General features: G+C 34.3%; 10 protein-coding genes across 19 annotated transcripts; 4 read left to right on the forward strand and 6 right to left on the reverse strand.

Moving 5' to 3' along the window:
* Nucleotides 1–8854: 8854 nt before the first annotated feature.
* On the reverse strand, nucleotides 8855–12236 carry LOC130710000 (uncharacterized). 6 transcript variants are annotated; one of them, XR_009010252.1, is made up of 6 exons: nucleotides 11593–12236; nucleotides 11443–11524; nucleotides 10887–11358; nucleotides 10230–10321; nucleotides 10066–10115; nucleotides 8855–9098 (listed from the first exon to the last, which is right to left on the reverse strand). XR_009010252.1 is itself a non-coding variant. In XM_057559152.1 (5 exons), the coding sequence occupies exons 2-5, from the start codon at nucleotides 10957–10959 to the stop codon at nucleotides 8935–8937; spliced, it is 375 nt and encodes a 124-aa protein (XP_057415135.1). In that variant the 5' UTR covers nucleotides 10960–11358; nucleotides 11443–12236; the 3' UTR covers nucleotides 8855–8934. The 6 variants fall into 6 exon arrangements, 3 of the variants coding, with proteins under 3 accessions (XP_057415135.1, XP_057415136.1, XP_057415137.1); XR_009010251.1 differs by having other exon boundaries at nucleotides 10887–11031; nucleotides 11301–11358; nucleotides 11443–12236; XR_009010250.1 differs by having other exon boundaries at nucleotides 10887–11031; nucleotides 11443–12236.
* Nucleotides 12237–14841: 2605 nt separating this feature from the next.
* On the forward strand, nucleotides 14842–18829 carry LOC130711577 (probable protein S-acyltransferase 7). The gene is made up of 5 exons (XM_057561255.1): nucleotides 14842–15063; nucleotides 15539–15721; nucleotides 16884–17180; nucleotides 17616–17849; nucleotides 17952–18829. The coding sequence occupies exons 1-5, from the start codon at nucleotides 14968–14970 to the stop codon at nucleotides 18396–18398; spliced, it is 1257 nt and encodes a 418-aa protein (XP_057417238.1). The 5' UTR covers nucleotides 14842–14967; the 3' UTR covers nucleotides 18399–18829.
* Nucleotides 18830–19440: 611 nt separating this feature from the next.
* LOC130711578 (mitochondrial import inner membrane translocase subunit TIM8-like) lies at nucleotides 19441–20946 on the reverse strand. Its single transcript, XM_057561256.1, has 2 exons — nucleotides 20760–20946; nucleotides 19441–19771 (listed from the first exon to the last, which is right to left on the reverse strand). The coding sequence occupies exons 1-2, from the start codon at nucleotides 20805–20807 to the stop codon at nucleotides 19583–19585; spliced, it is 237 nt and encodes a 78-aa protein (XP_057417239.1). The 5' UTR covers nucleotides 20808–20946; the 3' UTR covers nucleotides 19441–19582.
* A 4811-nt stretch (nucleotides 20947–25757) lies between these two features.
* On the forward strand, nucleotides 25758–27777 carry LOC130715739 (NAC domain-containing protein 83-like). The gene is made up of 3 exons (XM_057565856.1): nucleotides 25758–26037; nucleotides 26160–26437; nucleotides 27306–27777. Exons 1-3 carry the CDS (start codon nucleotides 25857–25859, stop codon nucleotides 27552–27554), a joined length of 708 nt encoding a protein of 235 aa, XP_057421839.1. The 5' UTR covers nucleotides 25758–25856; the 3' UTR covers nucleotides 27555–27777.
* A 1306-nt stretch (nucleotides 27778–29083) lies between these two features.
* LOC130712768 (uncharacterized) lies at nucleotides 29084–31388 on the forward strand. The gene is made up of 3 exons (XM_057562586.1): nucleotides 29084–30219; nucleotides 30624–30721; nucleotides 30949–31388. Exons 1-3 carry the CDS (start codon nucleotides 29421–29423, stop codon nucleotides 31120–31122), a joined length of 1071 nt encoding a protein of 356 aa, XP_057418569.1. The 5' UTR covers nucleotides 29084–29420; the 3' UTR covers nucleotides 31123–31388.
* Nucleotides 31389–33405: 2017 nt separating this feature from the next.
* On the forward strand, nucleotides 33406–38016 carry LOC130710391 (probable serine/threonine-protein kinase At1g54610). The gene is made up of 7 exons (XM_057559638.1): nucleotides 33406–34077; nucleotides 34177–34461; nucleotides 35146–35463; nucleotides 36191–36418; nucleotides 36487–36587; nucleotides 36676–36796; nucleotides 37392–38016. The coding sequence occupies exons 1-7, from the start codon at nucleotides 33805–33807 to the stop codon at nucleotides 37710–37712; spliced, it is 1647 nt and encodes a 548-aa protein (XP_057415621.1). The 5' UTR covers nucleotides 33406–33804; the 3' UTR covers nucleotides 37713–38016.
* A 517-nt stretch (nucleotides 38017–38533) lies between these two features.
* Nucleotides 38534–42846, reverse strand: LOC130710393 (protein BASIC PENTACYSTEINE4-like). Its single transcript, XM_057559641.1, has 3 exons — nucleotides 42656–42846; nucleotides 39814–39962; nucleotides 38534–39725 (listed from the first exon to the last, which is right to left on the reverse strand). Exons 2-3 carry the CDS (start codon nucleotides 39880–39882, stop codon nucleotides 38841–38843), a joined length of 954 nt encoding a protein of 317 aa, XP_057415624.1. The 5' UTR covers nucleotides 39883–39962; nucleotides 42656–42846; the 3' UTR covers nucleotides 38534–38840.
* Nucleotides 42847–47874: 5028 nt separating this feature from the next.
* On the reverse strand, nucleotides 47875–49314 carry LOC130715323 (uncharacterized). The gene has a single exon (XM_057565409.1). The coding sequence runs from the start codon at nucleotides 49162–49164 to the stop codon at nucleotides 48238–48240; it is 927 nt and encodes a 308-aa protein (XP_057421392.1). The 5' UTR covers nucleotides 49165–49314; the 3' UTR covers nucleotides 47875–48237.
* A 1123-nt stretch (nucleotides 49315–50437) lies between these two features.
* Nucleotides 50438–58360, reverse strand: LOC130715322 (sialyltransferase-like protein 2). 5 transcript variants are annotated; one of them, XM_057565404.1, is made up of 12 exons: nucleotides 58105–58360; nucleotides 57940–58013; nucleotides 57483–57572; nucleotides 57205–57282; nucleotides 53745–53845; nucleotides 52765–52957; nucleotides 52590–52680; nucleotides 52436–52500; nucleotides 52176–52330; nucleotides 52007–52088; nucleotides 51606–51715; nucleotides 50438–50997 (listed from the first exon to the last, which is right to left on the reverse strand). In XM_057565404.1, exons 1-12 carry the CDS (start codon nucleotides 58208–58210, stop codon nucleotides 50802–50804), a joined length of 1341 nt encoding a protein of 446 aa, XP_057421387.1. In that variant the 5' UTR covers nucleotides 58211–58360; the 3' UTR covers nucleotides 50438–50801. The 5 variants fall into 5 exon arrangements, with proteins under 5 accessions (XP_057421387.1, XP_057421388.1, XP_057421389.1 ...); XM_057565405.1 differs by having other exon boundaries at nucleotides 58117–58359; XM_057565406.1 differs by having other exon boundaries at nucleotides 58109–58343.
* A 5715-nt stretch (nucleotides 58361–64075) lies between these two features.
* LOC130716133 (basic helix-loop-helix protein 80-like) lies at nucleotides 64076–67388 on the reverse strand. Its single transcript, XM_057566331.1, has 8 exons — nucleotides 66932–67388; nucleotides 66600–66776; nucleotides 66154–66219; nucleotides 65962–66030; nucleotides 65639–65725; nucleotides 65345–65542; nucleotides 64753–64878; nucleotides 64076–64651 (listed from the first exon to the last, which is right to left on the reverse strand). Exons 1-7 carry the CDS (start codon nucleotides 67223–67225, stop codon nucleotides 64786–64788), a joined length of 984 nt encoding a protein of 327 aa, XP_057422314.1. The 5' UTR covers nucleotides 67226–67388; the 3' UTR covers nucleotides 64076–64651; nucleotides 64753–64785.
* Nucleotides 67389–69148: the final 1760 nt, after the last annotated feature.

The raw sequence follows: 69148 nt of genomic DNA on the forward strand, positions 1-69148 counted from the left end.
TCAAATAAATTATTAATTCACGAGTCATTTGTTTGTCAGTTGAAAATTGGTTCTTCTTTCATTCATTTATGAATGCTAGATGAGTTCTCAGGTAATCATTTTGGATGCCAGATAGTTCCTTCCCTCCCCCGGTAGTTTCCCAACTCATGTCACGTGACCATCTCCATTATTTGATCCCCTTCCCAAAATTTCTCAAGTTTCATTTCACCTATATTTATTGCTTGTGTCGCTACATCCGCCGCCAAATACCCATTATTTGCCTCAACAGGTCACCAAATTTTCATGAGTTTTAGACCAAAACGAGACACGTGGCAAAATCATACGAGACCCATCACTGTTGCATTATTACAGGTGCACCTCTTCGTTTTAACTCCTTTTCATGATTTTGCATTATGATTGATCAGAATTTCTTTATATACTTTTGAAAGTTTTTAAAAGATATCCTAATTATCTTGTTTTTGTTAATTTTTTAAAAAGTTTATAATAAAATATTTAAATGATAACAAAATTGAACATACTCAATACTTTTTTTATTACAAATTTTAGAGTGAATTATTTTTAAATGATGTAGTAGTAGTGTAGTACTCCATTTATGCATATTTTATTATTCAACGACTGTAAAGTCGTATAGCTTTAATTTTGACTTTAATCCGTGAACAGTTGAATATTTCAAAGTCCTCCTCGTGAATAACCCCCAAGTGTCACCCTATGGACCAATTAGAAGGTACCTAGCTACCGCTTCAGTTTCTTGGTTAGAGCAAATGGGGAATTGAGACCTCTGGTCAACTTTTATTTATTCTCTCTTCATGTAAAATCTGAAATTATTAAAATGACAATTAATTTTACTAAAATATTTTTATTTAATTTTACTAATATCAAATGCAATTATTAAATTTTACATTAAATAAAAAGAATGTAGTTCATTAAGAAGAGTTATAATTAATTTTTCGATGTATAAAAAAAGAGAGTTATAATTAGTTAGTATAAAAATAATAAATGAGAGGAAATTTTTTAAATGAAAATACATACATAAAAAATTATAAATAAATATCTTGATTTAGTAAAACAACATATATTTATGAAAAAAAATCAAAAAACAATAATTTTTGTGCAAGACTTAAATATCTGCAAGTGTGTGTTTGCAAACACAATGTGAACATTGATTCACCAAACAAGAAAAAATGTGTAGTTTTGTTTTATGTTGGAACGTGTGTAAAAGTGATTGAAACGGAAAAGTTAACGCACCCTATGTAATTAGATCAACCTAGAAAACATTACTACCTGAACACGTACTAATTCAAGAATGAAATAGATTTTGTTTAGAGCATTTTTAATGCTACTTCTTAGTAGTTCTTAGAGCATCTCCAATGGTAGTATCTAATGTTAAATACATTCTTATATGAGTATCTATTACTATTGGAGTACATATTCAATTCCAACATGACAAATATTAGTATGTGAGAATAGATACTCTACACTAGACTTGAAAATTGAGCTTGTATTTATTACAAGCACTTACAATTAATATAATTAGATTATAAATATATATATATAGTCAGAAACTTTTAAGAGTTATTGGGTTGGAGTAAAAAGTTAGTAAAATAATGTAGATCAGTGTAGATATTTTAGTCAGTATGATGGATGTAGATGCTCTTAGCATTATTCATGTGGGCTCGTACAGCCACATGTGTTTAAGTAATTTTTTTTTGCAGATTTTGCTCCAACCATGAGTTCTTAATTCTTAGTTCTTAACACTATTCATTCAGTGCTACAATATCATTATATTAATATTTTTTATTTTCATATAATTTTGATTTAAATTTGAATGTTAATTACAAACTTAAATTAAATGAATAAGAGAGAAAAAATTAATTTTTTATGCTAAAAACACAAAAAATAAAACTTCTTATATAAGAACCTAGTTTTTATTTTTAATAACTAAAAACTCCACGTCAGTGGTTAAGAACTCACTTCTTAGTTCTTAATTCAAAGATAAGAACTAAGAACCTTGCATTGAAGATGCTCTTATAGCATGTAAATGAATTTATAATGAGTCGAACCAATAGCTGAAAAATTATTAATGCTCTAAACAATAGAAAAAAATTTAGAAAAAAATTATTATGGCCATATATTATAGTAGGTAAATACTACCAACCACAATTGTATCATACCTGAGTAACGTGGACGAATAGGATTTGCTTTGACTGTAAACTTTGACTTCTTTATTTTTCTTTTTAAAAATTAACGAAAAACAAAAAAAAAAGATTTGTATTAATTATGTTATGGTCCTAACATTTTTGTAATTTCATTAAGTGGTAACCCAATTTCATGAAACTTATTTTTTGTGTGTTTTAGGGTTTTCACATTTAGGAAAAGAGATTAAGCTTCATCTTAACCCATAAATTCATCCTTCATCCTCATTTTTCTCATCAACATCTACCTTACCAAAGTTAAAACCTCATTTAACCTTCCATAATCCAGATTTGAAAAAAAGAAAGACAAAAAATATGAACACCAAAACCCAACCACAACACAGATCTGAAAAAGAGAAATCAGAATCCGAAAATTTTTACCATGGAAAAAGGAAGCAACGCTCTCTCTCAAGCACGCTCCATGTTAGGGTGTCAGAGGTTGAATCCCCACCGCTCAACGACCACCTCCCCACCAATCCTCTTCCACCTTCTCCAGATTGCACTCAGAGGTTGAATCCCCACCACCGCCTAGCGACCTCGACCCTAAAAGCTTGACCCATATCCTTTGCAGATAGAGATCTTGACCCACGTCGAAAACCCAGCTCTCCGGCCTTCTCACCCTCGTGATCACCGGTGCAATTATGCTCCTCTTCACCAGCATCACCTTCGCTGAAAGCGTTCTCGCCCTGATCTTCTTCTCACCGTTGATCGTCGTTTTCAGCTCGATTTGGGTCTTGGCCGCCACGTTCCTCTTCCTCCTCATGGCGGGCGAGGCTTTTTCAGATCTATGTCGATCTGCGGCGTTGACGAGGGTTGGGAGGAGTTGGTTCAGGGTGAGAGAGTGTTCGACGTCAATCCATTTGGAATTGAAGAGAGAGTGTTATTTTGGATCCGGGTTGAAGGTGCTCTTTTGGACAATGAAGATCAATTTTTGGGGTTTTTCCAGATATGTTAACTATCGATTTCTGTTTTTGGTGAAATTGAAGTTGAAGGTGTGGGGGTTGAAGGTGTTATTTCTGGTGAAATTCTATGTTTGTTTCTGGTGGTGGTGGTGGTGGTGGTGGTGGTGGTCATTTTCAATTGATACATTAACTAAGGATTACTATGTAAATAATGAAATTTATAATAGCCTTTATTTGATAGAAAAAACAATAAGAGAAAATGCTCAATTTATTATACTCTGGATTTATTTAATTGGTACACATTAACTCATATATCATACCCAAACTAAGTGTTGTGGTATGGTAGCTAGCACCATTAACCTCTTATACGTGTAATTGAACTTTTCGGTGGTAGCTTCCGAATATATATGCATACTATTAAATTTTTGATGTATACATGTATGTTTTTCAAATTGATCAAAATTTCAACATATATTTACATGATACAATATTTTGAATTATGAAAGAAATGCATATGATTTAAAAATCATAAAAGTTATTTGTACGAACCAAATTTTATCGTTAATTATATGTCTAAATATAAATAATAGTATGTGGACTATATTTAAATAACAGTACTATATAAAAGGGAAAGTACATTGAAATAAATAAAAAAATTATATACCCTGTACAAAATTTATGTCATGATATACATATTGGTCTCATATTTGGGAAGCCAACGGCAACGAGTAGTGCTCATGTACATGCACGTGTGATCAATATCTTTTGTCACGCTTTTCATTTATATAACGTATGGTAACAATAACACGTGTGCGTGGCGACCTAGCGACTAAAAGCCACTATTAATTATTAAAAAAGGGTTAAATAACGTTTTGATATTCTATAATAAATAATAGTACCTTAAGTTTGGAAACATTCATTCGTGAATTAAAATTTGAACTTCGAGCAGTCCTTACTGTTTGAGAAATTCTCTAATTTTAGTTTAATAAGAAGTGGTGGTCCGGTAAACCACATGACTTTACCGGTCCAACTTGTAATTGCCACTTAGTTTCACCAAGCTTGTCGATGTTATGTTAATAGTGAGTTAGTGATAAATGTCACCGGATCGCCACTACCTACAAGGATCAAAACCAATAGTTTCTCAAACGATAAGGACAAAGTTCAAACTTAATTTATTCTGGAGAGAAACAATTTTCAAACTTAATTACCATATTATACAACGATCAAAACCTTATTTAATCCTAAAAAAATCAACCCGGATAATTAAAAGTGCTCTTTACTTTAGAAAAATTAAATTAGTGTATTCAATTAAATATAAAGATGAGAAATTTGTTTTCTGAAAAATTAATTAATCTTTCTACTAGTTGAACACATAAATCAATTAATTATTTCTGAATCTTAATTTTTGTTTAAAATATAATATTAAATTATTAATTAATAATAGTTTTAGAGACTTTTTTTTAGTCAATAGTTTTAGAGACTTTTTTTTAGTCAATAGTTTTAGAGACTTTTTTTTTTGGTCAATCTAGTTTTAGAGACTTCGAAATTGTATTGATTTTACTTTTTTCTTGGGCCGCCCCGGAGTGGGCCTATATAATCCATATCGATGGGGTTTAATTTGGCTGCTTGTAGAGAGGCACACAAAAAGGAACAATAAACGAGACGTCAAAAAATATATTTTGGTGAAATCATGATTTGGTGGTGATTGCTTTTATCATTTAGTGCTTAGATTGCATATTTTCTAATTCACACACGAATTTTGATTCTTGACAACTTGTGATAAAGCACTAAAGAACCCCAAGAGAAAAGGGTTCTAATTTTGATTCTATGTGGCCCCATGATCAACTGACTAAATTATTTACCCTAATATAAATTTATACATGTATAGTATAACATGTGGATGATAACTAATACTAATAATTACGAATAGAGTCTGATATCTATCTAGTGTTTATTTGATTTTCAGTTAAAAAGTTCGTTTAAAACAATGAAATTTGATATCACAATTTCCAATGCATATTTAGCCAACGAAATACACTTATTGGGTTGAGTGCATGTGCTTTCACATTCACTCAACTGAAAACCAAACAGGCTCCTAATCTCTTGAGTATGTTAGGCTTATTTATGTTTGTGAAAAATACTTTGTCGTCTTGTCATTTTGAGTATAATTTCAACGCTCTTTCATCGTCGATTAATTAAATTCATGTGGACTCTAAAAATATTGATCTTTCATTCTAATTTAGCCATACCCACTTTATTTAATTAATCAACGAGAAAGAGTTTTTAAAAAGAGCACTAATTCTTCTATTTCATTATTTTGTGTGGCTAAAAATTGCAAAAGACAGTAGGCAACCTACTGTCCTTTAAAAATTAAGAGAATCTGTTTTTTCCCCCTTTAATATGTCATATTATCTGATAAAATAAAATTTTTCATTTTACTACCAGTTAGTCCTCATTATTTTAAAAAATAAACTGAAAGATACTGTAAACTATATTTTTTTATAAGAGTATCAGAGGAGCGCTCCAATAAATTTGCTCATTTTTATAATAATCAACTTAAATTTATTTGAGAAATTTCCAAAGCCACATATATATTTAGGTATTTCTATAATTCATGTGAGTTTACAAGGTAGTGCTAGGCTAGCTTCAACCTGAAGCCTATCTGTGTTTCCACAATGATGGGGGATGAATGGACCTACCCGCCCTCCAGACACGGCATGATCACATGAAGCTCCTCATCATAATATTCATGATCTGAAATGTCAAGTGTGGAAATGAAATGAAATGGCTTTCACTGAATTAAATGCTTCCTTAATTAATTCACTTCATTCATTGATATATGAACATGACTCAACGAGCTACACTTTACATCCTTGATTCCTTGTCCGTCTGAATAATTGGAAGCCATGCATGCATGTATATATCCTGGCCACACAACTGGTGCCACTAGCACATTTCCTCGTGTCACCATTCATCATCAACATTCTCTTCTATCCCTCCATCGTACGTGGACTTATACAAAATATTATTTGTGTGGTCATTTAGCTCTTGCTTTCTTTTTTTTACTCTAAGAGTGTGTGTTTGAATAACGTTTTTTTTAGAATTAATCATAAAATCAGTTAATCGTTTTTTTATAAGCAAAAAAAAAATCAGTTGATCGTGAATGAGAAATAATGCATGATATTCCTACACTTCATTGATGTATTGTGTATCTTATTAATTTGACGTAACTACCTAATAATGTGAAAACAAACTAACTACCCTTTACACAACTAACTGATAATAACAAATCTCATCATTAAAAGTGAATTTATTAGAAGAACGACATATCATTTTATATAATTTTAGGACAACCCTACTCTTTATATACTTTAGATGACTTTTCTGTTTAAGAGTATTTTTATGATTGAAACGGGCATGACCCTACACCATGACACTTTTAGTCATGAGCGAATGAGCACACATTGACATTGATTAATATGTGTAAATGTGTAATAATGTGAATGATTTGTATACACTAAATGAAAAACCGACACCGATTAGTATTTACTGCAAAAGCTGTATCGTTTTTTACATTTCCATTAATAACTAAATAATCAAATTAAATCCCTTTAGTTCAAGGACATCTAAGTGGTATCATTTGGTATTTTAATTTGGTCCTAGTTGTGAAGGTTGAAAACTAAGAGGAGGCTTCATGTGAACCTCCTCATACAAATCTCCATGAAGAAGGGGCAAAATTAATGCCTCTTTAATATAATAGATTGGGCTGGATATATAAAGGGTAGAACTCCAATATTGAGGTATGCTCACTTTCTATCCTTGAGAATTGGTTTGAATCCCTCTGATTTTATACTTGCTCTTCATGGTTTTATTTATAAACAAAATCCAAAAGAAAAAATTGGTACCAATATAATTGATGAAAGTATAAAATTTGATACAAATCCACGAAGAACATTTATTTTTTCATTTAACAGTATATGCATGTTCTTGGTTTTCAATTGATTCATTCTTTTTTTAATTGACTTTGTTATTTTATGGAATTGGATGAAAACACATTCACAATATCACCTACCTTCAGTATGTATATGTTTTTGCTCAATAACTAGTAAGTTACCCGTGCAGTTGCACGGGTCACGGTCGTCTACCGCGATCGATTTTACTTAACAATTTTTATTTAAAATAAAAAATATAAATTAAAATTTTTGAGATAAAGCAATTGTAATATATGTGAGTCTGAAAAGTTACTTAATATTTAAATTTAAAGGTTTGATTAAGTTTATGGGAAATTTATGGTGCGCCAATATTTTTTGAGTTTTATTATTACTAATTTCTATGTAATATAAAAAATTATTAAGTAAGATTTTTAAAAGTTATTAATTTTGTTAGCATAGACATTTTCCCCGTTGATTGATGAAATTATGTATTTAAAAAATAATGTAAATTATGGTAAAATTATTTATGTATTCATTGAAAAAAATAAAGAAATAACTAATCTCTATATAATATTAAAATTCATTATTTAAGAATTTTTTAAAATATATAAATTTAGTAGCATATATATTTTTCCCGTTGATTCATGAAATTATTTATTTAAACATTATAAGATAAATTATTTAAATATATCTTAAATAATTTATCATTTATTAGTTAACCAAAATAGTTCAATATAAATCAAAATATTTAGTAAAAAACGAAAAAAATATTTTTATTTTAAAAGTTAATGTAAATTAACTCTGTAAAAGAAGATATAAATAATCTCTATATAATATAAAAATTCATTATGTAAGAATTTATAAAAAAATATAATTCTTGTTAGCATGAACATTTTCCCCGTTGATTTATGAGATTATTTATTTAAACCTTCAAAAATAATTTCGTTAAATAATTTATTCGTTAACAAATACTTTAAAAAATAATAAAATTATTTAGTAAAGTTAAAAATAATTTATCGTAAAAGGTATTTTAAATTAAGTATGTATAAATGTATATTTTTTTTGAGAATAAAAATTTATATATATATATATATTGCTAGAAAAGCTGGGAAATCCTTTACAAAGGATAAGATAGGAGGTCAACCCAATCAAAAAAGTGGAAACAACACCTCCGAGGTGTATGTAATATAAATATTCATTGTGTAAGAATTATTTTTAAAAATTATTAGCAAGGACATGTTCCCCGTTGATCAATAAAATTATTTATTTAAACATTGAAGGATAATTTATTTAAATAATTTATTAGTTAGCCAAAATAATTTAAATTGTAATGAAATTGTTATTTAAACTTTGAAAAAATAATTTTATAATAAAACTTAGTGTAAATTAACTATGTATAAAGGAAGATATGTCAATCCATATATAATATAAAAATCCATTATGTAAGAATTTTTAAAAATTTATTATTTTAGTTAGCATTGATATTTTTCCCGTTAACTAATGAATTTTTTTTAAAACTGAAATTATATACTTAAACATTGAAGAATAATTTATTTAAATGATTTATTAGTTAACCAAAATAATTTATTAGTATAGTAGTTTTTTTTAAGAAATCCTATTTGTATCGCACACTTAAGTTGATCAAATAAAATTTTGAAGTAATTCTATGTTTATTTGAGATTCTGGTTGGAAAATTTTATATTTAAAAATTTAATAATAAACCATATAAGAATCGTTATTTGACAATATAACCATGTAAGTATTTTTGTTAAACTCCAGTCAGATTTTAAATATGTTATTTCTAAAAAAAGTAAGGGAGAAGAATAGCTAAAAAATGAAATTGTAAGATTAATATAAATTATAGCGACAACTAAGAACAAACATGAGAAATCCAATTATAAGTATATACTAATAATGACCAAATAGAAAGCATTCTTTGGAGTGAGCCAATATTTTCCATAAATCAATGTTGTACTTGAAGAACCATCTACTCCTATTAATGGCTCTACCATAACAGACCATTATCTTCATCATCATGCCTAACAATCTTGTTCCACATGCTCTCCTTCTTTCTGCAATAACACAATCAAACATTATAGTGAAAACTAAAATCATCTCCACAAATAGATCAACAATATGATAGTTAAACTATGAAATCCTGATTATGGAGTAGTATAACACTGATCAAAATAACTAAGAATAAGAAAGTAGCATCACAAAGTTGACATTAAAGCACAATAAGTTAGCAACTATAAAATAGAACCAATAATTAGGACGGGAAACACAACACTGGCTATAAAACAATAAAGCAAGAGCATGAACCTATTATACTCAAGGATGGTGTTTGCAATGCTATTAGGAAAAGACAAAAGAACACGAGATGCAATTAAAGGAGAAAGTTGAAAAATATAATCCAACTTTCCCTATCAAGAAAGGAAATGTGGGGCCATAATGCCAAAGAGATAGAGCACCCGGACCATTCTCATAATGTAGGAGCATTGTTACTTCATGTTTCCTCAAACAAACTTCAAGAGGTTGCATCCCAGCCCAGGTATTTACAACATTGTAATATGAACATAGTCACACTATATTCATCATTTACTATATAGAAACTCAAAGAACAATAGAAACAAAAGAATTGTCATCTCTATAACACTAAAAAAAGACTTTTGAAGCTGTCACTTGACAAAATAGAAGATAGCAGCAATGGTTTATTGCGAAAAGTGACAAATCCAAAGATATAACTAATGAAAAAGTGTTGTGAAAAAACTAATGAACAAAGAAATAAAAACAAAAAGAACAAAGAGAACTAATTCTGGATAACAGTAAATGGATATAAATGTAGATTACAAGTAGCATCTAGTACACAATATTGTTATATAGCTTGGGGGAAATCCAGCAAGAAGCATATTAGGAGGTTGTTAACCAATGAATCAGCTAGATGAAGGTAAATTAGGTTTTCCATCACATCTTTTATAAAATTAAGATCGATGATACTAAATATTGACACAAAAAAGACAAAAGAGAAAAATGACTTACCCATGTAGTCTATGGAGAAGATAAAAAAAATGAAGCAGTGAAGCCGGCCCCTGTAAAATTCGTAGAGCATAAGACAATAAGTTTTCACTAAGAGGCCTGAATTTGTTTTTAATAAGCAAACTAAGAGGCCTGAATAATTGAGGAATTAGAAAGATTAGTACAACCAACATGGCATTCCAGATTTCAGAAGCAAGCCAGATGGTACTTCCCATGACTCTTTCAAAAAGCAAGCATTCAGATGGTACTTCCCATGGCTCTTTCAAAACAGTGAGAGCAAGAGTAAAGCATTATCCATTAATATAACACAAATAAGCTCAAAGATGAAGGCTTCAAAATCTCAAAAATGCAGCATCCAATTAAGTTGCATATATCACTAAGCAATTATCAGTCAATAAGGTACTTATCCAGTTAGAGAGAACATTAGATACTACATGAGGTTAGTCATGACAACACAAAAAATCAAGTCCTAATTACCAAAATAGCAGTTCGTAACAATTGTTCCTTTTGGACCAAAGTAGCACATTGATATAAAACTGGTCCAGCAATAATCATAAACAAAAGCTAAAAAATACTAATTTATAGGCTTAGGAAAAAGAATCAAACCTTAAATCGTAGTGAAAATAGAGTGAACAAACTGAACTAATAAAGAGAGAAATTAGAAAGAAATGGAACCTCATTTTTCATCATGCTTTAGCAAGTGAAACAAATTCAGGTTAAGGAACAAAAAGAAATAAAAACAAACAAAGATAACTGATTGCGGAAAAAAGAGATATAATTGTAGATTCCAAGTAGATTCCAAGTAGCGTCTTGAACTTGCTTACCTACTATAGTGCGTGAGGATGATCTAGCAAGAAGCAGGTAGCCAGAGGTTTTCAAGCAATGAATTAGATACATGAAGGAACATTAGGTTTTTCATCACTTCTTTTTTTGGAATAAATCTGTGCTGCCAAATTTTGACACTAAAAACTGAAATGAAAAGAAAATACAACATTCAGTTAAAGACACCCAAGTCATAGTCACTTGTGGTAGACTGACTTTTGACTTCAAGATGAGTTTGTCCTAAGAACACATCTAAATCAAGGGGTTCACCATTTGCACACTAAAAGGATGCAAATATTCGTAGAGGGAGCAAATAACAATGCACCAACAAAATCAAACCAATTTAAGTATTAATATAAATAGCAATGAAAGCTTCTGAAAGGTGTCAGAAAAACTTTGACCATTAAAATTAAGACCTGCTAAAAAAAAACACAGCTATTAGAACCAAAGCAATCTGACCAGCAAGATCAATACCTGCCATTGAAAAACATATATAGCTTTAGAACAAAACCAAAATTTTAAAAATAAAAATAAATCTTCAAAATACAGCGACCTAACCTGCAAGGACTTGCCATATATCACAGTCTTCCATATTTTTTGAACAGTTCTCTGCCTGCAATGAGTCATACCAATCCAACATCTGACAAAAAGAGTTCAATTGATACTGTGCATTACCTAAGACAAGTTGAAATTTAGAAATAAAAATACCTCTAAGAAATTGTCCCTCCTGCAAGTAAAGGAAAACGACATTAAGCAAAATAAGCAGAGTAAACATCAGTAACAATATAGTAACCGGAAAGGGGAAGAAAAAAGAGATCGTGCGACAGAGAAGATTCAGCATGACAGAGTTTAGGGAGAAGGAAGAGAGAAGCATATTTTCAAACTAATTTGATGTGTGAAAGCATTTGATGATGGTTTTGGGGGAAGATGAAACACTCGGTTAAGTTTAACCAATAGAGCTCAGGAAGAGAAGGGAAAAAAATAAAATAAAATAAAAACTGAGCAAATGGTTTGAGGAGAAGAAGAAACACTGCTTTAGGAAGAGAAGAGACTAAAAAATTAAAGGTGGAGAGAAGAAGATGATTTTGAGTTGAATCTGAAATTTTAAAAACAGAGGAGAGAAGGTGCGTTTTTGTTCTGCAAATGAGTGTTGGAAAAGGAAACAAATATTATTTTTTAACATTTCTCTTTCCAATTGATATGACTTTTGCAGAGTTCTTTTTAATGTCAAGTTTTTGAAATGGTTTTAAAACAACAAAAGGAATTGGACTGAAAATAGAGCGGGAACTTCAGAGGAAAAAGAAAAAAGTTTTAGTAAAAGAGAAAAAAGGAAAACGTGACACGTGGCCCAGGAGGGGTTTCTTTTCTTAGAGTATATTGATATCACATATTCACACGCTATATACCTGACAATAAGTTTTCTCATTGAGGCCTTTAGCTGTTTTTTTTTTGTCAAGGGAATGAAGTTCAATGTGGCCTCTTTTTGTTTTTGGTCCTTTGTGGCCTCTAAGTTAGAAAAGAATACCTTGATCACTAGGCTATTTTCATGGGCTTAAAGAGGATTGCATATTTGGAAATTACTTTTTCACACCCCAAAATTAATATACAGAAGTATAATTTTTTTTTTACTTCTGAAAACATAAACTAAACAAAAGTTTAAGTTCAAACCGAATGACATAAGTGAACAAATTCACATGAAATGCAATGTTGTCTAAATTATGACCTGTATAAAAAAATGCACCAAGAATGTAATTTTTTTACCCTATTAATTAATTAAATTAAAAAACGTATTGTCCCTGTCAACGCATCATTCCGACCATTTAATCATGGATTATAATTGTATTAATTAGATCACACAAGTACTAAAAAAATATATAAAATCTTGTCGATCAAATAGTTTTTGATCCAAATTTAAACAACTAGTCATAAAATTTAATTGGTATATGTTGGTTGGGGATTGGTGGCAACGTCAGTGATTAGAGGACTTTTCAGAAGTGGAAAAGGAATTCCAGTGACAGCATTAGATGATGTTACAAAATGTAAGAGTAATGACACGTGGACACCTCATTTTCTAAATACTTCATTTACACCTATTTTTATTTTTATCTTTCTTTTCTTATTATCTATCATATCTCATACTTTTTCTCTCTTACTTTTTCTTTTCTTCCTATCTCTTTCCTCATTCCATCTCTTTCCACCTCTCTTAGAGGTGTGAGGTGTGAAAGAATCATTATTGAAAATGTAATCAAGAAAGGTCGTTAGATCATATATAGATGATGGTAATATAATATATAGTGCCAACGTTAGCTAGATAACGGTGGTTGTGATGGTGATGAAAGGTTCCCAATAGAGAATAACATTCTCATTGCAAGTAAAGATGGTTGTGTATGAAATTGATAATGAATTTTGGTTGTGTATGTAACATATGTATATTTTAATTTGTTAATGTATTTTGAACGGTGGATTTTTAAAATCTAAGATAAAAAATTATTGTAACATTAACAATAAAATTTCTTCTATATTTTTTGGTTTTGATCATCAAACTATTGTTGGTGATTTTAGTATTATCAATGAATTTTAGTAGTAATGTGATTTATTGTAGGCCGATGCGATTATGCGTTAAGCTCGGAAACGAGTTAGGGTAGTGCGGAGTGCACGCTTGTTGAGTCAACGCATAATTGACCGCGATTAGGAGTCATTGGCCTCAGTTTCAAATACACAGAAAAACAAAAACCGATTGCTCTTTACATTCCTAGTCTGTTCTCATTTGCCTGAAGCAGATTGTTCTTGAAGAATTATCTCAACAAGGATTTCGTGAACCCAGACAAGAATATGGTCGAAATACTTTGTTCGAAAAGTATACGAACACGATTCTTTCAAGTTTTCCAGGATTATCATACCCAGTTTCTAACAACTATTTCCATAGCGAATGATCATAAGATGAAATTTTGTCTCACAGTTAACGCACCACTAGTAGGAATTGGCTCTACAGAGTTTTAATTTCCATCCCTAGGCATTTTTTTCCATGGTAATTACTAATAATTTTTTTAGTATTTCCACAAAATACAAAAAATATAATTACAAATATTTTTATCTCTATAAAATATATTTATCCCTAGGCTGAGAGTTCGGTTCTTACATAATTTTCATTTGAGGTTAAAAGTACATAATTTCATAATATTAGAATTTTTAAATATTTTTATTGATTCTTATATAGTATTACTCAAATTTGATCCATGCATTATGAGCTTTTTAGTTGTAATTAGTATAAAAAGTTCTTATAGTTACATAAATTTTAATGTGATAGCTTTTATCATTTTAAATGTTTTAGCCCATCAATATTTTGTTAGCTTACATATTTGAATTTTAAAATATAGTACTAACATTTGAATTTTAAAATATAGTAACATGAATACTTATTAATTTTGAAAATATATTTATGTGTTTTCAAGTGACTTGATTAGTCATATGCGTTGTGCTAAGTGCGCTAACTTCTTGCGGCCTGCGTGTTAATCATTCTTCATATTTAAATCCCAAACCAAAAGCATTTAAATAGTCAATGATCAAAATTCAACTAGCAAAGTCAAAGAGATTTATTACATGTAAAATGTATAGAAATTAATAAAACTATATTTTAATTAGTTTTCCACAAAATACCTTTTACTAAAAACAATCAACTATTAATCAAATTGCCTATAAAATAAACCATTAATCAAATTTCCACTACTACTAAATTAAGTTTCAAAAAAACACTACTACTAAATTAGGATTAATGGAAATTTACCATAAACATTTGCTAAGACTTAAGACTACATTGAATAGTCAAACAAAACAAACCATGGAATGAGAGTAATAACTTCTCTTACCAATTTTATATTTTTAAATTAATGAAAACAAAAAAAGCATTTATTTGTCATTAAACAATTATAAAAGAGGAGAGAGAAACGCCGCCTTGTGAGTTTTGACCAGCGAAGCAATGAAATGCAAATGGGGGGTGGTTGTGGTTGTTGTTGTTGTTGTTGATTCAGTCTTAATTAATTTCCCCATTACTACTTTCATTCTCTTCTTCCTCCGGTGAATGCAATGCCGCCGCAACCGCAACCACAACCACCGCCGTCTAATTCAGATTCCGACGCTTCTTCCTTGATCAGAACTTACCGCGCCTGGAAAGGCCATAACGTAAGTTCAAATTCTCATCGTTTTCATCACTTTTCACTTCGTTGAATTTTACGGCGTTTTGATTTTTCGAGTTCAATTTCGAGTTCTGTCAATAGCAAAATTGCTTAAATTCTTAGCTGGAACATGAGTAATATTGTTGATGCTGATGCAGAGAGAGCTTCTCTGCCAGTTATGCTTCCTCCTTTTCCGTTATCTGAGGATGCCGCAATTAGCTTGTGCTGTTTTGTTCTGATCAATAAATTTCGTAACATTCCTTCCAAAAATAGTCAAATACCATCAAAGCTACCATGTATGCTACCAATTTTATCAAATCAAATTTTCAATTGAATTATATTAGGGAATTATAGCTAGGTTTTCTTTAATCTGCACTATTAGTTGTAAATTAGCAAGTTCTTGAAACTAATCAAGTGCATCATTCTATTTGTTGATTAATGTGTTGGTTTGTTGTGTTGGTATTGTGATTTAAATTTTTCAGGTATTTTTGCTTCGAGGGAGGCTTATATTTGGACCCGATGTGAAATCGATATTTATTTCGCTATTTCTTATTATTACCCCTGTTGCTGTGTTCTGCGCTTTTGTGGCAAGGAAACTGGTAGATGACTTTCCTCATCACTCCGGATGGTCGATACTGGTCATAGTTATTGCTCACACGCTGTTTGTAAGTTCAATTTTGTTTTAGAATCTGTCCTCATTTGTTGATTGATGAAAACATGGCTCCTATTGAATTGATGCGTCGTGTTCTCTTGTTGTATGTGAAGGGCTGTCACTATCTTTCTTCAAGTTACAGCTGTTAGAACTTAGAAGCTTAGAGGTTCCTTCATGGACCTAACACAGTGCCAGAATTTTGTGTTATTTTTATATTATAATGTAGATATTTACTCTAATTAAAGGCATGTTGACCTAGGTCTCTTGATCGCTTAGTTTCACCATACTTTCGTTGAACTGAAATGCTGAATTAAGACTGCAATTTCCTTAAGGATGTCCAAACAGCATATTCTATCAAGCCCTTACATTCTAAATCCAAGAGTTCTCTTTATCACTGCGATAGGTTTTGGGCTTGAGCATGTTTGGATTTGATTATTTTTGGTGAACTATTTGTCTTTCCCCCAAAAATTATTGTACAAAACTTTTGATCATAAGTATTTTGTACACAACATAAGCTTATCCCTATATAGTACATGTTAACTTTCAGTGCCTTATAATTCTTTCACTTTCTTATCACTGAATAATCCTGCTAAGGAATTAAGAATGTGACTTGTCTTCTAAGCCACCCAAGGAGATATAATCTTTAGCCACCCAAAGAGACAATATTTCACTGTATGAATTAATTTTATAAAGATTATATCTGGATTCTGCAAAAATTCCAACCTGTTTTCATATACTTAATTTGAAAACATGCTGCTAGCTCGTATATTGCACAAATTTAAATTTAGGACTGTTTTTTTATTTATTTGAGAAGGAATGGGAGGTGCTAGTATAGTGGAGAAAAATATCATAGGTACTGATTAATATTAGTCAGCTATAAAGATCTTGTGTACTGCTATTTTAATAGTCCACTGAATAAGCTTTACAAACTGTAGCATTTAGTTTTCATTCTTAAACTTCTCATAGTTGAATAAAGCCATCATCATTTGTGTGCAACTCTGATACATTAATGAAAACCATCACCAATCCCTACTCAAAATAAGATGACAATGATAGTTAATATAGGAATTTTCAAATTTCCGCATAGATTACTTTTTCATTGGTTAGCTAGATGCGTTACAGCATTATGTTTCTCATTCACCACTGTGCTTCTAAGTCTTGAAATGTATTCACAGGTTCTGATCGCTCTTCTCCTGACTTCAGGAAGAGATCCAGGCATAGTACCTCGTAATGCACATCCTCCGCAGCCAGATGACCATGATGCTGCTGCCAATATCAACAATGGACTAAGTCCACGGGGACGTTTACCACGGACGAAGGATGTCATTGTCAATGGCATCACTGTGAAAATCAAATATTGTGATACTTGCATGCTCTATAGACCCCTCCGTTGTTCTCATTGTTCTGTATGTGATAACTGCGTGGAGCGATTTGATCACCACTGCCCATGGGTGGGGCAGTGTATTGGATTGGTAATGGCTTTTCTTTCATATCCTTACATTGATTACATTGATGGGACCAATGAACACCGTCTCGGTCATTTGAATATTAAGTTTTTGGTTTCCATATAATTTGTTAACTTTCCTTTGTCTCACAATCCTGCTATTTGATGAAAATATCTTCTTGGTCCCCAAACAGTCAAAATCAATTTTACTGGGACTTTTGAACTCTTAGTTTAGAACACTGATCATAGTCTTAAATACATATTTTTTAATCTCTGCCAGAAAAAAATAATTAATGACTTTTTTTCATGCCTATTGGTATTTTTTCTGCTTTCATGTCAAGTATCACTTACAATGGGACATGCAGGAGGACAAACTTTTTCAAAAAATGTACTTGTATTAGATATGAATATGATAATGAAGTTGATATCTTTTTGCCCCTCCTCTTGTATGTACTGGCTGCAGCGAAATTACCGGTTCTACTACATATTTGTCTTCTCTGCAACTCTTCTTTGCTTATATATACATGGCTTTTGCTGGGTCTACATCACGAGGATCAAGAACTCGGAGGAAATATCAATTTGGAAAGCAATGACCAAAACTCCTGCATCTATTGTTCTAATAATCTACAGTTTCGTTTGTGTCTGGTTTGTTGGAGGCCTCACTGCTTTCCACACGTATCTCATCAGCACTAACCAGGTTTGAATTTTCGTTCACCTCATAATCATGTTGTGGCGCATTGCATTCTTAGTTTGGTTTTCTTACACTTGTTAATGAAAAATCATTTTGTTTTATGAGCAGTCTACTTATGAAAACTTTAGATACCGGTACGATCGACAAGTCAACCCATACAACAGAGGGATAGTTAACAACTTCAAAGAAGTGTTCTGCACTAGAATTCCTCCATCTAAGAACAAATTCAGGTCCAAGATTCCAAAGGAGCTACCAGATGCATCTCAAGGAGTTGGTGCTCGGACCCTGAGTCCTCTGATGAGAAAATCCACAGGGAACATGGAATTAGTAGGGAGGAGAGTTTATATTGATGAGCCTAACGATGATGATACCAGAGATGTGTTTAGCAATGAGGAACATAGCAGCAAGGATAGTGGGGAGAGACAAGATATTTGGTATCTTCACCAAAAATCAGACATAATTCCTGAAGTCCATGACAGAGTACATGAAGTTGGGGAATCAAATTGTGCTGCTAGTGAAAGTAGTAGTGGGCCTAATGGGAACACAACTACATAGTGCATACTGCATAGTCTCAGCATGTCAGAATATATTAAAAGTTCAGACGAGTAACAATGGGCAAAAGAAAGTTTTTTTTTTTTTTTTTTTTTTTAATTTTTTGGGTTAAAGTTCGATTTGATAGGGAAGTAATGCTTGTGTTTTTTACCTTTGTTAATTCTGGAGCGTGGTTGGATTTTGCTTCACCGATTCTAAGATCGTCTTATGGGGAATGTGGTGATGAATTTGTGTACAGCAGAAGAAAAAAAGAATTTATAGAAAATTATTGAATCTGTACATCGCACCTTCTATATTTTCATTTGCTTTTCCTTTGTTCCCGAAGGATAGCTCAAGTAGTAAGAACTGATGGACACATGAGTTGGGGAGGGGTAAGTTCATGGGTTTGTAATTTATCTTTTACGATGTACTAAAACAAAATTGTTTTTCATTTATCTTGTTCTTTAGAAAATTCCATAGCTGGCGGCTGCTATTGATGCGTTTTTGTGATAAAATGTGGGTTAAGTGTGAATATAACTCACCATACTTTTTGCGCACATTTAAAATTTCTTCTATAATTGATTCTAGAATAAAATCAATTTTGTAACCTTAACTAATTATGAAGAGAAACCGAACTAATTTCGGAAATAGAAAAATAGATTCAAAGGTATTTTAATAAGCTAACACTTGACCAAAAAATTACTTAACCATTCATGCGATTCAAAGGGGCTGTCACAACTCACAAGTTAAATTGGTTAGTGGTTGTGCATTATACTATTTAAAATTTATCTTTGAAGAGCTTTACTTTTTTAAAATAGCATAATCTATAGGAATTAGGTGTTCGGCAAGTGAAAAAAAAAACAATCAGGCCTCACAAATTTTCTTGATGATTATGTACATGTGAATTTTTAGATTTCATAATTATAAAGACCTTGAATAATATAACGACAGTGTATTTTTAAGTGCTAAGATGGCAGCATAGCAGCCGAAAACCCATTAAATAACTTGAAATTAAGACCCGTCCATCTCCCACACTTCACAGTCACACAGATAAACATTGCAGAGATGCCAAAAAGCAGATAAATATTTGAGAAGATAAAAATTAATTCTCAAGATTCTTAAACAAGATACTAAGGTTAATGATTAGGCAAAGTGTAATTTACATCAGGCCATGTCTAAATGGAAATCACATTGATAACCTTCTATCTTCACTGCATACTCTTAAACCTTTCCATGATAAGCATGCTCATCTCAATGTAACGCTTTGCACAGTTTGAAAGACAAGTAGCTTCACCAGAACTGAGCTTACTCCCAGGTGTGCCAGTGATGCATTTGTCCCAGCATGTGCTTGTCAGTTTTGCCAACATTTCATTAACCATTGCCATTTGCTGTCCTTGCTGCATTTGGAGAACAAGGTAAAAACATTACCATTTTAGTCAGGCATCAATGGAACTTCTACTTTTTAAAAAACAGTAAATGTGTAGGATTGATCACATAAAAGTATTTCATGGGAGGAAAAAGTGCCTACAAAGAATGTAGTGTCTACTCATAAGTGGCACACCTAGAAGCATCAACTTCACCTACAAGGCTACAAGTGCTAATGATTGCGGTATCAGCCCATCACATTACACTTAAAAATATGATAATAAAGCTAGTTAGAACTGCTAAATCTTACACCAAAATAGATGTCAGTAAGTCACCAACTTGACATGTACACTATCTAATTAACAATCTAAAATCATAGAAATGACACCTTAACTCATAAGTGCTGGTTTTCTTTTATACATACCCAATCCACACATCACGACACAGTGTCTAATTGCACTCTCACTCATTCTGCTTATTTTAACCCCATCCCCTCAAATGTTTGTATTTTTAGCATATATCTTCAATCCAAACAATAATTGGTTTGAAGTGTAACCAATTGAAGGTATATATATAAACAACATTCACAGAAAAAAATACCCAAGCCAAAGTCACGATATATAAGCAAACAACATTCACTATCATACACACTTAATCCATATCAAGTTTGACTGCTCGGATTCAAAGCTAAAACCACTCTTTTGACTGAGTTTGAATTCACAAAAGAAAACCAAAACTACTGGATTCCACAACTTCCATTCACATAGATACCAGCCTAATACACTGTTCCAAGATACATGTTCCAAACTACCCATGTACTATTCAATTTCAATATTTACCTAAGACTCTCAAACTAAGCATTAGATAAAGCAACGAATTTGAACCCACAAAAAATCGTGAACAAAGTTGTGATCTTTCAACAATTTTTGTGCAATAAACACAAAAGGGGGAAACAAATTAGACTAAAATTCCACATATCAATCTAGCACCATAACAAACAGCATAAACTCTATGACTTACAGATAAGAATTGCTCCATGTCAGGAGAATCCATCTGTGAAAAGTCCATGGCGATTGGAGAGAGAGAGAGAGAGAGAGAGAGGATTCTTCGGCAGTGAATAATCGAAGCGAATTGTAAGAAAACCAAAAACCCTAAACCCTAGTAGGAGATGAAGACAGTGTTTCTGTGAGAACTTGGGTTGCTTTTTGCACACGAAGCTAAGAGTCACTGTTTGGGCCAATTATGTTTACATGAGAATTGGCCCACCTTATTTGGGCCCAGGAAAAGAATTTTAGTAAACAATGGACCATAAAATCCAGTTTCGGCCTACTGGATTGGGACGAGCCGGAAGATCGATGTTGAGCTGATGCTTCTACCACGGGTGGCATGGTTCTTCGCGGCAATCTCTTTTAGACATCTTGCGTTATTGAATAGGTCAAATTGCACGACCCCAATATCCAACACTTGTAGCCACGTGGTTAGCGGCGGTTACACAATATACTAGAATTTGTATGCATACAATGGCCAATTGCCGCAAGATACCTCTTGCTTACCTGAATGCTGAAAATATTAATGAATTCATGATTTCCCTCTAATTCTTAGTTTATAGTCTCCGAAGTTGCGTAAACACATACATTTATTTCCTCACTTGAATATAATTAAACTTTCAAGTGATATATAAATATGTTTATAAATAGATTCTGAAAATTAAGCTATGAATGATGGTGATATACTAATTAATTGATGTTGAAAACCATTGACAAAGTTTCTTATGCATTAAGCATAGCCAACTTTCCTTTGTGCTGCTTTTTCTTGGTAAACAAAAAGCGCTGCTGACTTTGGCAAAGAATTTATGAGCCTTGAAAATAATGCGGTGTGAAAGAAAGGATTGTTTAGTTGGAGAGGCTCCACACACATAAATGAATATCAGCGAGCTAGGATGGGAAACATAGTTAAAATGGAAACGATACATTGTTTTGTTCAGATGCATTATATAAAAAAATAAAGAGTAGTGAGTCCCATGTGTATAAGAACTACAAGACACTCGTTTAAAGGATAATACACTCACAAGTCACAAAAGGGAAACTTTTGTTTTTGTTGTTCTAACTAAAGCAGTTGAGATTTGTGTATTAGGAGTCATAGCCACACCTACCGTTTATTGCGGTTTCTGACGATCATGAATTGTAGTTTTGGTTTATAAACTCGGTAGTTTGTGGAGGTTAAAAATTGGAAAATAAATTTCTTTCCATTGAGAATCGCTATATTTATGTTGTCATCAAATCCCAAGGCATTCAATCAAAGATTGACCAACTTAAATTTCAAGACACGTCTATCGTTCAATTTTAGTGAAAAATATAAGCTGACTAATCTTAATTGTATGGTCAAAATACTTTAAATGCGTTGATGTAAATATCTCCAACTGCAAATAATCCAAATTTTAGAAACAATCACAATTTATAACAATCTTCTGTGTCAGGAGGTTCACCAAACTTTAGAGTAATTAAGCAACTACTAACTTTCAAAAAAAAAAAGCAACTACTAACTGGGGATTCAAACACGAAAATATGTGCAAGTTGGACTTTTATTAATTTTCTTTTCAATTTCTTAGTGAGAGTGAATGTTTCAAAATCTAATTTACTTTTACAATATTAGAAATTTTGATGCCTATAGTTAACCACAAAAGCTAGCTCAAGAGTTGAGGTTTGCACTATTTTTATAAACGTCCAGGACTGAACAACCTGGAATGTGGGATCGACAACAACGAGTGACCCAATAATGAGAGGTCTCCACAACAAACAACAACTGGATCTAGGATAGGCTCTGATACCATATTAGAAATTGGGAGGCCTATACTCAACCACAAAAGCTAGTTCAAGAGTTGAGGTTTGCACTACCTTTATAAAGACTATCTATGCTCTATCTCTAGCCAATGTGGGACTTCTAACAGACAAGGTAAGCTCTTTAAATCAACATGATCTTCTTGGTGAAGGAAAGTACCAACACTTTTTTTATGGGGGGTACAATACCATGTTTGATCGTGATTTTGCTTTTTAGTGAAAAACATGGACCTTTGTTGATTTTCATTTCTTTCATTTATCCAATTCATTTCTCAGTATGCTTTAGAAACAAAAGAACGAACCAAAATTAAAAGTTGCATGCCGAACTAAATAGTGGTACATAAATATATTAAAGAACAAAGAATCCTCAAGTCTTTAGAAAGATTTGCTGCATGACAGAAAGTGAATCTGAGTCATCTATGCATTAATAATTCGGATTCACAAATAAAGAGGAGAACAAAAGCCTATATCATATTATCATATATAGCTCATTTCTATTGCAAATCCACTCGGAAAACTTTAAATTCGGTTAATTTAGAATAAAATTTAAAGAGGCAAATCAAAGGATCACAATGGGTTGGTCAATTCTTAATTTAAGAAACTTTAATTTCAAACCCACGTAGAAAAATAAAGCTTAGGACGTCACAATAACATGCAAGACTTCCCTATAAAAATACAAAACCCTTAGGTGAAGCTCTTTCGATCACAATAGTGAAAATAACTATAATAGATTTATGGGTTAAATATGTTTTTCATATTTTACTTTTGTAATAATTTTTTCATCTATTTTTATTGAATTCATATGTAGATATATATTTGACTTAGTATTATTTATAAATTTGAGTTATTAACTTATTATTATTGGTTATCATCATTTGAATTGATAATTAGTTTTTATTGGTTATGGTTTGGTATTATTTAATTTTATCCATATAACAAAAAAGTTAAATAAGTAGTAACAGCTTGATCGACGCAAAACATTATCAAACTTAGATACATTGTTTGACACTACTATGTTATATTTTGCATCTTGTAATTTAATTTTTATAGCTAAATGAGTTTCAGTTTAGCCAATGCTAATAATCACATGTAAGTTGTGGGTCAGTCAGGTCTTAGGTATCGGCTAGACCGGCAGAAACCTATGTTAACTTTGTTACATTTAGCGTTAGCTTTATCCATACTAAATGTAGCGTGATCCTTGATGGTCAAATAGGTTTTATTGACTTAATATATATTAGCCTTGAACCATTGCTAAATGTGGATACTTTTTTTTTAGTTTCAACCAATTTACACTTGGTCACAACTTCAACGAAAAACCGATGGTAATTTGATGTTTGCATTGGCTTTTGGTGAATTAGCGTCAGAAGCCAACGCTAATAACTTTGTTTCTTATAATTTCCATGTGGTTTTAATCCTACTTATGGATATGAAAGCATGATAATCCACATGATGTCAAATAAAGAATTTAATTGGACATTTACAAGCACCAACAACCCCACTTTATATATTAAGAAAATCCAACTTCTCAGGTTGAAAAACCATTACAAAATAATTAGATAAACCAACTACTTCCTCTGTTTCTATTTATAAGTCACAAATAATTAATTCTCTTAGATTAAGAAAAGTAGTTAGTACCAGGTCGTTGCGGCATAGGTGGTGTCCTCCGAAATTCAGATAGAAATATTCTGGGATTCTTCTCCATCAATTTGGGTCATGGAGGGGCAGCTGAAGCTGAGTTAAAAGCGATTTGGAAAGCACTCATTTTCTGCAACCAATTCCACTTCAGGGATCTTATCATTGAAAGCGATTCGACTGTTGCTGTCGGATGGGTCAATTCACACCGAAATAGGCCTTGAAAATGGGTAAATATATTAAACGAGATAGATTATCTCATGAAGGTGGTATCTTGCTTGGAAGTGAAGCATAATTTTCGGGAAACAAATGGAATTGCTGATTTCTTAGCCAAAAAAGGTTGCACTAGAACTGATACTATTTGGGTCTGTGAAAGCCTTCGTTAACAGCTTAGGGGCTGTTCTTTGCCTGGGTAGTTTGGGGGCTCTCGGTGCTCAAATATGGGTCCTGTTTCGCATCTTATGACTAAGGATGCAATGAAGGCGATGTATGTGGAGCAGCAGGAGGCTTAGCTATGCTTTGGAGGTGAAAGAGCAGCTTGCTGTTGAGAGGGCCTCGTTGGTTGCTAGCTAGTTTTGAGGGTGGTCTCTTCAATTATTTATGTTCTCTAATGCTGCATTGCTGGTTGATGATCTGGACGATGACGCATGCTGGTCTTGCTGCCCTTGGTGAGATCAAGATGGTCCTTGCTGCTGCTGCTGCTGCATTTTTATCGTCTTTTCCCTATTTTATTGTTTGCTCTTTCTTTTCTAGCCCTTGTCTAGTTTCTTTACTGTTGTTTTTTTCTTTTGCTATTGTTGCTTTGCTTGGTCTTCAACTCATTTGGGAGAGTTTGTTCCCAAGTATTTCTTTTATCTATATATTTCCTTTTCAAAAAAAAAGAAAAGTAGTTAGTAACAATAAATTTGTAAAGGAAATGATTAGCTTTCCTAAACTACCCTTATTTACTTTCCTATGATTTTCTCTCTCCAAGTTAATATTCAAAAAGTTCATAATCTCTTTCATATTAAATATGAGGGTGAATTTGAAAAAAATTATTTAATGCTTCCTAAATATTAGAAAGTGACTTATATTTAGGAACAAATTTTTTTCAAAAAATATTACTTATATTAAGAAACGGAGGAAGTACTATAAACTAGTATTTAATTAGCTCTAAAACGATAACCTGAACTCTGAACGCACTCCATGTGTAACGATAACACAGACTTTTTTTTTTCCAAATAAAGAAAGCAGCCCTATACAAATAGCAAGGTCGTTTAATAGAGTTGAAAATATTGACAAAACTTATAGCTTTGTAAGTTTTATGAGGGAAAGAAAACTAGGTCGATCGCTTTATCATATAAAAGGTGAGGTGTCGCATAATACAGCAAATAAAAAGATCTTTATCAAGACCCTGATAAATAATAAAAGAAAATATGTTTGCTTAATTAATATTGTCCAACATCAAACCTAGCATGTTAAGCTATTGTCCCCTTTTCACAAAGACATTAATGTTTGCTGCTTTTCTCATCTCTCATTCTCAGCCAATATACATATAAATATGAACTTAATATTCATTGATATGTACCTGTGCTCATCCTAACAATATTGAATTGGTCAAGAGTACTCATATCTTTCTTTTGGTTGTTGAGTACTCATTAAGCAAATTATGGAAAAGCTGAATTTTGTTAAGAATGGAGTGAGCAGATTGCCTCCTGGTTTTCGTTTCCAGCCAACAGATGAAGAGCTTGTGTTTCAGTACTTGAAATGTAAAGTGTTCTCATTCCCATTGCCTGCTTCCATCATTCCTCAGATCAATGTCTGCAGCTATGATCCTTGGGATTTGCCAGGTATATTTGGAAACTCTTCAACAATTTTGAGACCAATTCTAAAGAGAAGTTCAAGATTTCAAAATTAATTATGATGAAATAAAAGTTGATCAACGATGAACTTATATTCAATGTGTGTGTAGGAAATTGTGATTATGAGCAAGAGAGGTACTTTTTCAGCTCCAAGGAATCTAAGTATCGAAATGGCAATCGAATGAACAGAAAAACCAATTGTGGCTATTGGAAGGCAACTGGGTCAGACAAAAAGATATCTTCTTCAACAAGTAATGATGGCATTATGGGGATAAGAAAAACCCTGGTTTTTTACCAAGGCAAGTCACCAAATGGCTCCAAAACTGATTGGGTTTTGCATGAATATCGTCTTGTCGGTGTAGAAACTAGTGCTTGCAACTCAACCCAAGTAAGTTCCTTCCAAATAAAAGATGTGTGCATACGATTTCTGATTTCTGGCGGTCATTCAATCGATATATTCTTTAACAGTGATTTTTTACTGCCACAAACATTAACTGTCGTTCAAACCCTCCGCTGAAATGATATGCTGATTGGATGTTCGTGAAAATTATATGTGCAAGTAACATTTTCATTCAAATAACGATACTACTCCCTCCGTTCCTAAATAACTGACACTTTAAGGTTGTTGAACAAGTATTAAGAAATACTTCCTCCGGTCCTTTTTATAAGAAACACTTTGGAGATTTTTCTTGGTCCTTTTTATAAGAAACATTCTTATAAAATTAAGTCAAATAATTAATACCAATGCAAAGGGACTTATTCCCAATACAAAAATATGTAGAGAAATTGCAAGCACCCAATAGGTATGATCAACATTTATGGTAATTAGCATGATTGTTCTTGTAAAAAGGAAAAAACATCATTGGAATTAAGCATAGTAGTTAATTTTATAAAAAATATTAGTTTACTTGGTTTGTGTGATTTTGTCCAAGTTTTTCTTATAAAAATGACCGGAGGGAGTAACAATTAATGTTCTTGTTTTATTAAAATTACAATCTAACTTCCTACTATACCATTTATCTCTCATATTAATTCTAACTTTTCTACCACCAATAAATGAAGGGTACAATTGGTAAAGTATAATTAATGCTCTCTTGAACTTTGTAAAGTGGCAGATAATTAAGAACAAAATTTAGTTAGAAATAGTGTCAGTTATTTATGAACGGAGGGAGTATTAAACAAGTGAAAACTTGATGGCAAAAATAGAAACAACTTATCTATTTTTTTTCTTAATGGCATTGGTTTTGAATTTGCAGAACTTAAACGAGATAGGAGATTGGGTTCTGTGTCGTGTATTGATGAAGAAAAGAAGTAGAGAAAGTGATGGCGGCACCACTCATAACATGAATATGCAAAATCCAAGATTGTTTGATTTTATGATGGTGAGCAATAGGAGTAATTCTTCTTCATCCTCATCGTGTTCAAGTTCCAGTAATTATAACTTCATGGAGGTCTCTTCAAATGCACCTGACCAAGAAGGAACAAGTGGCTATGCTGATTTTTAAGAGCAGCATATAATATGTTTGGATCGATTTTTAATTTTTTCATAATCAATTCCGACTCCGAAGTTATTTACAGAAGTTTCTTCTTAGAATTGATTTTGATTCTAGAATTAATTATAGAAGGAGTTCCAAACATGTATTTATCCACATATATGTATGTGGTATATCAATTAATGAAAATATGCCAGAGGATGCCTACAGTACTGATTTGCACCTTCAAACATAAGGGTCATTGTAATTGATGATGTATGAGAGATGCACGTTCCCTATCAAAATCTGGTATTATGCTTTTTTTAATTTTCGTACGTGTTTTTAGCAGTAATTAATTTCAGAGAGCAGGAAGGGTTTATTATGTGCAAATTTTAATAACATAACTTTAAATCACTCATGACTTGGGTACATTCTTATTCTCAAAAATAAATATTTAAATTACATCTCACAATATTGATGATTTTTTTAATTTTTTTTACGAAATGATCCATGAAACTACACCTGTTATCTTACTTATAGCATTTACTTGGACATTCCTAGATTTGGTACAGGTTTTTAAAAATATAATTTCGAGTATGTTGAATTTTTAGACATGTAACTTACTCATATTTTGTATAAATTTCATTTTCTAGCAATAAGATTCTTGGATTACTTGGAATAAATGAACTCCCTCATATACTTATCTAAACTTTAAAAAAACATATAAAAGAAAAAGATCATTTATCAAAAGTAATTTCTTATTCTCCATACAAATACTTTTACACTCCATCCTCACATATTCTCTTTAATTTATGAAGGAATGCATTAACTCTTAAAGTTGAGTTTCTCTCTTTGATATCATAAGATTTAAAAGAAAGAGTATAATAGGATGTATATAAAGGATTAATAAGTTTGAATCAATTTTTTTTTTAATTCCCCCTCCAAAGGTAGTAATTAGAGAGAGGAGTAAACCAAAGGCAAAAAAAAAAAAAACTATATTTATTTGAGAATAATAATATTATTTTTTAAATTTGATAATCAATTGGAACGATAGGCAAATTCTGACTTCCCCTAAATGTTAGGATCACCATGGAAGAAGATGATGAGGACCTCTTTCATAGCGGATCTTCATGTGACCTTTTTCTTTTATGAGGTTGTGTTAATTGTCATTCTATAATAAGAAATTGTTATAAACATGTCGAATATTCCAAACTCTTGGCAAAATATAAAACAAAATGGAAAACTACCCTAAGAGAAAAACATGTTCAAAATTTGATCCATAATACCAACATGAACAAACACTATTTTTTGGGATTTACATCTTCTACAATCCTCTTGCCTCTAAAACACATAAAATAAATTGTTAAAGTTTCTACATTTACTAACTTTTCATGCAACAATCAACTATCTTGACCTTTAAAATTAAAAATCAATGGTCAACACCATGCATGAGAGAGCTGCAGACAATCTTGATCCCATGGGCCCATTTTGCTATTTTTGTGAGTACTAAACCATATTTTGAGAAAATGGGTTGCTGGCACAAGCATAACCAAAGAATATTCCAACTCCAACCTATCATGTAACTACTGTTTATCCAAAGTTGACAACCTCCAACAATGAAAACAGAGTTTACAACACAACCAGAGAGCATGTTATTTAAGTTAGTTTCTAAATATGCAAATCCAATCTCTCTTTCTCTCTGGTGAAATTCAAAGCAATGTGTAACATTTTTTCTATTATTGACAACCATTAACTGTAAACACAGACTGTATATGGTTATTTCAATTTTCATCTGCCACACCAAACCCCTTAATAGTCCTTCACCCTCCACATTCCTACCTCCTTCAATTCAATTGAAACTTCCACATTGCACACAAAAACCAATTGTTGTTGTCTGCAATGGGGAGTGGTAATTCAAGATTAAACGCCACCGAAGGAGGAGGTGTTTTGCCTCCGAAAGTGCGGTCCACGCTTCTTAACCGGTTCGAGGAATTCAGAAAACGCAGGAATGGAGGAGCAGGCACCATCTCCAAGAAGCAGCTATTGAAGGATGCAGAGGAAACAGAGGATGAACATTCTCAAATTTCTCATGAATCTGAAACAGAGGATAACAAGGTTTTGGTGCTAAAGGAGACTCAACCAATCAAAGAGGAAACGGTAGTTCAAGTAATAGCCACAGAAAAACTCTCAAGAGTGGTTCCAATGCCCAACCCTGAATGTGAAATTGAGGAACAGAAAGATCAAGTTAACCAAAACACTGATTCCAATAAGGGTAAAACAGAACAAGTTACAGATCCTAACATGGTTATTATAGAGCATGTTAACGAATGCATAGACCAAGGTGTCATAATCATAGATCCTAAACAAGGTAAATTGATTCTTGTTGATGAAAAGGTTGAGGCAGAGGTGAAAACAGAGGTGGTTCATGTTGATGTGAAAGCTGAGGCAGAGTTCAAAACAGGGGAGGGGAAGATTGCAGAGCAGGCTGAGACAGAGGTAAAAACAGAGGAGGGAAAAATTGCAGAGCCTGTGGAAGAGCCAAGGCAAGAAATTAAGGAAGAAGTAGGTGAGAAAAGTGATGATGATAGTGATGATGATGATGAAGAAGATGGAGAATTTGGAAGATTTCTATGTCCTGGATCACCAAGTTTCAGAATTTATTACATTGAAGCAGAGAAAAGAAAGGATCAAGAAGAATGTGAGTACTGTTGGATCAACTTACTTTTCTTTATAATAATCAATGATTTTTTTTTATCAGCATAATAATCAATGAATTGGTTATCTTCAGAAGCTACTCAAAGAACTTTCTCTATCAAAATTAGTTTTTTGACTTTAAATTTAAGTACAGAAAGATTTTCAAACATACACTTAGTATATCGCATGTCTTAAAAAGTATAGCAGAGCACAATCAGATTTTCATGTCACGTGATAGTTGTGAAATTTTGCATCTATCTCTTTTCATAAATATTTAGAGAATCTCACATGTTTAGTACATATTATTAGAGAGATACTACTAGGATTTCTAACATGAAAATATTATGTGAAGTTTCCACACATGAGATGATTGCAGTTGCATATTTAAACAATGTTTGATAAATGCAGGTAAGAGTCCAACCATTGTGATGCACCACCAGAAGTCCCACAGTGCTGACAGTGTTGAAAGCTCTGCATCAAGAAAATCCAGAAGAAGCTCAAACGATGTAAGCTTGTTCTAATTATATTGTTCTTTCATTTCATTTCTGTTTGCAGTATAGTATTAGACGATTCATGAGTCATTGACCCAACAACTTAAATTATTGTCATAGTTGGTTCATGACATGGTCTCAGAGTTCTTGTGACCAAATGAATGATTGGTGATGACTTAAAACAAGATAAACAAAATAATAGTTAGAACATTTTTAATAATATTGTTCATTCTTTGTGATAGGCACTTGAGGTTCTGGATGTTGAAATTGAACCAATTGCAAAGGGAAAAGGGAAAAAATCAAAGAAATTTGGGCCTATGAAAAAACTACTCAAGGTTAAGTCATGCTACTACCCAATGTCTACCTGTACTGGGAATGGCAGAGCTCACCTTATTGCTGCAAAAGCAGGACATTGATTATGGCACTAGGTGTTAGAAACAATGAAGACATTTACACTCACTTCTCTTTTTCTTTCTTTTTAATTTTTTTTTAATTTTTTGGCCGACTTACGGTATGTTTGGAAAAAAAATTCCACACACATTATTCAGGTTAACTCTTAAGCTACAATGTATGTGATTTCATGGGCTTAAGGTAGTATCTGAACGTGTAACCAAACATACCTGTTGTGTGGACCACAATTGACTTGTCTTTATTCGTTATGTAAAAAAAAAGACCTTGTGTATTTCTGGTTCTAGCTTTCATGTAACTATTTTCCTCTGCTCATTCAAAAACAGAAAGAATAGAAGTGGACTTACATGGCATCCAAAATTCCAAACCATTGTGCTACAGTTTAAACAAAAAAATCACAACATTCGTGGACACCCAAGCTCTTGCGTATTTACTTTCAATTTTTATTTTTTTGGATTTTCCTTCAAAGAAAACCAATTTAACCTTTTCATAGGAAAATGTGTATGAAAAATTCACATGAAAACTCACGGAAATAAATCGCATAAAAAATTCATAGAAAACTATTTTTGTGGTGGTTTTTTTATGAAAAAAAAATTCATAGAAAACTATTTTTGTGGTGGTTTTTTTATGAAAAAAACTAATATCACATAATTTTGCATTGAATGTCCGAAGGATGGGAGCTGACTAAGCTCTACGTAACGTATGAATAATTATATCTTCACACCTAAAAAATGAGGCGTAGAAAGGTGGAAAAAGAGAGAGATATGAAGAAATGAGAGAGAAAGTAAAGATGTAATAGGTGATTTAATTGATAATAAAAAAAGAAATAAATAGAAATAATTAATGAAAGTGAAAAAGAAGTGGAGAAGTGAGTATATATCATAACTCGTAACATATTTAGAATTTTATATACGCATCACAAAAGGTGACTAAAATCATCTATCTAATGATGATATCTCATTATATTCCCTAAATTAGTACTTTAATCCCGTTAACCATGCTTCTATTAGTTTAAACACCAGAGGGAGGTGAATCACATAATTAAGAGTGAATACACATCCCTACTCTCTTTTTTAATGAAATTTTTGTATGAATTACCAATGGGAAGAGAAGAGTGTGTTCAGTTCATATAAATGCCACTTCCTTTCATTTCATATTACGCAATCAAATTTTCTTGATTTCCACCTATAATTATCTGGCGATGGGCCACAGACACATTTGGCTAGTCATTTTCACTGTAGGTGATTGAATCTGCTTTCCTTCATGATTATGATATGCTTTGCATAGTCTTTCAATTGAGCCCACCCTTAGCTTTATGTGACAAGAAATATCCATAATTAAGTTAAGATATTACAATAAATTAAGGATGGCTTCTTGCTAAAGGGACCTGATCATTTTATTCTAGGAGGTGGTTCGTGAAATAGATAAGCATTAGTGACTAATTATTGTGGTGGGTAAACAAAATTGACATCTTATATTTTTTTACCATTGATTTTACAAGTCTTTTGCGTGTCGTACTAGTCCCCATTAATTACTTTTGTTGTGTTAATTTGCTTTCATTTTATTTAAATTAATTTTTTAAAATCAAAAGTCAAATAAAAATATTGTGAAGGGAAGGAAATTTAACCTCCATGGTCCATGCTCTCCCTTCTTTACCCGGAAGTAATAAATGCAAATTATGATGCTCGGCGAGGTAGGTAGAAGGATGTGACTTAAGTGACTTCATTTAAGCTTCATGTGATGCAAGCATAATTTTCCATCCATTTCAGTTCAGGATCCTACTCAAGTAGTACTAGTAATTAGCTTCTTCTACTTTGATCCCAATCCATTACTACACCAATCACATAGGTAACAGAAAGTTATTTAAATATAATCATTTAAAAGCCTGAAATATACCAAAATAAAAGAATATATATTATACAATATATATCGTCACAATCAAGTGAACATCAGGCAATACTCTATCTTAGCCCAAGTCAACATAAATGACTGGATGACTGCCCAAGTGTGTAGTCATCTTTCTATCTCATTACATGTTCTTCTATATATTATATATCTTTAAGCTTGTTCAAGTATCATAATGTATTTTCCAATTATTTTTCTCATTCCCACTGTACTCTATCATAGATGTACATCACACAACCGTGCTCTTAGCTTAATACCGTCACATCTAGATTTGAAGCACTCTCTACTCAATTATTATGGTAAATGAATGTTTCCAACCGAATCCAATTGAAGAGAGGAAAATTCAAAAACGGCACTAATTGGTTTGGTCCCAACTATAGAAACAGTGGATATTATAAGAAAGAAGCTTTCCCTAAAAAAAGCACTTAGCCTTTATGGCACACTTGACTTTTTTTAGGTACAAAATCTATGTCCTCAGTCAGAACACCTTTTGGTTTTTCTTTCTTCCTTCCTTCTTTCTTTCTTTCTACACCTCCAACTCCAATTTCATTTCACTGACAACTCAAAAATCTCACAGTAGTCTCTTTCAGATACAGAGTGGCAATTCTGTTATTACATGCAAACCCGTGTCTGGTTTCTTCCACTACTGAAGATAGTAGTAGTAGAGTGAGAGACAACCTTAAACTCTTCACGTTAAAATCTTCGCTCATTCTCCGGCCACCGCTTACGGCGGCTCCATGCGTTTCCAACACGGTGCCACCGCCACCCACAGCTGCTGCTGACAGATGGGTTGCGCGCTAGGAACTCCGGCCGTCGCCGGAGATCGCCGCCGACGTAGCCCTGCTGCTGCTGAGGGAGGCAAGAATGCCGTCAGTGTTCCTGACAGGCAGAAGGACCCCAACGCCGGCGAAGCTCCGGCGCCTGAGCTCCGGAAATATCGACTGGATTCATTCACGGCGACCCATCAGGGTTGGCCGCCGTGGTTGATGGCGGTGGCCGGCGATGCTATCCGGGACTGGACTCCTCGCCGTGCCAACACGTTTGAGAAGCTTGCTAAGGTAAGGTGCTTAGAACTTGGAAGCTTAACTCTACTTTTCCAAAATAAAACACTTGATTTTGAATATGTGGTTTGTGTTTTTGGTTGTTGTTTTGGTCAGATTGGGCAAGGTACTTATAGCAACGTGTACAAAGCTAGAGACCTTGTTACAGGGAAGATAGTGGCTTTGAAGAAAGTTAGATTTGATAATTTGGAGGCAGAGAGTGTGAAGTTCATGGCTAGAGAGATACTTGTTTTGAGGAGGCTTGATCACCCCAATGTGGTGAAGCTTGAGGGCTTGGTTACTTCAAGAATATCATCGAGTATTTACTTGGTGTTTGAGTACATGGAGCATGATCTTGCTGGTCTTGCAGCTGGGCCTGGTGTCAAATTCTCTGAGCCTCAGGTACCACTTTATTTATAAGCTGATATTTGCACCCTCCCATGTTGTGAGATTCAGTTCATGTTTGGATACACTTTGGAGAACCACACCAAAATCATGGTTGAGAGTCACAAAAACTAATGGAAGTTGCTTCTGTCCACCGTGATTTTGGATTCACCCTGATTTTCCATATCCAAAATGCACTTAAAGGAATTTGAGTTCATTTTATTGTCTAGCCATAAGCGTGTTCGGATAAACAGTTTAATCAAGCGCTTATGGCAATAAGCGCATATTGCATAAACACGGACTCATAAGCCAATTGAAGAAACTTATTGAAATAAACTCAAAATAAGTTACAAGTTAGTAGAGGCATTATTCATGAGCTAATCTGAACAACTTATGAAAATAAAGCACGAAACAACTTATAGCTATGTTTAAGCTATTAACATAAGCTCTCCTTAACACTAGTATAAGTGCTTATACTATGATATAAGCTCAAATAAGCTTTTCCAAATGGCCAAAATCTCGAAGCTCTTTTGGGGATTTTTACATTTAGTACATGATGGAGTTGTGTGAAGCAGTGGTACCTTTTCAAGTTTCAAAAGAGAAAAAGACTAGAACTCTAGAAGGATGAGAGTATCTTTGATATAGTGGAAGTAAAAATGGTACTTAAAGGTTGATTGTTTCTCAGTGTATTCTTTATAACAGGTAAAATGCTATATGAAGCAATTACTGTCTGGCCTTGAGCATTGCCACAGCCGAGGTGTGTTGCACCGTGATATCAAAGGTTCCAATCTGCTTATTGACAATGAAGGAGTACTTAAAATTGCAGATTTCGGACTGGCAAATTTCTATGATTCTAAGCAAAAGCATCCCATGACTAGTAGAGTTGTGACCCTTTGGTATCGTCCCCCTGAGCTTCTTCTTGGGGCTACATTCTATGGCGTCGGTATTGATCTTTGGAGCGCTGGCTGCATATTGGCAGAGTTGCTTGCTGGAAAGCCAATCATGCCTGGACGAACAGAGGTATCACTCGAGTGTTGATTTATGAGTGACATTGTATTGAACTTTTAAAGCTACTAACTGTAATGACTTAGTGTCTGTCTCTCCTAAAAGCATTTTCATTTCAATCCTTCTTTTTTTGAGACATGGACTTCAGTTAAAAGTGCTTTTAAGCATTGCTAACGAAAAATCCTAAATTACAACAAGCACCACACTTGATGCATCAGCTTGATTTTGGTTCATTGCTTTCAGTATAGAACTTGTGTGCAGGTGGGGCCCTAGTTACCAACCCAACCTTGTTGGCTAAGTTAGGACGTTTGTATTGGGCTGTTTCATCAACTTGATTAGTTTGTCTGTTGATGGAAGTAACCTATTAATATTTATCAGCCGATGCCCGATAGGCAGAAACCAGATTAGACAGAGAATAAAGAGAAGCAAATGAAAATGAGAACCTCACTGCAAACTAGATTAAATGTATGTCTGAAAATCTTTCTACAATTGATTCTAAAGTCAAAATCTTCTAGGGAGAAGCTTATGTTAGTAGTTTCCGAGTGCCAGAATTGATTATGAGAAAAGAGAAGCTGAAATCATTTCCTATTTGAATACTTGTGTCCTGGCGAGCTTGAGGAAGTGGATATAGTGGCTAATTTTATGTTTTTTTCAACCTCTTGCACACACGGACATGCATATCTCCCCTTGAAACACATTTCCTGGATGATATATGACTGACTTTTGGATTACTTGGGGTTAGGTTGAGCAACTGCACAAAATATTCAAGTTATGTGGCTCTCCGTCAGAGCAATATTGGAAGAAATATAGATTGCCAAATGCTACACTCTTTAAGCCGCAGCAACCATATAAAAGATGCATCATAGAAACGTTCAAGGATTTTCCATCTTCTTCATTACCTCTAATCGAAACTCTTCTTGCAATAGATCCGGTTGATCGTGGCAATACCTCAGCTGCTCTCAACAGTGAAGTGAGTGATTACTGTGTATTAGCTTATATTTGAGTTGTAATGTATTCACATCTGCTTTCTGTCTTCAGTTTTTTAACACTGAGCCCTATGCTTGTGAACCATCAAGTTTACCAAAGTATCCTCCTTCCAAAGAATTGGACGTAAAACTCAGAGATGAAGCAGCAAGAAGGTTCTATTATTTTGTTATTGTGTTTGATAACTTCTAGACTGGTTTTTGTCTAAGTGCTCATTAAAGTTTCAATTTTTACCATCCTCAGGCGAAAAGCTCTGAGTGGAAAAAACAATGCAGTTGATGGTACCAAAAGAGTTAGAACACGTGAGCGCGGCTGTGCTATTCCAGCCCCGGAAGCCAATGCAGAGATCCAAACAAACTTAGATGTATGCTCCCCTTATGTTGTCTGCTATCCCATACTTGGTCTTATTATGTTATTGAGTTTAATTTCACGTTCCTTCTACAGACCCAACTTCATGCACTTCACACCCTTTCATGTCTATTTTAGGTCTTAGCTTTCTTAATACACTAAGTGTGTGTTTGGATATTCGTTCAGTGCAATGTAAACGAACTTTCATTTCAATCCATGAGCATAGTTTTGTTCACTTTTTATCTCAAAGCAAGTGTTGACGTCCATTTGCACTGATGTCAACGAGTATCCAAACATAGCTACTTCATCTAATATCCATGATACCTAGGCAATTGGGTAAATTTGATTTTGATGATACATTTTATCAATTATAAAGTTGTCTGAAACTTGAGACCTAGACTCTTAAACATCTTTCACTTGGGGTTATCTTATCCTAGGCTAGCTTGACATTTAACATATTCTTTTGATCATATCTACTTAGTTCTTTTAGTGATAAATTTTGTTTGATCTGATTGTTTCTCCCACGGTTAGGTTATTCATGCTTTTCATTTTGGCTTTGTTTTATTTGCTGCATTGATCAACATGTGTTTTCTTTTCTCACTGATTTTCAGAGGATGAGAGTTGTGACCCGTGCAAATGCGAAGAGCAAAAGTGAGAAATTTCCACCTCCTCATCAAGATGGAGCTGTTGGATATCCACTGGATGCATCAAATAAAGGAGCTGTTTCATTTGGAGCCACTGAAACGTCTTTTAGCTCCACCATATCTAATTCAAAGCCTTCTGGATCCGTTGGAAGCTATGCGTCCAGCTCTTACAGAGGGTGGAAAACTAACAAAGCAGGTTCCCATTCGGCGCCATCATGGAAACTTATGCGTGCATTCAAGCCTTCAACTGTTGGCCTTTCTTTCAATTTATTATTTAGGAGAAAATAATCAGTTTCTTTGGATTTTAGCATCCTAGAATGAGGAAAAGAATGACCATAGCCTTCATAAATCGTTTTTGCCCCTGCAATGTGGATCTTAATTTATTAATTTTTTCAATGTTGATCCCTTACTTTTTTTTTATATTTCATTTGTCATTGGAGTTTTTGCTGTATAATGTACAATGAGGATCATTTGATCTGTATATTTTAGAGATTTAACTCCCCCCACTGTACAGTTTTCTGGGAGCACTTGTCTTCTTGTTCGTGAAATGTTCCAAGTTTGCTAGAAAATGATCAAGAATTTTGTTTTCTTATTTAAATGTTTCATTTCATATACACTTGTTCATATTTCAATTTTATTTGATTTTTTAATTGACGAGTACAATTTGCATTATGGTCATGGTCAAACGCATAGGAAATGGATTTCCTAATGTAAGAGAATCCCTATATTCAAGTCACGCAGTCTAAGTCATTTGATCAAAGATCTGTGAGCTAAGATTTTAAATTTATGTCTATTGTTAGGTCTTGATGAAAACTATGAATTGACTAATCTTGATCAGACAACTCACATTGCCTCAATGCAGGGTATCCCTGACCGTAGAGAAAATGAATCTGAAGGCATGAGTTTTTGTGACCGTGTCTCTAGAAATTGTATTATTTGTTTGCCTAAAGCTAGAAACAAATTAAAAGCCAAGCTGAACAGCTCTAGCTCAACTGGTAGTTTCTCTGGAGACTTTTGATCGGGAAAGGATGTGGTAAATTTCCCACATTGAATTTAGCCAAGCCTTGAATTTAATAAATGCTGAAAAATAACGAGATCTCAGGAAAAAGTGATAAAAATGCCTGCATAATGGATTCACAATGGACAGACAAAGCTGAAAACATGCAGGATTGGAAGGGGTCTACTTCTGGCAACCTAAAAAGCCACATGTACATACAATAAACTTTACAGCCATCCCATTTACAAGGTAAAAGTTGGGTCTAGCCATACCAGTAACTGAAAATAAGTAAGAGGAACAGCCTTCTATTGGAAAATGACCTGAGTTCACAAAACTAAAGCATATCTGCTTATCAAGGCATGGGTGTGATAGTGGTCCAAATTGGAATGCATAACTTGATATAAATGAATGTCAGCAAGCTACTTGATGGTAATGTAGCGATTTGTTCCATGTCTAGCCCAGTAGTTCTTAAGATCCAATGGTATAGATATATCATGGCCTTCTGAGGCCAACTTACTGAGAAGTCTTGTGAAGACACTTCCACTCATCTTTCGCCCTCCTATGCGGGCGTGGCGCTTGTTCGGAAGCTGTGGTAGCGGATACACCGACAATGTGGTGGTACAACAAGATGACTGCCATCCGCCGTTACCCCATTTGTAGCACTGTCGTGCTATGCCGGTGCATGTGCAAACTGGGACTGGCATGATAGTTTCATCAAATGCAATCAAATTCAAGCCAACATCCTGACTATCCCATTCAGATCTGAACTTTGTCCCTTCAGAAGAAGCCTTCTTATTTAAATCCTCACCCAATTTCTTTACTTTGCAAGGTGGCTTCGATGACTTGGAATTAATTACCTTGCTCTCTTTCGTTCTCTTAGCTTGATGAGATCTGACATCTTCAGGAGTTACAATAGTCACTGGTGATGCATCCCTTATTATCATATCCTTTGTGATGTATGAAGTTTCTGTTATGTCAGAGAGATGGTTTGGAGAATGGTGAATCCACTTCGATCCACGTTGACTTCCACCACTGAAAGGGAAGTTGACAGCACTGTTTCGATTTTGAAGGGCTGCAAGGGCATTGTCTCGTTGCAATAGGGCATTATCCCTCTGAGCAAGTGCTTCATCCCTCTGCCGAAGGGCTAAATCTCGGGCAGCCAAGGCTTCATTCTTTTCTGATATAGCAGCCTCTAGCTCAAGTTCTAGAAGGGCAGCTTGCCTTTCAGCCATAATAGACCTAAGTTTCTTGTTCATAACTAGTGCATTTGGCTCCTTTACTTGATGCTGGTGATCCATATCCCACTGAACGTTTTAAAACCAATCCAATTAATAAATCCAGCAGTGTAAGATAAAAAACAGAAAGTACACTAAATCTGCGCATACTATTTACCGGTGAACGAGCTCCTCTGTAGTATTCCATCTTATGCCTACCGTTTTCATGTTGGCGGTCATCACCCATCTTGCATGCAGAGGATTTCAGAACAGATGCTGTAATTAGTGTCCAGGAATTTTGAGGTTTGACTAATCAACAATAGCCAGCTGAAAAGAAAAGAAAATCTTGTTAGCAAATGAGAAAAGTAACAGCTTGGCATCAAGTCAATAAGCAAGCAAGGAAAAAAATAAAATAGGGAGAAAGTTTTTTAGTAGCAAAGACAAGGAACCTTATGGAAAACCTTCACAACTGACAAAATAAGCTCATCGAGAACTAACCAGCATGAAATGCTCCTAAACATGATTCTAAAACATTTTATAAAGAATCTAACAAACTTTATATGGCTGCATGGGGAAGTTCTTTATTTTATTTTATGTACTACAGATGAAAGCAAGCGCGAGGAGACCATCATTTAAAACCCAAGTGTTAAAATTGAGATTCCACCAAACTCCAACAATGAACTGTGTTCAACCTTTCCTAATTCCATTTTACCAGCTATATCATTTATATAGCAAAATTTATGATAGATAGTGCTAGACTTTATTAGCGCTGTTAGTAAGTAAAATTCACTAAAACAATAAATTCTACTATGACAATTTTAAATAAATGGCACAATCTAATGTGTACTATAAACCTGAGAAAACAAATAGTAGTGAGCATGAAAGTTAAGAAGCAAATACAGCCATTAACTAAATCTAACAGCAAAACATCAGAAAATTTCTTATTGGGGGCATCAGATAACACAGATCTAAAGCTCTTCATTTGGACATTTGGTATGGCTGTATCCATAAAATACCAGGTATGATATCCCTATCAGCACTTGTGTCAAGTGCTAGTGTGATGTTATTTTTGAAATCAATCAATAGCATTAAAAACATGTGGCTTCTGTAAAATTACATGAAACTCATCCTTCCTTCTCAAATGTAGGCTAGAAATTTGAGGATTAAGTTAACTTTTCATCATTGTACAGATTTTTCTTGAAACTTAATCAATAAAACTAATAAAAGTATAATTATTATGCATTCATGCAGATTTGACAGACCATGAGTTGTCAGCCTTAGCCAACAGCACTAAAGGCACTAATGGCCTTAAGTCCTTAACTGAGTTGATAATCATCTCAATTCTCAACTGACAGTCTTAAAACATGGTAATAAATAATATCATTCAGTAAAAGGAAAATTTGCAGTCTTGCAACATCCATCAATATAACATCTTCAAAATTCCACTTAACATCAAGTTGCACCATGGAAAATAGAAAGATTTATAAGTAGGTATTCCAGATTTAGTATAAGCTACCCCATTTTTATGGTAAAATCAATACCAGAGACACAGCTTATGAGTTCCTCAGGGGAGAAAAGGAAAAAACTAAATAAGTAAAGGCATGTTTGTTTTCCATACTTGCAAAAGGAAAATGGGTATTTTCTTACTACAAATGCTTGAGACAAACAGACGATAAGTTTGCAACTTAAACATTAAGATATGACAATTATAAAGCTAATGAATGACCTTGTCCATCAGAGTTAAGTAACCATATTGTCAAAAGCACATTGTTCTGATCATACGTCCCCAATCTCAATGAATATGCAAGTTAAAAATTGTAGCGTAGGCATCTTAGAAACATCATGTTACATGGGTTATCGTTATTTGAAGAACATGGCTATTATTTTAATTTTCTAAGAAAAAGATAAGGTCACCAACCATCTAAGGATGAATACCAGGCCATAAACACTTAGTAGAGAGCAAGATAATCACTAAATGCATAAGATGCTTCATTTTCACTTGACAAATCCTTCTCACTATTTCCTTAGCATGAATCATACAAAGTATTGAAAGGAAGCGCAGAGTAGCAAGAGAAGCCAGAAAGCTTTCAATTCAACATGAGGAAACCTTAGCTAAATGCCTATTTAAATATCTCATAATGCAGGAGAAGCGTCAAGAATATGATATTTGATCAAGATTATCTTAGATAAGTGAAAAACAAACAAATCCACTAGTTAAAGAAGAACCGATACCCTAGGTACAAATCAGAACTTGTTGCTCTGGTAAAAGATCCAAGTTAAAGCATGTGAGTAAATTGGCTACACTACAGGCTGAACATTCAATATTTCAAGTACAAGAAATAAAAAAGGGATAGCTAATGAATGGAATTCACCAACAAAAAACATTCTACACTTTCCCCAGTGTTGTTAATCGCGGATAGCGGAAAACCAAAAATTTGCAGTCAAGCCCTCAGAGTGGAAAATAGCGGATCGCGGTGAGCCCTCAGAGCGCTACGCTATACCGCTATTGCGCCACTATATCGGCTACTTGACAACACTGCTTTCCCCAAAGGAAAGGGAACCTCAAAGAACTTTTTTTCCCAATTTGAAGTTATGGCATGACTACCTATTAGCTAATCTAATAATACAAATGTGGCCTAATATATTTTCAAGCTGTGATCACATCATTGTGCTAATGAGCATATTAATAACTTCAAAATAATAATTTTTTTTTCAATTTCCGAAATAAAGAACTGAGTGATACATTTGGTAAAACAAAGCATGCAATGCAAAGACAAGAATGAGAGGGAGAAAAGGGGTTTGCAGACAAATCAAGAAATTGCAGCATGTAATGAATCTTGTAGTGAATTTGGAAAAAAAGAAAAAAAAAAGTGGTTTTGGAAGAAAGAGCAACTAGCTAGAACGTTAAGAACATCACCCAGAAAAGAAAAGAAAAAACTTGACAAATTGATAGCGTTCGTTAATCAGGAAAATAGAGAGAGAGAGAGAGAGTTAAAGGTGCAATGAGAGAGAAAACTTACAGTTACTCCAATGGAATCGAAGGCACAGAGAGAGAGAGAGAGAGAGTGTGTTGGATTTGATGTTAGGGGAAACAAGAAGAAGAAGAAGAAGAAGAGGAAGAAACCTACACACTACAACGACATCGTCGTTCGACTCTGCTCTGCGAGCGTTTCACCTTCCTAACCTTCACTCTTCACTTGATTTTTAAACCTTAATCTTCCTTCTTACAAAATCTTTAAATCCAACCAAATTATTTTAGTGAATGTGAAAAAACTTATTATTTTGCTAAAAAATCATTGATAAACCTAGGAGTGTAAATAGCGATAACGTCTAAGTGTCTGTTTGGTTTTCCTAATTTAACATTGATGTTGTTACTAACATTAAATGGATTGAACCTAATGGTTTAGCGTTGCTTACGGTAGTCGATGCTACGTTTAAGCCGGTTTAGCGACTCTAAGCCGACACAATCACTTGACACTTTGATCGATATAAATTCATAAAAAATTAGTGGCAGTCGCATAGGCCGACTCTAATTTTCGTCAGCTTGGCCAAAACTGTGTATGGATGATGAGTTGCAATCATTTGCACCCCTAAACTAATCGATCTAATCCTAACCAAATAATACCCATAATTTGGAGTAGTTATTCTTAGTATCTCCAAATAAGGGTATTGTTAGCTTGCACGAGACCGTTAACTTAAGGATTCTCAAACAGTTAGTCAATGATGTAAGTCATCGTCATATTGACACCCAAAAAGATAAAGGTCCACAATAACACATCACATCTAGGAGTGTAAGCAGGTATGGGCGACTCGCGAACCTAATAGACATGACCCGACCCAAACATATTTGCCAGATTGAGTTAGGTCACTGGATCAGTTTATTTTTATTTCATTGCACCCGATTAGCATCGGTTCGGGTATTGGGAACCTACAAATCCCAACCAATCCGAGGATTAGCAAAGAAGTTAGACAAGGATAAACAAAGAAGAAAAGTGTACTTGAAAATGAATTTCATTTAATCCAAAACTTGTTCTCAACCCAAATGCTTATATAAGATATCATTTAAGATGTCGATTAGCGTTGCTCACCTGCTAAATCCTTAGCTAAGTGAGCCAACAAATTGAAACTCTAACTCAATCTCTTAAATCCTAACAATATCAAAAGGGACATTATAAAATATCATTTATAATGGGTTCAGATAAGGGTCACGTGAGACTCACGTGCTTCCCTCTCTCCTCATACCTCCTTTCTCTCTCCAACTGGACGTCCACGTAAACCTCCTCCATTAAGAAATAAACGGTAGGACTAACGTTGCACACGGCCTACAACGTCGGGGACCATCCATGTAATTAAATTAGGTGGGGGACCAAAATCGTGGCATTGATAAACGTCGGGGACCAAAGTTGCAATTAAGCCTAAAAAATAATGTCAAGTGCCCAATGCAACCCCCATTATATTCAAGACCTAGCTTTTCAAGAGAACATAACTCTTCTTATGAATTGATGTAAAAGTTCGTTAACGTTGCACTCAATTGATATAAAAACACAGTGAATCATTTGTTAACCTGCAATCAAGATAAAATGTCAATGCTTTAGAGTACCATATTAAAAACAACAAGATTTCGAAACAAACAGGAAGCAATATGTCAAATGAAACAATTGGGTTACAACTTCATAATTCGTTAACAAAAAGGATTTGAGCTGATCAGAAGTCACATTTTTCATAGTTGACTTCATTCTCTTTATTCCTGTATGAGGGATAACTAAAATCTCCTTAAATAAGACGAAAGATTTAAAACACAGAATCAATTTACTCGTGTTGACTTCAAAATTGTGGTCACACAAATAAATTTTCAACTATACGATTACAAAGCACGTACATAGTTCTTATTACCAACTACATGCATTATTCCAAGCTTCCCCTTTAAGATATATAGTATATATTTATGTCTTCACGTGCTTCCAACTTTAATATTTTCATTTAGCTAAAAGAAAAGGCAATTTTGTTTTACTTGCAAAGGAATTGAACTGGAAGATAGATAGAGAATTCATCTTGAAAGAATTAACTTTTAAAGAATTGTTGCATTTGGTGAAATCAATTGGAAGGAGGTTGCTTCTTTTAAGAAAAGATTCACGAAACCTTTGGTGGAGATTTGCTGGGGGACCATAAGTTAAGACACAAATTAATGGATCAAACACTACATACACCCACAAACACTCAATATTTCTCACTATATGTCTATTTTTATCACATCCATCATTTATCATTCTTCACATTCCTTTTCACTTTTTTTGTTGGTTGGATGTCTACACAATACAGAAGTCTTCTAATCAATTTCTAAAGTGAAATCTGTTACGAGACCAAACTGAATAATGAGGTTAAGAGTTAAACAAAGAGAGTGAATGTCAAAGCTAGAGAACAGATTCAATGCAAGTTGGTTTTATGAAGGTAGTATCTGCAGTTGACTATGTCACCCTCCTCCAATCTTAATTTGAACATATTCTTTAGCCCTTCGCCGCAGTTCATATATAGCACAAAAGTTTTCAAGTGTGAGATAACGAAGCAAGAAGTAACGATTATTTGAGATAATAAAGAATATGTCAGTAATATGCCATCCACTAAATGTACACACTCTTGTTTTATGTGTCACATTGTAACTATAATTCAAATGTGATGAATGGAGGTGATAGTGGTTATAAATAAGGGCTTGGGCATTGGTTGTTAACATCAAGACTCATGAGAGGTTAATTGAGAGGAAGGGTCTTGTATGTAGGTGAGAGTCATGTCTGATAGACAAGGATGAGTTACCTAGTTAATAATTCCATTCATTTTCATGAGACTTTGTCTGGTCATGTTTGGTTATATACTTGGTGACCGTCCTTGGCTAATTTGCTTGCCTCTTATCTTACTTACTAGACCTTCTTCACTCTTACAATACCAAGATCGATGCTCAATTGTGATAGCCAGTGCTAGCTGATGAATGTGCTGTGTACCATGTGTTTATGTCATCGCATGTATATTTTGGCAATTCCAGGTAATGTGTTGATTGATAGTCTTCAACTGATTAAGGCTGTGCTTGGTAACCTGTTTGTAAAGGCTTAAGCGCACTCTAAGATAAAAATTGAAACAAACTCTTATTGAGAGTCTTGCACTAAACTGCTTAATGAGAGTAACTCTGATGTGCAGTCCTTTATAAAGTACAAGGAGGTTGTATTCATAATTAATAAACGTGGCTGAGTTCATAGTATACTATCATGCTAATCATTTTAACATGGCATATAGAATATTAACAATTGGTTACCCATTCATATTAACAAAAGACTTTTGAATGCATCATTAAGAAGAGTTGATAGCATAGTTCTTGTTCTTGTAAGGAGGATAGAGGGAGAGCAAAAAGGACATTGAAAGATTTTAAAAGTGATCTAATAATCGATAATGTCTCAATTTATTTTTTGATCAAGTGCCATGGTGTTAGATGATTCATACGGCCCACATCACTTACTGGATAAGACTTTTGTCTTATTGTTGTTTTGTTCTTCATTGTTGTCCACTTAAACTGAAGAATTTATCATTACAAGAATACAAGTAAATGCAATAAAGTTGTACTTCAAACGCAAAGTTTAAAGTGGGACTCAAACATTTAACAGACTAACCTAATACAGTTAAATTTCTTCCAGACTTGAATGAGGTATAACCAAACAAGCACTTAGTTGAGTTGTTGGCTATTATGAAGTAATTATTTTATCTAAATCACAAGCATTCTTCAGTGGAGGAATCGCGCTCAAGAGTCAAGACATGTAATACTACAACTACAGTAAAGCTCTGCCTGCAAAATGCAAATATTCAATGCAACTGCATCCATAAGATTTGAACTCAGGTCTACTAGTTAAGCTGAATCTTCTCCTACATTTTGTGGATCAGTTTTGGTGCTTCAACCAGACCTCTCTTTGCTGTTGTTTGCTAAACCTGCCTGATTATCAATGATTTAAAGAACGAACAGAACACGCATGACAGTATTTACTTGTGCTACTACAGTCACTGGTATACTCATATAACCAAATATGTGGTCTGGATGCGAAAAAGGTGCGCATAAAATACAAATAACTCAAATTAAAAATTGAAAGTGGCAATTTGACTACTACCAACAACCTCACTATTACTAGCACATGATTTCCCATCTATCTATCAGGCTCTTGCCCTTTTATCAAGCACCCATCCTCTCAATGGAGCTTCCTTCTCCAACCTCAATCATCTTCTATCAAATTCATCCACCATGTGAAAACAATTTCACAACGTGTTAATCCAAAGATAGATATAGCAGAAAACAGAACAACACTCCAAATCCAACAGATAGTAAGATACTCACTCGCTGTGCAATAAGCTTAACCAAATTTGCCACTTTTACACGGTGGCTCCATCACTAGATACAGATGAGAAGAAATAATTTAGTTGCAACATTATTTGCCTCATATCATTCCTGCCTAATTACATACCAATCACCATCAAAGATACAATCTCGCTATGTTAAAAGAAACTACAGCAAATGTGTTCTCATAGCATGACACATCCACCCCAGAACAAAGAAACTTTGGAGACAGTGGCAGAAACCAGCAAGTAAACACCAGCTCAGTTAATCCATCAATCCCAATTAAAATATAATAAACATTGTTGAACCGTCAAACAGTAGATTATAAAGCTGAGAGAACTCACAACATTGCAAACTTGACATGAAAAGTATTGAACATGGTTACAGATATTGCATGAATGAAAAACAAGCAACTTTGGAATATATTGATTCCATTAAACCTTGATAATCGAATAAAACAAACAATACTGCGATCATATCTACAAAAACTTATGTGCTAATAAGCTACAGTAACTTATGTTCTAATAAGCTAAAATAATTAGCACCTAAAATGACTAGTTAAATTTGGAAAACCAACTATTGACTCTCTTGGTAATACAACTCTTCAAGAGAGACCACATCGTAGCATCCATATAAACTGAGGGACTCGTATAGATAAAGTTCTCGCAAGTTGTGCAAGCCAAACCAATCAACAATTGATACTATATCACTTCAAAAGTACAACAATTACATGACCCAAGGGCTATGATGTGTTGCTAGTTGATTGATCAAAACTTTAGTCTACACAACTTCTGAATAGAAGGTCAACACAAGAATTTCTCAAGAAGACTACACAGCTGTATAGATGGTATTCCAATGGATGGAAAGAAGAAATTAACAGCATTTCCAGTTTATTTAAGCAAAAACTTTCCAAATGCATAATTGTGTTCCTTTCTTCCTCGTATTACTCCTTTCAAGTTATTAATTGATAACAATACAACTGGAATTACTTCAGAAAGACAACAAAATGCTCCAACAAAATTTGCAGAGTCATATGTACTTGCACTAGATTTCAAAAAGATGTTTCTCAAATAAGAACATGTGAGGACCTAACGATTCCAAGCCTAAAAAAAGTCACAGGAGAAACATGCTATATCTCAGTTCAGACATACTCATCTGAATTTGCTATGGCTGAGAATCCTCTCCTCCTCTCCCACTGCTACATTCCGTAACTGTAGAAAAAAAACAAGTAAAAGCTCAGGAGAAGCCCTTTCCAAGCTTCTGAATAGCACAGTACATTTTTCTCCTGGATCCAACAGCACTAATCCCCATATCTTTGAGATCCTCTAGTGTCAACATTGGCAAAACCTCATCATCAACCTCATGCACTTCAAACACCGGCGCATAACGCCCTAACCCCAACCCATTGAGCCAAATCCTAACCCCATCTTCACCAGACCTGACCCTCCCACCACCATTCTCATTCCTATCACCACCACTAGTCCCTCCACACTTCCAATCCCTTGCATCAGTATCAGAAGGCCCAGATAGCTCAATCCCATCATGGTGATCCCTACTACCCTTAAACGACCTCCTATGCCCATCAACCCCCAAATTCTCCATAGATTGAATAGGGCTCTGTTCTTTCAACAGAGAATCCGAATTCTCCATATCAAATTCCCGATACCCATCATCCACATCATCATCGCCGCCACTGTACTTTTCCTCCCCTTCACCACCACCACCACCGCCCCCACCATCCTCGATTCTCGAGACCCAACTCGATCTGACCCTCTTGGTGGCCCTCTTCTTGGACTCTTTCACCTTCCAGCTACCAATCGCGACGCTGTCGATGTTGTTCCCTTCCCTCTCGTCGCCGTCTAGGGTTTCATTGAAGTCGGCGACGGAGGTCAAATTGGTTAAGGGTCGAGTCTTGGAGGGTTTATTACCTGATGATGGGTTAGCGGCGGTGGAATCCTTTTCCTTGCGGTGGTCGAAGCCGAGCTTCCACCCCTTGCTGCTGGTGCTTCGGCGGTGGTGGGATTCGTGCGGTTGGTCGCCGCCGATGTCGCCTAATCGGACGCTAGGCCTCCTCTGGCGCTTGGTTCCGATGGGTTCCAAGGAGTTCAGAATTAGGTTTCCGGCGCCGTTGAGCTGACCCTCCGCCGCATGAATCTCAGCCATTCCAATACTTGGAATCCGTTCAGAATTAATGGGTTTGAGTTTGGGAGAGTGATGGAGTGGGTAGAAGCAGAGTAACAGAGAAAGTGGGTATGTATGGTGTGTTTATTTGTGTTCTTGGATTGTGAGTGGAAACTGGAAAGGGTTTGTTTTGTTTTATTTTATTTTATTTGTTCTTTCTCTGAATAAATTGAAATGATTTATTAACTTTACATGAATAATGAATGAATTGCATTTCTCGTTTTTTTCTATTTTAATTGAGATTTGATCTGAGACTCAGATTACCCCGCACACATTGTATATTCTTTAGACACTTTTTTTACACATTTGAAGAGATGAGAGTAAAATGATATAATGTTATATATGTCATGTGGTAACTTTTGTAAGTGAGTTAAACTTAAACCTACCAGGATAAGAACACAGGTCTAAATTTTGAGAGATATATGCATTCGTTTCTTGAATGAGTGATAGCATATGTTAAAACTCACTTGGGTTGAAATTGCAGAAGGAATTTGATGAAGAAAAAAAAGATTTTATCCTTCCCCACACACACTTACACTACGATCTCGTTTATATTCTAGTTAAATTCAAAGTGAATCCACATTGAAGGCAACGTGTCAAAATTCAGTTTATCTGATTTACCATTTTCGAGTTTCATTCTAGATTTAAAGAAAAAACATATTCAAATACTAGTAGGCCCATTAAATATCAGTCCAATAAAATCGGTAAGCGCCTAATATCCAGGAACCTTTCTTTTTCTTGCCTGTAAGAAAGGGCCTAACCCGTACTGTGTTCAATTGTGTTATTGTACTTTCATTTTCCTCCAAAATTTCCTGAATAGGTTTTGCCACTGTTCTAAAATGACATGCGGGAGCTGCGGTTAGAAGATGTCTGGCTCAAAATCACTAAGCTGTCTGTATTTTACCTTTTAAGAAAATTGATTGTACAAAAAGTGATTAGCAACTTTTATATGAAATATGTATATCATTAGAATGAGAATTCGATAATTGACAAATGGTTTAGATAGTTTATATAAGATTGTAGTTTTAAATTTTACTGTCATCATGAGATAAATCATAAATGTCTGAGGGGGGATTCATTTATTCTACAAGTTTTCATGGAAAGAAAACAGTAGAAGTTTAAGTTCTATATCATTCCAATGGAGCACCAATGAAAAGTTGAGGAGATCAAGGTGCCCGGTGGTCTAATTTTTAAGGAAACCAAGTATTACTGAAAGAATTAGTGAAGAGAATATAGGAACATGTCAAGCTTTAGCTTGGACTTAAACTATGATAGCTACTATTTTGAAGTAAATGAAAAGCTATTCATTACAGCTCAACTGGTTATGGTTCAACTAAGCAGCACAGACAAAATTGTGTCCTAGGCTCCTAGCTGTTCTGTAATCTTCTCCTTGAGACCTTAAGGAAAAATTCCAAGTACTTAAATAGTTTTCAAAAAACCAAAAAGAATGAGAAAGAATAAAAGGATTTCACAGATTTACCGGTGAGGAGTATGAAGCTTCATCACCATTTTGTCAAGTTAATGACATATTTTGTAAATAGATTAACAGAAATTTTGTGAACCGAGGGGTTAGAAGCTTCGGTCAGGTCAAGCTGAACACATTAAAATCTCAGAATAGTTCAATTGGCTGGCACAGTGCAAAGGACCCCATGTCCAGGACTATGCTCCAGAGGATACATGGTTGTTCCCTTCACATACCTTATATGATCAAGTGCCACCTTTCTGAGATTTGAAACTGCATTTGAGTTTCTTTTAATTTGCTTCTTGGTTATGGAACATGCACGCAGTGGATCTTCAGATCCTGCTCCAACTCTCCTGCAAAAATCATAACATTGAGAAAGTAGAACTAGTCTTGGATGCAATCAATCATACTCACAATGTCAAGCTCAATTGCTGAAAATAATTAATAACATGCCATATGTGTTCAGACAATTACAGGATAGTATTAGGCCTTCATGATCAATATTATATGCTCGTAGAACAGTAAACTATTAGATATCTCTAACTTACAGTTGGACTGATAATTTGAAAGGCCGCATAATATAGCAAACTAGCAGGGCTCTATAAATCCATGATTGATGCCAAATGAAGTTATATGCAAAAGGGTCATAATCAATAATTTCCAGTTTGCCAGTAAAATAGGTCAAAAGACCACCTTCCCTTCTACTCATGAACATGAACAACACATATTCTATCACAATTTCAGCTTTGTCTTAATAGGTAATTGAGCCAAGATGTATTAGGAGATTTGCTAGTTTAATTATTATTAGATATATAATATAATGTCATTCGTGATGTGTCTTCAACGTGACCTTTTGAGATGGGTAGTTCATAACAATTGTCTATTAATACAATGGTGCCTGTATAATCCATACAGAAGAGTTTTAAGAAAAAACACGAATATGAGGAAAAAGATCAGTTACCTCAGTAATTTTTCTGATGCAATACTAGCAGCCCTCATAATATGGTGGCTTGGGACCCATTTGACAACACGATTTGGATCAGCTCGCATGGGAGAATGGATTTTGATAAGCTTGACAATGGAAGCAGATATAGAAAGAAAGTGATTTAGAAAAACAAGAAACGTGACTATATTCATACCGCTAAGTGCTAAAACTTGGAATAAACATCCTTACTTATGATTTATATAATCTAAGTGTAAAACTACAATAATCAACATAACTATCAGCCAATAATGAGACAATGAAATTTCTATGTTCTTTTGGTACCTAAGACCTCCACAACTTCAAATCATTTTTCATGATGTTGAAATAAATTGATTCTTAATGATCTGTTCATGTATTAACAAGTATAGTTTACTTACTCCCAAACACTCCATCATCTGGTAATAAGCTCTACCATGCAATGGTGTATGGCCTTGACGAGATTCAGAGAAATATCTTGTCCTGAAAGAGGTGAAGGCTTATTGCTCAGGTGTTCTAGTAAAAAAGTACTTAACCAGAAATACTACTTCCAAACAGATAATACAGTACCATTCTTTATAGCCAGGATCCACAGTGAAACCATACATATCCACTGAATCACACATGGAGAGGGCAAATTCAAGAGCCTTAAGCCCAGTTCCTTTTGCTGCTGAACCAAAGGATGCACCTAGCATGAGATATACAGGATTTTTTATAGGAAGTTCCTGCAGAAGACAAAAGCCAATTGCTTTGCAAGGGGCATATGGAATGCATGGCACAAAAATTATAAAGTATTTTGAAAGGTGATTTCAATTGATAAGGAAACATACCTTAATCATTTTGTTCATGATGTCATGGATTGTTGTTTTTACTATCAAGACTTCTTTTCTTCGTTCTGTAGAAATAGCATTTATAGTAATTAGTAAGGCTCAAGTCATTTATAATGGCAAAATAACAAGTGAAACTCATAATCAGTAGCAATACCATCTAATTCTACGACTTTATCAAGTGCTTTGGCAGATCCACGGTTTAGAAGCCGAAATGTGCTTTTCCTACCGACGTAATCAGTGTAGTTCTGCAGTCATGAATAAAACTGGCTAGCAATGTCTTAATTTTTGGGACAATCAGAACACCAGAAACACCCTGTTGAGAAACTAACCTGTATTGGAGCACCATTTTCTCTAATGACAACATCATAACCATCTATCTCCTTTCCAAATTTTGTTTTCAAGAGATCTCCAGAATTACCAATAACAGCACAGCGCCCAAACTGCTTTGGGAAGTATGGCGGTGTATCAGGGAGCACTAGTGAAAGTTTCTCCATGCACAAGGTCCTGTTTTCACAGCGGTTGCTGCAATACAGAAAGATTCTACTTATGAGACTTTATACTGACTTTAATTTCCCTTTAAATAAGAGCACCTGAATTTACAACTATAAGTAATTATAGATACATTAAACATCGAATATGAGAACTGATAGACTCCCTTCTTTTCACTCACAGTAAATTAATGGAAAAATGAATTTTTTAAGTCTGATACTGAGAAAACAGTAAATGGATGATCATCTAGAGAAGAGAACTCAACCCCAAGATTAAGCTTCACAAAGGTACTCTTCTGCTGCACCAAACTAACAGAATTCCATCATACCCACTCCTAACATGTTTCCTTCCTACCTCAATTCTATTTCTTTCGTGTCCAACTGACTACTTCCCTCCTCTCCCGTGTGCTTCTCTCTGTTAGGCCAAATCCCTCTAACATCTCCTACATATAGTCATATACTTTTTCAAACTTAGGCCTAGGCCCAAAACTACTTGGGTTTTGACACTTCATCCCCTTGATGGTTGCCTACATACACTTCATAAAAAAAAATCTAATCTTTGACAAAAAATATTTTTTTTCATCAGAAGGCCAAGAAACCTAACGATTTAAGAACCCCTTCACATTCTTGGGCACAGGCCAATTCATCACACTCTAATTTTAGTATAGTTTTCCCTTTTTGAAAACGGAAAATGGAACTTTTCTATATCTTGAAAAGGGGAGCTATGTACTTTTCTGTTACAGAGGAGAGAGAATGATAGCGAACAGGAAAACAAACGGGTTGGTAACCGTTTAGTAAAATTCAGTTGCATATTTACTTACAGAAGTGCTCCTTTATTGATCCTACGCCATGCATATTCCTCCCATCCATTTGGTAAAGAATCAATGAACTCCTTGGTGAGTATAGTGGTACTGTTCCGCACCTAAGCAATCCATTTGTGACACAACAGTAAAATGTAAATCATACATCATAAATTCATTTTACAGTTTTTTAAGAAGAATAATAATAGGAAGTTGACATTAATGCCTGTTAGGACCCAGAAAAATGGAAGAAATAGACTGAAATTAACTGGTATTATTTACTGAGATTCTGGTGAAATCACCAAGAATCAGTGTAGCAGTTACAGATAGAAGAATAAATGAAAAGATAGCAGAGGCAAATTAGAGAGTGCCTCTATTCTCTCCCAAGTCCCAAGCCTAAACCCAATTCAAGCCTACCCCTCTCTCACACAATACTTGCTTATATAATCCCCAATCTCTCTCTCTTTCCCACTACCTGCACAGCTCATGCCACCTCAGCAGGTGGTTACACCTCTCGTGAGAATTGAATTGGTGCATTGCACCTCTTCCTCTTACTTCTATGGACTCTAGTAGTATTGGGCCTATCCCTAACAATTGGGTTCCTATCATCACTCCCCCCCTCAAAACATCCTTGTCCTCAAGGATGGATGTGGAAAACCCTTCTTGAATGTATGTTGCTGCCCCCCAAGTGTCTTGTAACAGCCTCCCTTTGATCCACTTCCCTGCATTATCTGGATAAGGACAATAGAATCCACCACCTGGATCCCATTGTTGAAAAGATGTGGGCCAAGTTGTTGCTGATAAATCAGAACAACCTCCAGGATTCCATGTATCAGTCTGGCATCCCATCTCAAAAAGCAACAAAACCTTAATTGCTGTCATCACTTGTGGAATCTGCACTGACAGCTCATTCCCTTCTAAGAACAGAGTGAAAAGAGGTTGATTTTGTTGTGGAACTGATAAAGCCTTCTTCTTCAACTCATACTCCTCCATTCCTATGGTCATTACCACCTTAAGAAGTCCATGGGAATCAAAACTGGATTTCTGTTTGGGTACCTCGATTAATGGTCTTGATTTAGGAAGTTGTGACTGAGGGTTTTCCCAATGTCCAGCGAGCAAGTCAAGTTGTCCTTGCAGCCTTTTGGCTTGAGCACTTAGGAGATCTTGAGCTTTCAACAAATTACTCAGCAATTCAAGTACTTGCTCATCTTCTAACCATGATGCCAATAGCATGCAGTAGTATTCCCTATTACCAAACATATAATGATCCCACAAATCCTTGACTCGACCAGTAATAGAGTCACAATGGAAAATCAGCCCCCTACTTCCATGTGGCCAAAAGTGGCAAGATATCAAAGTGTTACCAGCAGGTCGATGCCACAAAAACTGTTCCTGCCTCTTACTCACCAAGTCTTTGAATTCCCAATGTTGAATCCCAGCTTGTAGAACAGCATACATTTTAGTCAGATGCAATATAAAATCCACTTGAGAAACCGGCAAGGGATGTTGCAACCCAGAGGTTTGGCGACAGAGATCCAAAAGTGCAAGAAAAAAAATCTTGCCCTCTTCAAAAGTATATCCTTGGCCAGCATTTTTAGCACCAGTTCTTGAACGCCCAAGAGGTGGTTCTTCATCTCCTTTTGATCCACACAGTAGTTGACCCTCTAGACCAGTTTGACTAGACAATAATCCTTGGTTTTCTAATTCCCATTCTGTTTTGTCAATAGCTATAAGAAGCTTGTGAAGAAACTCATGTGCTGCAGCATTGCCTCCATTCTGCTGAGTTAGTTGTGTGGCCATATCTAATATGGTTCCAGAATTCCCTTTTCCAAAGGGTTCAATCCCCTTGCTCATTATTGGGCCCCAATTTTTTGATTCAAACACTGAGCCCAAGTTATTTAAATAACACTCTATTCTGCCCTGAGCAATTTGAGGTTTCTGAAGCAGCTTTTGTATTATAACACAGCAACTAACCTGTTGGGCCAGGCCCATTAGGTCAAAGGGTGGCCTCAGATGTTGACCAAGAGAAAGGTGTTGACTAATTTGTTGTAATTCCAGTTTTGCCCCTCCTTGTTGAAATATCTCTTTCTCATCTTTAGCCACTGTCGTTACCGTCGTCTGTGTAGCTTGGGTCGCAGACCTCGCCGGCGCCGGCGTTGTGGCGTACGCCGCCGGATTACCTCCACAGTCCAAGAGCTCCGGTGGCTTTGGTGGTGGCCGTTTTTGTGTTTGCTTCCATTTTACTCCTCTGAGCGTCTCTTCAACCGCCGCATGACACGATCGATCCGGTGGTTGTGGTGGTGGTTGTTTGACGCTTAGCATCACTCCCACTGCCTCACCTCTTGATTCCTGAAGGATGTCGCAGATCTGGAGTTTTGCGGCAATGGTCATCTCTTCCACTGCAATGACGTTGTTCTCTGTCAGATCATCTTCAGTTTTCTCATCCTCTGAAATTCCAACTCCTTCGCGCCGTTGTTCATCACCATAGCCTCTGGATTTGATCCATTCTTCACACCAATTTCTTCTCAGTTCCAGGTTTGATGCCTTGATGTTTCTGGCTTCTTCCTTCTGAATTTCTTCTTCTCCAGGAATTTCTTCCTCCCCTGAATCTTCAACTGGATCTGGCAGATACAGTTCCGATTCTGGTTCGAATTCCCTCAGCAATGCTATCACAAAATCCCACCATTTTGCCCTCTGATTTCGTTTTTTCCAGGAATACCACCAAAAGAACGCATCACGCGTCAACACCTTCTCTGCCTCTGAGAATTTCTTCTCTTCAGATACTCCTTTAGCCTCACAGTGTTGCTCCACCGTGATGACCCATCCATAAGCCCATCTCCCATCAAATTCTGGAAACATCTTCATGAATCAATGGCTACCACAGCACCTAGATCGGTGCTCTGATACCAATGTTAGGACCCAGAAAAATGGAAGAAATAGACTGAAATTAACTGGTATTATTTACTGAGATTCTGGTGAAATCACCAAGAATCAGTGTAGCAGTTACAGATAGAAGAATAAATGAAAAGATAGCAGAGGCAAATTAGAGAGTGCCTCTATTCTCTCCCAAGTCCCAAGCCTAAACCCAATTCAAGCCTACCCCTCTCTCACACAATACTTGCTTATATAATCCCCAATCTCTCTCTCTTTCCCACTACCTGCACAGCTCATGCCACCTCAGCAGGTGGTTACACCTCTCGTGAGAATTGAATTGGTGCATTGCACCTCTTCCTCTTACTTCTATGGACTCTAGTAGTATTGGGCCTATCCCTAACAATTGGGTTCCTATCAATGCCTAAAGGATGCCAAGGGTAATTGAACTTCCTTGTGGTAGAGTAAAATATGTGAATTCACATGGTCGACTAGCAATATCTATCAAATAGAATATCAAAAGCATATGGATTTATATCTCATGAAAGAGATGATACATTTATGATTTATGGGCAGTCACCGTCATGAAAACACAGACCAAGTTGCTTACCTGTTCCCATGTTGCCACAGCTTCACACAGATTAAAATCGAAAGACAGAGCTTCAAGTTCACCGGTTTTTGGATCTTTCTGTCAATACAGAAACCTCCATGAGTCAACAAATGGGATAACTGTTCGACTACTATAAACCAAATGTGACTACGTATATAATCACCCGTACTTTAAACAGGAGGAACCCATTCCCCCCCCCCCCCCCCCGGGTTGTAGATTGTCATAACACATTTTTAGGACCAATAACAATCAGTTCAGAGAACGATTTCAATACTTACCCATTTAGGGATGGTGTCACTGGGAAAATTTATCGTGGTTTGGCAGTAATCGCTGCTCATAGCAGCTTTCAGACCAAGCCCATTTGCACTCTGCATAAAACACAAAATTAGCAACTCAATCGAATCATCCAAAGAATAAATACCGGAAACACGAGATTTGAAAGACATACAAAGTGTTGAGAACATAAGAAAATTAATCGAAAACAATGTATTGCAATTTCAACTCCAAAATAAATACCACACAATAATGTAATTAACACTATGAAATTATTTCCCCAGGATAATCATTATCTGAACTGAGTTAATCATTTATTGATCTGGCATCCAAAATTCAGGATTACAATTCACTACTAAATTAATCATACCATACATAACCCATTCAAATTGGAAAGGAAAACCATAATTGGAGGCAAATGCAACAACATAAAATCGAGCAAATGAAAACTAGAATACTCACCACACACTTCTGGAAAGTGTTATGCAGCGAAAGCAAAGCTTGCGTGTCTTCATCTGTGAGATGATAAGTGGGATCTGTAAAAATCACAACAAGAAATCATTAGATTCAAGGGCAGATGAACACAATTGTTACAATTTGATTTCAATCAGATGCATGTATACATACATACATACATACATACAGAAGGATCAGAGAGTCCGATGATGTAAATAGAAATCGCTGCGAATCCAGATGCCAGAGCAAGCAAGAGGCCAAGTTGCAGAACCCTCATTGGATTGAGAATCTGAACGAAGCTAATCGATGCGAAAATGGAATTAGGGTTTATTGCGAATTGGAGATTGAATCTGGTATGAAGAGAAGAAGCACATGCTTCATGTGAAATTAATCTTCACTGGACTTGACACTCTTTGTTAGTGACGGGAATAAATTATTACTCATTGTTTATGGCAATTCTCTAGTTAAAATTAGATTTTTGTTTTTTACATATATTATTATTATTATTATTATTACTCTTATTATTTTTTATTTTTTTTTCGTGATGTTCTATAGTGCTATTGTAATATTTTTTTTGGTTACACTATTGTAATATCAAATATGTAATAACACATGTATTTTTGTAGTTGGTATTTTTAATTTTAATTAAAAAAAAAAACTAAAAACTAAACATAGCTTGTGGTTCAGGTTTTGGATCCTTTATGTATTTGTTAAGAAACCATTGCACTTTTTTCCACTTTAGATTGAGACTTAACCATCTTTCCGGTTTATCTTTGTCATTGATACATACTTTCAAATAATTATTTCCTTCTATTGAGCATGGCTCATATGCAGTGTCATAATTCTTGCCCGTGCGTATTGTCTCAATTGTTGGGATCAAGTGTTGAATCAATAAACGGAACTATAGTTGTTCTATAATCGCAGACATAGATAATTTGACCGAACTGCGTTAACAAAACTTTCGTATGTTTCTCTCTACTCTTGATTTGTAACTGTGCTGTTGTTTTAACACTTCAAATTAAAGTACTGAATTCATCATTTTGGTTTCCTGACCCTTAATCGTCTGTTGAATGAAGTTACCTATACCAGCTGGATCTTTGACATTCTCATATCTAGTAACCTAGTAGTTTCCCTTGATGGCTTGTATTTTTGTCCCAATCAAATTTTGCAGTGTAACTGCGAGAAACTAGCTGATCAAAGACACTCTTCTTAATTCTTACCCCTCTCAAAATCTTCAGGCTGCAATTCTTCCTTTCTTACCGACTTCTTGATGAGAGTAGGGTTAATTTCCTCCAAAGGCTACCATGATAGAAGAAGTCATAGGGAATGAATCAGCATCAATTTTTAAATCAGCATGTGTCTTGTCAATCACTCTTAGCCTTCCTTCTTTAACAACATTTTGGATAGCATTTTTGGAAACTAGACAATTGTTTATAGTTTGGTCGTAGGTATTATGTCACTTACAAAATAAAAAGAAGAAAAATAAAAATAGAGAGCATTTATATTAATGACTACTCCAAATTTAAAATAGAACAGTTACTTTTCAAATCAAATAAATTCAAATATTTTATATAAAAAAATGTATTATTTATTAGAAATAATAATATAAATTCATTCATAGACTCTTACCGAATAACTTAAACTTTTAAGATGATTGATTATTTGATATTATTTACTTTCTTTAGATAGCATCTTTCTTAATTTGGCCGAATCTAAGATACACAGCTAGGGAAGAGAGTCCAAGAGAAACAAGGAATTGAAGTGAGTTGGATATAGAGATATATAGATATGAATATAGATTACAAATGCAGGTGCACTGTTGGGACAGCCATTGATGTCTTAGGACTTAGGTGATATAAAATATATATATCAATGTCAACCTCTATTTTAATCTTCTCTTCTTCCCTTTAGACAGAAGAAACAGGGTAATCCAATGGCTTAAGGGATCATGGGACCATGCCTATGCCATCCCCATCTCCAAAGCTGGTCCCTCCCTTCCCCTGACTAATAAGTCTTCTCTAATAAGTCTTCTCTCCTTTGTGGAACATTGAAACTATACTTCAGAAAAGGGTAATACCCTGTTCTTGTCCTCAATCACAAATCAAAAAGACAATAAGTCAACACCCAATAAATTATACTCATTTGTTTGTCTTCCCTTTGGAACAAATACACACATAATTAATGCATACTCATAGTTATTTGAGTTTATCTTATAATAAACACTTATATATAAATGTTTGAGTTTATCAAAAAAAAAATTAAGTGTTTAAACAAGGCGTACTATAAAAATAGCTTGCATCTTATTTTGAGTTTATTTTCACAAATTATTTATATTAATTTGTTTATAATTACACATGCGACTTGTAAGCTATTTTTAGCTTATTGTAATAAGTTTTTTAAATAAGCTACAATTAAGCGCTTATTATGTAGTAAGCTCTCATTATCATAATTAGTCATTAGCTAAGTTATTTATTCAATCACACTATTATAATGTTAAAATAAAATCTTTTTAGTTCTTATAAAATTATTAATGTTTAATTTTAGTGTATGCTTGCTTGCAAAAATAAAATTAGTGTATGCTTTTTGAATAACTCCATTTTATTAATCTTGTGAGAAAAGTTGTTGGGTCATTATCACACATCTAATGAGTAATGATATATACACACCTCACTTTCTTTTCTATCTCATTTCCACCTTGTTTTCTTCATATCTCTCTCTGCAGTTTCTGTCACATCACAAATCATATCATTCATTTCTCTCTCATTTCTACTTAATCTCATAAGGTGGAGGTGGAATTGGAATGTCAACTAAACATTATTCGATTTTACGCAACACATTCCTTAACACAACATAAGTGTTTTTTTAGTGACAGCATATAAGTGATTCATTAATTAAATGAAGATCTAGTATTTCATCATGATAGTGCATACATGCTATGACTGGTAATTTTTTTTGCATGCACCCATATGTAACAATTTGTCCCTTTTTTATTTAGCTAAACATAGCTCTAACTCCTAGTCATGGATGCTACTGCCATTTATGGCATAAATTTAAAATTTCCCTCTCGAAAGAAACAGACATGCACATAAGTGATAAGACACATGAGTTCCAGAAATTAGTACTAAAGCCATAATGTACTAATTTCCCCCAAGATAGAGCTAGGAGTTACCAAACAACAACAAACATGGATGGCTCTGAGCCCAATTTTTCACTGCATATTTGATCATTCAAGCATTAATTTATGACTCACTAAAACAAAAAGAGTATGGAGGGGTAAAAATGATTCAGATTTGATATTTTGATGTGCCATACAAGTGCACCATATGAAATGGGAAAAGAAAACTTCACATAATGTACTTGTAGAGGGAGGTACATACTTGGTGCATGGTTTTAGCATAGATATTGAAACTTGAAAGCCTCGTACATATTATAGATACTAATAGTGACTTTGGAAAAATTTCTACAAGAAATTCTAAAGACAAAATCAATTCATAGGGAAAAGCTTTTGTAGTAGCTTCTTGGTGTTAAAGCCAAGAAAAAAAACAAGCATGTTTAAACATGTTTCGGCCCAAATGACCATAAAGCTTAATATTGTCCTAAATGATTTCGATGACAAATGCCTTAACATGTTTTTCAATAATGGAGAAACTCTTTTATCTATTTCCCTTCTTTCTATGCTCTTATTTCTTGATGACAAATATAAAGACAAACTCTTATAGGTAGAGATATGAAAATGTTCAAAGTCCTTAATCATCATTATATATAGTGCTCATATTAAACACTTTGTATAGATTCTCTTCCAAGAATCACATTATTTCATGCAAAAACTCGCATCTTTTTATCCATAGTCATGCCCCTATCAATAGTAACTTCCATTCTCTATTCAACAATTGATCTTGTTGAAAGAAAATTTAATTCAAACATCCCTAATTGCATAGAAGTCGTGTAGGGTTTGGATGCCGACTTGTCATAGGTTGTACGCGCTCACAATTAATACATCTGCAAATATTAATGGGCTCCATCCGTTGAGAGACATCTCCAGTGTTTGTTTGACAGCAAAAACTGCATATGTTTGTGTCACATCACATATTGATAAAAGATTCCTTTTTGGAGCAATTTTCTTTTTCTTTTCCCACTATTGTATATTTCAACAGTTCTAGCACCAGACAGGCACTATTGCAACAAAGTACTCTGTTCATAATAATTGAAATGGAAGTGTCTTGCACGTAATTTAATAAGAAATTCATAAACTAGAAAAAGAATTATTTAAATTAAATTTCAACATTGAATAAGCAATGATCCCATATGTACCAGGGTCCAGGAGGTGCATGGTTGGAAGGAAGAAAAAGATTATGGAGAGCTAATGTTCATACACCAAGAAGTGAAGACAATGACAATGCTGCATTACTTGTCAGATAAGAGGACCCTATGTTAGTAAAATATTTGAAACAGGTGGGATCCTTCAATTCCAGATGGATGTGTTGGTGAGCAACAAATAAGTTCAGCATGAACTACTTGGTGTGTGAACAACTCTGTATTTTGCTAAATCCACTGGCAACTCCTTGTTTATCCAATTGGCTCGGTTAGGAGGTGTATGAACTTTGTTATTGTTTTCCTAATCCTGCTCATCCACTTTTCATAAGTCGAGGAGTTTTAATACATTTACACGTTATATTTTTATAGATTTTCTCTTTCCATCAATCTCTTTATTTTCTATCATACAATTCGTCATATCTATTATATATCTCTTTGGGCATGGGTGAATTTCGGGTGTCGGCAAATTTTTTTTCGTACTTTACTAGGAGCCTAGTGGTATATATGCACCAACCTGCCCATAGAACAGTTCCTGGTGTGCAAATCCAACATTGACTGGCTATGATTTCAAAATAATAACATGGAACTCATCAAAGCATGCATAAACCATTACTGTCCCTATCCTTTAATCCGCTTTAGGCATAAGGTGGGTACAAATAGTTAAAACTTTTGCAAACAGTTTCCAGAGAATCTGTACCCTTAGGAAGATATATTACTAGGACTAGGCACGGCTGAATAAAGATTTGGTTTCTCTTTTCTTCTATAAATTTATCTGATCCCAATTGCAGAATATATTCAATTTATATAGCCTCTATTATTGGGGAGGACACATAGGAGGGTGTAAGGATTACATCAAACTGTTATAAATTAAGGGATTGAAATACTTTAAAGATGTTAAATGATATAAAAAGATAAATAGAGAAAATTAGAGAGTGGAAGCATATTCAAAACCATAAAGATATTTTGGAAGAACTTGTAGGGTTTGACTCATACATGCACATTCCTATTCATAATATAAATCCTTCATTGATGAGATTTTAAGTGATGAATAGAAAATATGTGAAATTGAGATGCAAGAAAAATTGAAATGAACATTTTGGGGGGTCTTAGAAATACTTCTTTGCTTTCAAATCTTTTTACCATAAACAAGTTTTTATGGTTTAGGTCATTGACACTTTAAAAACACTTCTACCTTAATAACATGTGAAAATAAAATAAATAAATAAGTGATATAATATGTTATGCAATAAAAAATGTGGAGAAAAATAGACGTGTGGCTTATAAAAGACCGCATTGAGGTAAACATATGTTACATAAAACAATTGAACACTTTTGTTGAAATGATCAACTTTTACTGATTTTATGATTTGATAGTTAATTACCTATGTGTTATCATCAACACATGTTGACCTGGGTTTATATATGACTCGACCATAGGATAGTGGGGAAATGATCACCTTTTACTGATTTTATGATTTGATAGTTAATTACTTATTTGTTATCATCAACACATGTTGACCTGGATTTATATAGAGTAATGATTTACTCACACTCCACTTTCTCTCTCATTTCTTTTCCACACATTTTTCTTTCTATCTCTCTCTGCATTTCCTGTCACATCACATATCATATCACTCTTTTTTATTTTTTCTCTTCTTAATCCTTGGAGGTGGAGGTGGAAAAGGAGAGTATACAAAACATTACTCGATTTATATATGACTCAACCATAGGATAGGATACAGGAGACCCCTACCTAAGGATCTCTCTCCATTGTAGGAGGGAAAACCAAGGTCTGAGAACAATTAACAACAATAACAATAAATGAAAGAACCACAATAATGCCAAAACTCTGAAGATTCTGCAGATGTACATCAAGTTAACTAAAACAACAAAAGCATGGCCCTGTCTTGTCAAAGACCTGATACCAGTTGCATCAACCCTTTCATTTCTCAATAACGGTGGTGAAATTAACTGTATTATCAAACAGAATAACTGCCACCACAAGAACAAACCAACAAACATTAATTTTTTTGATAATTTACACACGACATAAATTTCAATCCTCTGATATCCGTAGGATTGATCCAGAGTCTCTTGGAATTTGTGCATCACCAGAGTCAAAATTTATAATACAACGGATCTAGAAAAAAGATATGGTCATATTTGGTCGACATGTTCTGTCTCAGGGACTCTTCATCCATTAATTTTGCTGCACTTTATTCATCATCATGTTCAAACTTCAAAGGTACTCATTCACTTTAATCTAATGGACTAGGAAGAACCAAGTCCTTTAGAATCCCCTTCATTCAAATGTTGATCAATTTGTGTTCATGCATGGGAATTTTTCTTTTCACTGATTCTGGTACTTGTCTGGAATTTTCCTACCTAATTGAAAAGATAAAGCCTTCAAAAAGAGATTGAAACAAAAGGGTTAGGATATATGATAAGGAGATATGATAATAAATATGTGTAGTTTTTGTAACAAGTCATGATTTGAGAGCTCACAACATGTTTGTAGCCTTGTCTGTGAATTTGATATTAATTTAAGGAACATGAATTGTTGCCGTATCCATATGGATTAAGAAACTTTTGCCGTTGGTCTTCAGCGTCCCAAAATGGACCACCGGTATGCTGAAAATTATGTTTTTGTCAGAACAAATCAGGAAAAGAAGATAACCCCCTCAATTAAAATTTATTGTTTTGTTGTCATTTGTCCTTATAGATGGCCTGATTTCACATTTAAATGCTCTACACACTTCTTCTCAGAAGCTATGAGTTTAAGATTTAACTTCTGAGTAAACATGTGTTGAATTGTGTGCAATTCACTGAAATGCTCTAGAAAACTTCTAGTTAGAAGCCATAAATCCTAACCTCTGAACTATGTGTAAATCGTGAAACTAAACATCCACTTATCCTTATGATAAACCAATTATTTAATAGTTAGAAGTTATTGAAGGAAAGTGCATATTTAATTTTTATTTAGAGGAATAATCATGACTAAAAAAGATGGAACTCTAAGTGACGTAATGTAGAAAATCTGATATCATGTCATGAGTATTTTAACCATCTCATGAAACGCCTGATTATCTAATCTTACCTCACATAAGAAATTTGGTCTCTGCTGCCCTTGAAGAAAATCTGAACATGGATAATCCAAAAGATAGTCATGATTAGCAGTGGGGAAGCTGGTGCTAGGGTTCAGGGTTGATGTATCAGCAAAGGTTGTACCCGGGTTGGGGTTGCATAATGGTACACATGGTAGTACTAGTGGTGGTGATGCTAAGCTATTTACTTTCTGAAAGTTCAGTGAGACAAAGTTTCATCATTAGATTTATTTGAGTCAACTAATATATAAGCAGCACATGGAAATTTGTGGATTCCATTTCCTCACCTGTTCTGGTCTAACCAAGAGATTGTCTAGATCCATGGCCATATCAAAGAGCATGGGATTCACTGAAGCAAGTTTCATTGACAAAAACTGCAAAAGATAAGGTATAAAAAAAATTAAGCTAGCTGGTTCAGTTTAATAGCATGTTTGGAAATCCTTCAGCATTTGATTCTAAAGTAAAAGTCAATTCTGGTGAGAAGTTCCTATGAGTAGCTTCTGTGAGATTTTACGGTAAAATAAGTTGGTCCGAACATGCTATTACACATGGTAGGTACTTAATAAGGTGGAATAGCCTAAAAAAGAAACTCATTTTTTTGTAGAGCTACCTCTACTTGATGTTGTAGGGACTGAACATAATTGATTATTTCCTCCAACACAAGGGCCTTCCCTGTTACCTATGTTATGAACAGAACCAAATGTAGCTGTTAAAAGAGCTGATAGAAACATCTAACTATCTCAAGATTCTCAACCAAGACATAATACTCAGCATAAAGATTAAAAGTAAATGAACTTCTCACCTTATCACAGCCTGGCACAAGTTGCTGCAACATGTTCATCCTCTCACTTATTTTCTCTCTTCTCACCTGAAATTGCAACATTCACAATGAGACATCAACTTTTGGGGCATATAAGGAATTCTGGTATCCAACTAGTCATGTATCAGGAAACCAAGAGATACTGCATGTTTGGAAATTCTTCGACAATTGATTCTAAAGTCATAATCAGTTCTAGGGAAGCTTCTGTGATTGCTTATCTGGAATCACGTTAAGAAGCCTCTATTCTCTTTTTGTTTGTTTCTTAGAAGCATGAAGTTATAGCTTTTACCCAGAAGTGTCTTGGAGTTGTGCAAAACACACTATGAATAGCTTTCGGGTTTCATATGTAATTGATTATTATAATGAAAGAGAAGTTAATTCAAACATGCTATTAGTTTCGAGTTGTTGAAGAGTATTGTACTGTATACCCTTTCAGCAAGGCTGTGGCTATCTGTTGCCTGGCCCCTTCTTGCTCTGACATGGATATAGCCTGTTGAGGGCTCTTCAGGGCCCTTTTTCTTATCCTTCTTCTCTTCTTTTGCCATGTCCTCTTCTTTCACCCCACCATTACCCTTCTTTTGTTTCTTGCTTCCCCCTTTTGGGTCCTTTAACAATTTGTAAAATGAGCACAGAAAGTAATGAAATTAATAAGATGAACCAATTAATGTTAACATAAATGGTATATTTATAGCAAAGTATTTGAACCAAACACTACATCAAATTAACAGCTAGAGTACAAAACTTTACAGCTCAAATTCACCTTAGATAAGGGGCTTCCATTCCTGGATCTTCTCTTCTTTTCCATAGAAGCCACCACCATGGAGGTCTCAGGACTCTGATTTTTCTCCACAGAAAGTTCACTGTCACTGATGGTAATCTTGGAGCTTTGATCAACAGAGCTAGTTTCTGTGACAGAAAATGAAGTCTCTTGATGAAGGGTAGTAGTGTTTATATGGGGTTGAAGAAGTTCATCCTCCAAAGACGACATCTTTATGAAGCGTGATGTAGAGTCAACAAGAAAGGGATGGTAGTGGTGGTGTGAAAAAGCTGCCATTTTTTGAGAGGCCTGGGTTTGAAAATCGAAGCTATCAAGATGGAAGATAGTGATAGAAGGAGAGAAAGGTTGGTTCTGGTGGTGATACTCAAAAGCTTCCAGATATATCAGAAAAAGTTGGACTGTGACAAAACTCAGAGGGCAGAACTATATATAAAGATATTTGGCACATCAAATGCTGAAATCTTTTAAGATGTAACTCATGCCCATGCAGAGAAACAGTACATTTGACCGGTCTAATCTCATCAACACAAAACTTTCTACACAACATGATTGTCAAAAGCCCCAATAGTACCAATAGTAATGAATAAATAAGAACTCTAGCTTATACCTCCAACATGAAATAATCGATAGAGGAGGTGGTCTTGGAGTTTCACATTAATTATAGATATAATCAAATAAGTTAAATGGTAGAGTAATTGTCACCTTTAAACTAGCTTTAGAAGTAGAGTTATGTTTAACCTAAATTCTAAAGGAGTTTATATGGCCGACATCAATCCTTTCGTCATCGATGCTTGAAAAAAAGGTAAACGATTGATCACAATATATGCTTCATGGTTAAGAGATGATGTGATCAACTAACGTACTACCCTCATGACTTATACTTTAATATATTATATATATGACTGGTTTCTTCATGTCAAAATAAAAAAATAAGTTTTGATAAAACTATATCAACACTTAATAATGGTTACATAATAGTCTTAAGAAGTTGTCTAAATGACTCATGAGAAAGTTTGGATTAAATAATTCATCGTCTAATCACATTGAAGATAAGTGAATTTGAAGTTTTATATTTTATTTATAAAAAATCAGATTCGTCTATTGAATTGTGGGTTAATAAATCACATGGATCATTTAGACAACTCCTAAAAATATATGGTATCAAATACATGATTTTTGGATACCTTATGGCTGATATTATTTTTTAAAAAATTTTAAATGAGAAAAAATTACTTTGATTTCTTCGGGATGTTACTAATACAAGAAGTTTACTTGTATGTACTCAAAAAAAAAAGTTTTAAGTGAAATCTCACATTGGTTAGTTAGGAATGAGTAAGATGAAGAAAATGTGTAACCGATGCTTTAAAATTTTGAAAAAAAAATGGTGTCCAATTCTTTTCATGAATTTTGGTATATGCACGGATGCACCCATCGGTGCAAGTTCATTCTTTTGGAATTGTGGACTTAACATATTGTTACTTTAGGCTCCTCTAACTCTCTCCTGAAATAGGGTTTTGATTCATTTACAACTTTCATTGTCTTTCATCTTATTTTTGTTCTTTTTTTTATATTTCTTTTTTCTCATATTACATCACTTATCATATTTCTTATTTTTTTCTCATTTTTTTTTTCTCTTTTTAGGTGTGAGTGAGATTGAGATGCGATGCGAAGGTAATTTCTTTTTGCCCAAAAACATGTTTGACACCAAAAGATCAAAAGAAAATTTCAATCTCATATGATAACACTTATATACGACATTTTCTTATCTTTCTTCGTTTGTACACCAATCTGATAAAATTTAGACAGGTTCATGCACAGAAACAGAACTAGAAGAGCTTGTACAATGGCCTTGTAAAAATTGAAGAGGACACACTACCCTTCAGCGCGGTAATAAATGCCATTTCACATTGCTATCGCAAATATATATTCACGGACCGTGATTCATGAATCTTGATTCTTGATTCTACTTTGTCAGTAATAGTACAATTCTAGCAAATATAACGAATCAAACATCAAAAAGTGAGTTGAAATATACAATAAATGTGTGTTGTTAACCTTACTCTTCTAATTTTCATGTTTTCTTTTCACTTATTATGGTGAATGGTAATGGTGAGGCATGAGTTTTTATATGAAATAATTAAATTATGAATGAACTGCAGCAATGTTTAATGAAGTTTTCTTCTTTTTAATTTGTTTTTT

The sequence above is a fragment of the Lotus japonicus genome, chromosome 4 (genome assembly GCF_012489685.1).
Source record: "Lotus japonicus ecotype B-129 chromosome 4, LjGifu_v1.2".
Lineage (NCBI taxonomy): Eukaryota > Viridiplantae > Streptophyta > Magnoliopsida > Fabales > Fabaceae > Lotus > Lotus japonicus.

What these genes read in the sequence shown, in the direction of transcription:
- LOC130710000 (XM_057559152.1), bottom strand. Translation starts at nt 10,959, where the DNA reads ATGTATCTAATTCATTGCTTGAAAACCTCTGGCTACCTGCTTCTTGCT. An exon ending in ATCCTCACGCACTATAGTAG is followed by an intron (nt 10,322 to 10,886) that starts GTAAGCAAGTTC and finishes CTGTTTTGAAAG; the next exon opens with AGCCATGGGAAGTACCATCT. An exon ending in CTTCTCCATAGACTACATGG is followed by an intron (nt 9,099 to 10,065) that starts GTAAGTCATTTT and finishes GTGTTATTGCAG; the next exon opens with AAAGAAGGAGAGCATGTGGA.
- LOC130710391 (XM_057559638.1), top strand. Translation starts at nt 33,805, where the DNA reads ATGGGTTGCGCGCTAGGAACTCCGGCCGTCGCCGGAGATCGCCGCCGA. An exon ending in CAGCTGCTCTCAACAGTGAA is followed by an intron (nt 36,419 to 36,486) that starts GTGAGTGATTAC and finishes TTCTGTCTTCAG; the next exon opens with TTTTTTAACACTGAGCCCTA. An exon ending in AGATCCAAACAAACTTAGAT is followed by an intron (nt 36,797 to 37,391) that starts GTATGCTCCCCT and finishes ACTGATTTTCAG; the next exon opens with AGGATGAGAGTTGTGACCCG.
- LOC130710393 (XM_057559641.1), bottom strand. Translation starts at nt 39,882, where the DNA reads ATGGGTGATGACCGCCAACATGAAAACGGTAGGCATAAGATGGAATAC. An exon ending in ACAGAGGAGCTCGTTCACCG is followed by an intron (nt 39,726 to 39,813) that starts GTAAATAGTATG and finishes TAAAACGTTCAG; the next exon opens with TGGGATATGGATCACCAGCA.
- LOC130715739 (XM_057565856.1), top strand. Translation starts at nt 25,857, where the DNA reads ATGGAAAAGCTGAATTTTGTTAAGAATGGAGTGAGCAGATTGCCTCCT. An exon ending in TGATCCTTGGGATTTGCCAG is followed by an intron (nt 26,038 to 26,159) that starts GTATATTTGGAA and finishes ATGTGTGTGTAG; the next exon opens with GAAATTGTGATTATGAGCAA. An exon ending in GTGCTTGCAACTCAACCCAA is followed by an intron (nt 26,438 to 27,305) that starts GTAAGTTCCTTC and finishes TTGAATTTGCAG; the next exon opens with AACTTAAACGAGATAGGAGA.
- LOC130715322 (XM_057565404.1), bottom strand. Translation starts at nt 58,210, where the DNA reads ATGAGGGTTCTGCAACTTGGCCTCTTGCTTGCTCTGGCATCTGGATTC. An exon ending in TTCTGTATGTATGTATGTAT is followed by an intron (nt 58,014 to 58,104) that starts GTATGTATACAT and finishes TGATTTTTACAG; the next exon opens with ATCCCACTTATCATCTCACA. An exon ending in CTGTGGCAACATGGGAACAG is followed by an intron (nt 53,846 to 57,204) that starts GTAAGCAACTTG and finishes TGGATTGCTTAG; the next exon opens with GTGCGGAACAGTACCACTAT.
- LOC130711577 (XM_057561255.1), top strand. Translation starts at nt 14,968, where the DNA reads ATGCCGCCGCAACCGCAACCACAACCACCGCCGTCTAATTCAGATTCC. An exon ending in GCGCCTGGAAAGGCCATAAC is followed by an intron (nt 15,064 to 15,538) that starts GTAAGTTCAAAT and finishes TAAATTTTTCAG; the next exon opens with GTATTTTTGCTTCGAGGGAG. An exon ending in TTATTGCTCACACGCTGTTT is followed by an intron (nt 15,722 to 16,883) that starts GTAAGTTCAATT and finishes ATGTATTCACAG; the next exon opens with GTTCTGATCGCTCTTCTCCT.
- LOC130712768 (XM_057562586.1), top strand. Translation starts at nt 29,421, where the DNA reads ATGGGGAGTGGTAATTCAAGATTAAACGCCACCGAAGGAGGAGGTGTT. An exon ending in AAGAAAGGATCAAGAAGAAT is followed by an intron (nt 30,220 to 30,623) that starts GTGAGTACTGTT and finishes TGATAAATGCAG; the next exon opens with GTAAGAGTCCAACCATTGTG. An exon ending in CCAGAAGAAGCTCAAACGAT is followed by an intron (nt 30,722 to 30,948) that starts GTAAGCTTGTTC and finishes TCTTTGTGATAG; the next exon opens with GCACTTGAGGTTCTGGATGT.
- LOC130711578 (XM_057561256.1), bottom strand. Translation starts at nt 20,807, where the DNA reads ATGGACTTTTCACAGATGGATTCTCCTGACATGGAGCAATTCTTATCT. An exon ending in ACATGGAGCAATTCTTATCT is followed by an intron (nt 19,772 to 20,759) that starts GTAAGTCATAGA and finishes CTCCAAATGCAG; the next exon opens with CAAGGACAGCAAATGGCAAT.
- LOC130716133 (XM_057566331.1), bottom strand. Translation starts at nt 67,225, where the DNA reads ATGGCAGCTTTTTCACACCACCACTACCATCCCTTTCTTGTTGACTCT. An exon ending in GCCACAGCCTTGCTGAAAGG is followed by an intron (nt 66,220 to 66,599) that starts GTATACAGTACA and finishes TTGCAATTTCAG; the next exon opens with GTGAGAAGAGAGAAAATAAG. An exon ending in CCCTACAACATCAAGTAGAG is followed by an intron (nt 65,726 to 65,961) that starts GTAGCTCTACAA and finishes TATCTTTTGCAG; the next exon opens with TTTTTGTCAATGAAACTTGC.
- LOC130715323 (XM_057565409.1), bottom strand. Translation starts at nt 49,164, where the DNA reads ATGGCTGAGATTCATGCGGCGGAGGGTCAGCTCAACGGCGCCGGAAAC.